Source organism: Paroedura picta, chromosome 6 (assembly GCF_049243985.1).
Source record: "Paroedura picta isolate Pp20150507F chromosome 6, Ppicta_v3.0, whole genome shotgun sequence".
Classification (NCBI taxonomy): domain Eukaryota; kingdom Metazoa; phylum Chordata; class Lepidosauria; order Squamata; family Gekkonidae; genus Paroedura; species Paroedura picta.
Window position 1 is genome coordinate 47196135 of NC_135374.1, and position 72089 is coordinate 47268223.

Here is a 72089-nt window from a genome sequence, read left to right on the forward strand (position 1 = left end):
ATTACTTAATAAAATATTTAAAAACTTGTCATTATAGAAATGGAATCTCTCTCCATTGGCAAAATTATTAACACCCAAAATACCATCAGACAGTGGTGAATGTTTCAATCTTTGGTAGCCTTATAATTCATACTTTGAGATCTTGCACTGGTTTGAGGTTTCAGTGTATAGCTACATTTTTATTGTGAAGGTACATTGACTTGCAGGAGGGCATTATGTGCTGGAATAAGACGCGACACCAATGCTGGGTTGAACAAGGCTACAGCTTTATTATCTCCCCACGGGAGGGTTGGCTCAGCATGGGAGAGGGAGCCTGAACTAGCAGTCAGCAGACTGCACCAACAACCCACGGAGTCCAGAGGCGCCCTGGGGACCCGCACCATTCCCAGCCGGGAGAGCAGATCCCCTTGCCTACTGAAGACCGCCGCTAAGGGAAGCTACCTATGCGGGGGAGCCATCAGGCGCCAACCTGCTTTGACTGCCCCCAGGCCACCTGGCAAACGAGCCCCTGACCTCCCAGCTGGGTAAGCCGCGCTTGTATACGCGCCGCCTCGTAGAGAGGCCCCCCGCGGCGTTCCCTGGCAAAGAGGGTGAGACCCGCGCATGTGGCGACGTAAATAGCTGCCACGGGTCCCGCCCTGCCTTTTGATGCTGTGCGTGCTGCGTTCTGGCAGTACGCACACTAGAGGGCTTCTGGGTGGTCGCCTCTTCCTCTCAGCAAGCCCACCGCTGCGTCAATGTTCAGCCGAGATAAGTCTCAGCTGGGTTTTTAACAAAAGCAAAATCAGAAAAGAAAAATACAATGCGATAAGAATCTGGCTGAGAAATGACAACGCTGCAACTTCTTGTGAATTAACCATAAGCACCAGACCATCGAGGAAGATTCTAAATATGAAGGCAATGGCAAACCAATTTCTCATTTGCCTTGGATGCCCCTTGCTGGGGTTACCAGAAGTCAGCTGTAATTTGGTGGCATTTTTCTCCACACACCCCAAACAAACCTGCCAAGGTGGAAAATACAATTTCCTTCTCCTTTGTGAAGTTCTAGCAGATGTTTCAGGTACAGAATGTAAAGTTAAAGTGGCTCCATAATTAAGGCATTACCACATTAGAAGCTAGCACTGCAAGAACCTTTCATCCCAGACCAGCCTGGAGGTTCCATCTCCTACACTGGATCCTCTTGTACCATCACTGATTGGATGATCTTAGTGATCCTAGAAGTGTTTGCAAGCATCCAGGGGCAGTAGTCCCCTGGAAACCCTGCCTATAAGTTCAATGATTTGTCCATCCCGGAGAAGTTGTTCTACAGCCATGAGATAACCAATGGAATCTTTTACCACCTTTTGAAACATGCACTACAAGGATGTCTTTGTGAGCAGTTTGATCCACAAACATTATCATGTTCTTTATGTTGTGAAAAACTTGACTTCTTGATTTCTGTAGAACAAAAGCAAGCTTATGCTTTGTCAGTTGGCACCATTATCTAAGAAATCACAATAGTACAGTAAATAACCCTATCAGGTCTCCCAACTCTCCCCCCACCCCACTCACTCTACAGGGTAGCAGGAGCAAAAAATGAAGGCAAAAGCCACATCACTTTCAACATGAAAATGGAAGCTGTGTCATTTCAGGACAACATTCTAGGATTCTACTGAAACTCTGTGGCTTATCTTATTTTAAAGGTAAAGGTATCCCCTGTGCAAGCACCAGGTCATGTCTGATCCTTGAGGTGATGCCCTCTAGCGTTTTCATGGCAGACTCAATACGAGGTGGTTTGCTAGTGCCCAATATCCCATTTTAGGGAATCCTAATTTTTTACAGTATAATTGTAGGCAGGGGGTGGACCTGTGGATGATGTATCGTACTCTGAGATAGTCAAGGTCACCAGAAGAACTGTCAATGACCAGCACAATAGAGATGCCATAAGGTGTGTGTCTGTGAAAGGGCCTGATCCAGAGATCTCTTGCTATTATGCTGAGGAATCAGGTGCACTATCTTCCATCTTTGCATTATTCATGATAGAGTGTGATTGAAAAGCAATGGCACCCTATTATGTCAAGGTTAAAGTAAACAATGTGATACTCCAGATGAAAATAGACACTGGTGCTGCAGTATCCGTGTCCTTGAGACAGTATCTAAACCAGTATTTATGTACTTTTGAAAAATTATATCCAAGGACAAGTAGAGATACTAGAGAATCTGGATGTTACAATGAGATATGCTGGGAAAATCTCATCACTTGACCTAATTGTGACTGAAGTACATTCTGAAATTTCATAAAGCATATAATGTACCACATGCAGTCATGCTGTTATTCATTGCACAAAACCTGTGAGCTATTAGAAAAGCAACAAGAAGAGATGGACAAACACTGTGGACTTGAGCCCATATCTTGTATTCTAAAATACTCAAATATGGCCCAATATGTGAATGTATAAGACTATGGATTAGGTCCCCACTGATGTTAAACAGTTCTGCAAACATGAGGGTCTCCCTTTGTGTACAAAAGAATCTGAAACAGTAAAAGAAAATTAAAAATTAAAAAAAATCTCCCCTCCCAATGGAGTGACCTTCTCTCATAATCATCCTCAAAAGTCCTTCTCCAGGGTTCTGAACCAATCCTTGTGATTTTGGTCTCTTGCCAATCCAAGTGATTGTCAGATAATCAGAACACAATTAATTGGGTGGGAGAGAATGAGCTAGCGTGAAGGTGAAGAAAATATTTTCCTCATTTGCACATGAATTTTGTGGATCTGGGTAGGAGCATCAGCTTAGTTGGGCATTTATTTGGTATCTAGTTAGTATGGGGAGTAATTTAGGGAAGACCCTTTGTTTTAGGCTGATTCCGAACAAGGTGAAAAAGGCCAGGGCAGCGTCAGTATGGAACTAAGGCTAATCCTTGTGTCTACAAGATATCGCTGCCAGGCTGCTGATGTCCCAGGCCTGGTGTGGGTCAGGCCACAAAAGCCCTGTGCTAAGTGAATGTGGATCCTTTTGCGTTCCCTTTTGGTGATGTGGGGACCAACAGGACCTGTCCCACAGCAGGCCTGTTTGGATGGGAAGAGCTCCTCCCTGCCCTACGGAGGCCAGCAGGAGGCAAAACATGCCCTAGACAGCTTCATGGCACTTTGCAGTGCTTCATGGTGCTGTGGGTCAAAATAAAAAACCACCACCCTTGCTGCCAATTTGGTGTAATGGTGGAAAGCAGCATTCTCTAATCCAGATCCAGGTTTGATTCCCCACTCCTCTTGATTCAACCAGCTGGGTGACATTAGGCAAATCACAGTTCTTTCAGAGCTCTCTCAGCCTCACCTACCTCACAGGATATGTGTTGTGGGGAGAGGAAGGGAAAGTGATTGTAAGCCATTTTGACTCCCTTGGGTAGTGAAAAGCAGGGTACAAAAACCCAGCTCTTTTCCTTCTCCTTAGTGATTCTTCTGATGTGTTTGGGAATTACTGATGATTCAGCTGGAGAAGCCCAGAAGTGGTAAAAAGAACCAATATGCCTTAGTAACAAAATATGCTGCATTGACACTTCTCAACTCAGTGGAAGTGTGCAAGAACTGAAGCAGAATCCACAGAAAGATACCTATAGGATCTCTGGATTGCAATGTAGATTGTCACACTCATAAGGGGAAGAAAGTCTAGGATTAAGTGCATGCATAATTAGGATGACAAGGCATGTCTTTCCTAAAACCTTTGCACAGAAACAAGCATATAAAGATTTCATAATCCAGTCACAGGTGCTGAAAGCAGAAAAACAGCAAAACAAATCTCAAATGTCGAAGTGCTATCTGAACGGAACTGAAGTTTTTTATTGAGACAGGAATAAGCATTGCATGAACATGTGGTGTTCTGGATTTGTACGTTTATGGTGCAACCATACTAATAGTCAGATCTATTTGTTTTATCTATTTAGCTATTTAACTTCACCGCATCCACTTTGTTATCAGCATCTCAGGGTAGAATTTTAGTTTTACTTTTAATTTTATACTATTTTAGCAGTTTTATCCATTTTGATACCAGGATTGTATTATTATATTTTAACAGCATATATTTTATATTCCACTCTCCATTAGGGATTATCTAAGTGGGTTTTAATCTGGGAGTTCTAATCTGGGTTTTTTATTAGGGCCATATTTTAAGTTAATAACATCCAGTATTTTACAAGCTCTATTAATTTTAAGCCCATTTTATTATTAAGCCCAGAGCTTAATTTAGTTTAACCCATTAAATCATTGTAGCAGATATCAACACAATTAAGACAGAAGCTTCTGTAACCAACTGGCAATTGGATATAGCTTGAGGGATTTGAAAAGTACAAGTGCAAGGGACCATCTAGGTCAAAATTTATTTATAATACAATTTCCACATAATTTAAAGGTTTTCCTTCACATTACAGAACAATTTACTATGAACTGACAGTTTAATTGCCATTTTGAGGATCTTACACCCCCTTCTCCTGAGCAAAGCAGGGCAGAATATCCTCTTGTATTTTATAACTTTGTGAATAGCTTTGAAGTTTCAGCCACAGACCAACTTATTTTACCAGATAAAATAACCACAAATAGCATCCATAATCTTCTGCAACTGCAGATCAGAACGACATCCACAAAATGTCAAAACAATCAGGACTATCCAAAAATGGGGACTCAATACTAAGTCTGCCAGCATCACAAATTCTATTCATTGCAGACACTTTAAACAAAATTTATGAAAAAATAATAGATTATCTCTCTCCCCAGATTTCAAGTAGCAATCCAGTGAAGACTTGGGAGAAAACATAACATTATGAAAAATGCCTCCTCTGTTCCTGACCCTTGTATAACTGTATTGTGCATTTTTCACTTTTGAGGAAGAACCATTAACTGGAACAATAAATATCTCATAAAGGAGCATATAACTTTACATCCTGCTTCAATTGATTTAAAATAGTATAATTTCTCCAGTAATCATCATTCTTTTAGATTAATGCTCATATTCTCCCCCAAATTCCCATCATTAATCTTATCAAACTGGGAGTGGCTTCATAACCGTGACATTTTCCCCAAAATAGGATAATACTCACAAATGGAATACTAAAATTAAGGGGTATAATCTATTCAGAAGGTACAGGCAAGAAAAGAAGGGGGAGGTGTAGCAATATATGATAGGAATCTTTATACTTGTGAAGAAGTACAGGTACCCAAGCATGAAAGTTCAATTGAGTATATTTGGTAAATATAAAAGGAGTAGGAAATGAGAGTGGTATTATTTCGGGGGTCTGCTATAGACCACCAAGCCAGTCAGAGGACTTGAATGAGATATTGCTAGACCCAATTACACAATTTTCAAAAAAGGGAGAAACAGTGGTCATGCGTGACTTTAATTACCCAGATATCTGTTGGAAGACCAACTCTGCTAAAAATGCGAACTCCGTTAAATTCTTAACTTGTCTTGCCGACAGTTTCATTTCCCAGAAAGTAGAGAGGGGAACCAGGGGCTCTGCTATTTTAGACTCGATTCTCATCAGTAGGGAAGAATTGGTAGATGAGGTAGAAGTAGTGGGCACACTTGGTAGCAGTGACCATGTGCTTTTGGAATTTTCAATTGTGGGAAAGAGAAAACCTTTATATAGTCATACGTATAGACTGGACTTCAGGAAAGCTGATTTTCACAGACTTAAAGGTATGTTACATAGAGTCCCATGGTCAGAAAGGTTAGAAAAGCTAAAGCTCAATATGAGCTTAGGCTAGCAAGAAATGCTAAACATAACAAAAAAGACTTGTTTTAGTTATATTTCAGGAGCCTCTTGTGGCGCAGAGTGGTAAGGAAGCAGAAATGCTGTCTGAAGCTGTCTGTCCATGAGGTTGGGGGTTCGATCCCAGCAGCCGGCTCAAGGTTGACTCAGCCTTCCACCCTTCCGAGGTTGGTAAATTGAGTACCCAGCTTGCTGGGGGGGGGGGCAAATGATAATGACTGGGGAAGGCACTGGGAAACCACCCCGTGTTGAGTCTGCCATGAAAATGCTCGAGGGCGTCACTCCAGGGGTCAGACATGACCTGATGCTTGCACAGGGGATACCTTTACCTTTAGTTATATTTCAAGCAAGAAAAAGAATAGGGATACCATAGGACCACTGCGAGGACAAGAAAATGAAATTATAACAGATGATGAAGAGATGGCTGAACTGCTTAACTCCTATTTCTTCTCAGTCTTCTCTTGGGAGGGAAATAGTGATCAATGTGACAAAAACGTAACACAACACAGGGGATGGAAATGGTGGCCTAGGATCAGTGTTGGAGCAGTCCACAAACACCTAGTTTCTTTAAATGAAACAAAGTCTTGTGGGCCAGATGAACTGCATCCAAGGGTACTAAAAGAACTTGCAGATGTCATCTATGAAACTCTGTCCATTATTTTTGACACTTCTTGGAGAACAGGTGTGGTGCCAAAAGATTGGAAGGTGGCAAATGTAGTCCCCATCTTCAAGAAAGGGGAAAAGGACAAATAATCAAACACTCGGTCTTTGAGCAGCTGGAACTGAGAGCTGTGATTTCAAAGACTCAGCACGGGTTTTGCAAGAACAAGTCAAGTCAGACCAACCTTATCTCTTTTTTTTGAGAAAGTGACTACCTTGCTGGATCAGGGGAATGCCGTGGACATAGTTTATTGTTGTTGTTGTTATTATTCGATTTATTTCCCGCCACTCCCTTACGGCTCATGGCCAGTTACAGTGTCTTAAAACCCCCATTAAAACCCCATTAAAAGACATAAAACATTACCAACATGGCAGAAAATCAATAAAACCCGACTATACCCCCACTACTAGCGGGTAGAGAAGGAAGTCCCGATGATGTTCACTTCAGATTCCAGATCCCGGGGGGGAGGGGCGTAGATCTATCTTACCAGCCCCAGCCTCAACCATATACCTGGCAGAAAAGCTCCATTTTGCTGGTCCTGTGGAACATTGAAAGATCCCACAGGTCCCACAGCTCTCCAGGGAGCTTGTTCCACCAGGTCGGGGCCAGGACCGAAAAGGCCCTGGCCCTGGCCGAGGCCAGGCATGCTTCCCTAGGGCCAGGAATGACCAGCAGATTTTTCACCCACAGAGCGCAAGGCCCTGCAGGGGGCATAGGGCAACAGGTGGTCCCTCAGGTATTTGGGTCCCAACCCATGTAAAGCCTTAAAGGTTAAAACCAAAACCTTGAACCAGATCTGGACAGCAATTGGCAACCAATGCACCTGCCTCAGCACCGGCTGGATGTGGGCCCTCCAAAATGTACCAGTGAGGACCCTAGCAGCTGTGTTTTGCACTAGCTGAAGTTTCCGGATCAAGGACAAGGGTAGGCCCGTGTAGAGTGAGTTACAGAAATCTATTCTGGAGGTGACCGTTGCATGGATCACTGTGGCTAAGTGTTCGGGGGACAGGTAGGGTGCTAGTAGCCGGGCCTGGCGAAGGTAGAAAAAGCCTGGCCAGCTACTCTCTTGACCTATGTCTCCATAGTCAGGGAGGCGTCAATGGTCACACCCAAATTCCTGGCCTGGTACGCAATGGTAAGTTGTGTTCCTGCCAGGGTAGGTAGGCATGCTTCCTGGTCCCGCCCCCTACGTCCCAGCCACAGGACCTCCATCTTGGAGGTTTCAGGTGACTCTGCTCAAACCATTCCGTCACCGCTTCCAAACATCTGGCGAATGGTTCCGGGGGGGGGACCATTATCTGGATTTCAGTAAATATTTTGATAACGTTCCACATGATATTCTGGTTTACAAGTTGATAAAATGTGGTATGGATCCTAATTATGTCATGTGAATCAATAACTGGTTGACAATTGTACCCAGAGGGTACTTGTTAATGGTTCAGCATCTTCTTGGAAAAGAGTGACAAATGGAGTATCCCAAGAATCTGTCCTGGGGCCTGTGTTGTTCAACATATTTATAAATGTTTTGGATGAGGGATTAGAAGAAGAAGAAGAGTTGGTTCTTATCTGCCGATTTTCCCTACCCGAAGGAGGCTCAAAGTGGCTTACAGCCACCTTCCCATTCCTCTCCCCACAACAGACACCCTGTGGGGTAGGTGAGGCTGAGAGAGCACTGATATCACTGCTCGGTCAGAAGTTTTATCAGTGCCGTGGCGAGCCCAAGGTCACCCAGCTGGTTGCATGTGGGGGAGCGCAGAATCGAACCCGGCATGCCAGATTAGAAGTCCGCACTCCTAACCAGTGCACCAAACTGGCTAGAGGGGATACATATTTAATCTGCAGATGATAATAAACTGGGAGGGGTAGCAAACACAACTGAAGACAGCAACAGAATACAGGATGATCCTGATAGGCTCGAAGTGGGCTAAACTGAATAAAATGAAGTTCAAGAGGGACAAATGTAAAGTTCTGCACTGAGGTAGGTAAAACCAAATACACTAATATAAGATGGGGGAGACTTTTCTTGGCAGTAGAATGTGCAAAAAGGATCTAGGAGTCTTAGTAGACCATACATTGAACATAAGTCAGCAGTGTGACTCAGTGGCTAAAAAGGCAAATGGGATTTTGGGCTGTATCAAATGGAGTATCGTGTCCAGATCACGGGAGGTGATGGTACCACTTTACTCTGCTCTGGTTCGGCCTCACTTGGATTACTGTGTTCAGTTTTGGGCAACCCAGTTGAAGAGGGATGTTGACAAACTGGAATGTGTCCAGAGGAGGGCAACAAAGGTGGTGAGGGGTTTGGAGACCAAGACATATGAAGAAAGGTTGGGGGAGCTTGGTCTGTTTAGCCTAGAGAGGAGATGACTGAGAGGGGATCGTATAACCATCTTCAAGTATTTAAAAGGGTGCCATATGGAGGATGGAGCAGAATTGTTCTCTCTTGCCCCAGAGGGACAGACCAGAACGAATGGGATGAAATTAATTCAAACCACAAAAGGTAATGGGGGGAAATTAAAATTGTCCCCCAATAGTTTTGAAGGATAATAACCTGGAAGCTATTGATGGAAGCTTTCTAAATTCTTTTGAGACCCTCTCCATTGAAGAACAAATAAATATTAAGTGATCTGATTAATTACAAGCCCATTTGATTAAAATCCTACAAACATATGTAATCAAATTTGCTGATAATGATAAGAACAATAACAAGAACATAGAAGTCATCACACTACAGTCACACAGAAATGCCAGATTTGAAGAGATGAATCAACAATGCATGAGGAAATTAGAAGTCATGGAGGAATAATTCCCTTCCTCATAAAGAAACCTTGTGATGCTTCACTACTTGACTTCTCAAGCCTCAGTAACCCTTCAGATATGTTCTGCAAACATATTTCAGCTGGTCCAATTGAAAACAGCATATTTGGCTGGCTGGAAGATTAATTGCTTCTTTCCATTAATTAATTCCTTCTTAACTACATTTGCCATTATCTTATGGCATGAGACTTGGCTAAGCAACCTTGCAACTTTCCCATGCTATATCACTCTCTCCAGAGAAGCTCAAAAAGGGGAGAGACACCAGGCGGTGGACAAACTGGCTTCATATCATCTTGGGCCAAGAGGAAAAATATATATTTAAAATGATTCATCAAAGATCTGAAAATCTAGAACACCAACTTCTATACTCAGTTCCCTGTAGCCCTTGCTCCCCCCATTTTCTGTGGCATCCCAGTTTCCTACAAAACATTCCCCTCTTGTCTTTATTCTTTGGACTTACTTCAGACAAAGAAAGCACTACTCCTGGAAAAATTAAATGTCTTCCCCTGAAAAGTGATTTGTGGCAGTTTCTGCATATTCTTGAATCAGAGAGACTTTGACTCCATGGTTGTAGTGTCTCTGACACCCTTCCCTCTTCAATCTTGGTCTGCCCAGTTCTTTGCAGTCAACTCAGCCCGATTCAAGATGATATAACCAAATTGGGGTGAATTGCAGGGATGAAAAGTAAATTCTTAAAATTCTGCTTAACAAGAAGAATCATGCTCTACTAGCTAAAACTGCAAATTTACTATATTCTATGTGAAAAGTAATTATTTTGTATTTGCAAAAATGCTAGCCTGTGCTTTAGGTTTCAGTGTATATCACCTATGTCAATCTGTGTTGTGGTTCTCTATATTTACTTGAATTTTATACCATTAAAGGTAATCTGTACCTGTATCATCTGTTCTCAATACCTCCACATTTGGAAGTAGTGGCTTCATCTGATTTGATTTTGACTGTCTTGATACAATTGACTGACATTTCTTTTATAGTAACATCAACTTATGCCCCCCCCCCAAATTAAAAATCTTGCTGACCTTTATCCTTGAAAATTTATAATAGTTTGACTCTCCAGTTCCCCAATCTTTATTACAGGTGATCTTAATGCTTGAATTGGCTAAGATTATGAACGTTTGATTAAAAAATGGTTAGTCTGAGAGCCAGAAGAAAATCTTTCACCCTGCTTATATAAAAGATTCTCCCCCCCCCCAAAAAAAAAGACAATTAAAGCTTTAGACTGTTTGACCTCTTTATGAAAAGACAGCTGGTTATTCTGAATGGAGAAAAGAAATTGATGGAAAAGGTGATTTTATCTTTTTTGGACATAAGTGGTCCAGCTTGATTGATTATTTTACCATAGCAGCAGATTACCTTAATTTAGTTTAGAAAGTAAATGTTGATGAATATATAGGGGGAAACCATCTCCCAACATCCCTTAGCTGACACACTTCTACAAATACTCACTCGTGCTACAATGATTTGCCTCAACCAACCAATCAATATATATTTATATATTGCATCCAATGGTCTCCGGTATGCATGGACAATTCAATTGGGTTGACCTGATTCAGACTTGATTTGTGCACAAATATGGGCACATCTAGGGATGATAGTAGGCAAGGTATAATGTCTGGGTGATATTTTGACATGGACAGAGAGGTTGTCAAGAGGTACCTGGCTGCATTAGATGAGTTCAAATCCCCTAGGCCAGATGGTGTGTACCCAAGAGTGCTCAAATAATTTACTAGAGAGCTTGTGGAACTCTTGTCCATCATCTTTAGGACCTCTTGGAGGACTGGAAAGGTGCCAGAAGACTGAAGGAGAGTGAATATTATTGCAGTCTTCCAAAAAGGGAAGTGAGATGACCAAGGAAACTACAGGTCAGTGACCTCAATTGCAGAGAAGATAATGGGGCAGATTTTAAAGGGGGCAATCTGCAATTATCTGGAGAACAATGTGTTGATCTAAGGAAATCAGCACAGATTTATCTCCAACAGTTCCTGTTAGACCAGTGGATGTTGTTTACCTAGATTTCAGTAAGGCTTTTGACAAGGTTCTCCATTATGTTCTGATGGGTAAACTGGAGGAGTGTAGATTTGATTTTCAGATGGTTAGGTGGATAGGGAAACTGGTTTGAAAACTGTACCCAAAGAATCGTTGTCAATGGTATTTTTTCAGAATGGTGGGAGGTGAGCAACAGAGTGCCACAGATCTTAGTACTGGGTCCATTATTTTCAACATTTGTATCAAAGATCTGGTCAAGAAGGAAGGAAGACTCCTCATTAAATTTGGAGATGACACCAAATTGGGAGAAGCAGCAAAATTCCCAGAAGACAGAGATAGAGTTCAATGAGATCTGAACATGCTGGGAAAGTGGGCAAATGAGAACGAGATGCAACTCAATAAGAAATTAGATGTATAGGGAGCTGGCTAGTAGACCACACACAAAGAATGGTTGTCGATGGTATTTCATCAGATTGGATTCAGGTTAGCAGTAGGCTGCCACAGGGATCTTTACTGGGTCCAGTGCTTATCAACATTTTAATTAATGTTCTGGATGAAAGGGTGGATGAACTCCTCATTAAAATGGCAGAAGATCCAATATTGGGAGGAGTTGCTGATAGAAATAGAGTTAAATGAGATCTGAACATGCTGGAAAAGTGGGCAAATGAAAATGATGCAATTCAATAAGTGCAGAGTTCTATGTCCTATCTCACCAATCTCCAGGTACCCTGGCTGTGCACTCTGCTAGAGTATATTGGACCATATACTCAGCGCCTCTGGCACAAGAGTTGCTGCTTGAAGTGGTGGCAAGAGAAGGAAAAAAGTAGGCATTGTAAATCAATACTTTGAAAACCCAGAAGTGATACCACATAGCTCTCATTGGAAACATTATTATTATTATTATTATTGTTGTTGTTGTTGTTGTTGTTGTTGTTGTTGTTGTTATCTTGCCAGACTTCTAATCTGGCAAGCTGAGTTTGATTCCCTGATCCCCCACATGCAACCAGATGGATGACCTTAGGCTTGCCACAGCATTGATAAAGCTGTTCTGACCGAGCAGTAATATCAGGGCTCTCTCAGCCTTACATACCTTACAGCAGTGGTCCCCAACCACCGGGCCATGGCCCGGTGCTGGGCTGCGGCTCCCTCTCCCCTCGCCAAAGCAGCCAATTAGCTTGCGGCCCGGCAACCTTCTTTCTGCGGGAGGGGGAGGAGAGGGAAGTGTGGCCCCCGGCACGCTGGCAGTGCAAACGCACATGCGTTGCAGGTCCGTGCATGTGTGCATGCGCAAAACTGCCATGCATGCACGTTTGCGGCCCCACTGAGTGCAAATGCGCATGCGCAGACCTGCCACGCATGCGCGGTGTCTGGATCGCCCTCCCCCCACAGGTCCGCAACCCCTAAAAGGTTGCAGACCACTGCCTTACAGGGTGTCTGGTGTGGAGAAAGGAAAGGGAAGGAGATTGTAAGCCACTTTGAGACTCCTTTGGGTAGAGAAAAGCAGCATATAAGAACTAACTCTTCGTCTTCTAGTTTCTGAGTCAGGGATAAGGGTAGAACTGCATAGAGTGAGTTGCAGAAATCTGGCCTGGAGGTTCTGTGGCCAAGTAGGGCACTAGTAGTTTGACTTGGCACAGGTGTTTAGAAAGTCAGCCACACTACTCTCTGTGCCTCCATGGAGAGGGATGCATCCAGGATCACACTGAAGTTCCTGACAGGGTGAGTCACTGATAGTTGCACCCTGTCCAGGATGGGTAATTGTGCTTCCTAGCTTGGACATTTTCTAGTTAGCCAAAGGACCTCCATCTTTGAAGAGTTGAGCTTCAGATGACTCTGTTTGTGCCATCCCATCACTAGTTCAGTCATCTGGCTAAAGATTCTGGGGGTGCATCATGGCGGCCATCCATCAGGAAGAAGAGCTGGGTGTCATTGCAAATTGATGGCACCCAAGCCCAAATCTCCACACAGCTGGGCAAGAAGGCACATAATTTGTCAAATAATATTGGAGAGAGGACTTATCCTTGTGGAACTCCACATGTGAGATCACAGTAGTTTGACTGTCTCTCTCCAATTGCTATCTTCTGTCTGTGACCTTGGAGGAAGGAGATCAGCCATTGGAGGGCTGTCCCCCATATCCTGGCATTAGCGAGGCAGTCTGCAAGAAGCTCATGGTCAGTGGTGTCAAATGCTGCTGTGAGATCTAGTAGCATGAGCAGTGCTGACCCACCTCAGTCCAATTGGTGATGGAGGTCATCCATCACATTGACCAGTGCTAATTTCCACCCCATGAACAGGTTGGAAACCTGACTGGGATGGTTCTAGGACTGAAGCTTTGTCCATGAATGCTTGTATTTGGTCCACTGCAGCCCTTTCCACCATTTCTCCCAGAAATGCTAGATGTCATGCCCTCGCTGTGGACTCTGGACCTGCCCCCACCCCTAGTCTCTGAGTTGTTGCCACTGCAACAGGACCTAGGTGCAGCCGATCAATTGGTGCAGCCAGCCTGTCTTTAAGGCTGTCAGAACAGGCACGGGAGGATGATTGGCATGATCTAAGCTCTGACCTAGAGAAGCAGCCAGGACCTAGCCACAGGAAGGGACTGGTGCCTCTGCCAGACTGAACCCCAACCCTACTTGCACCTCAGGACAGCCCAGACAGTTCATCAGAATACAGAAGACAGCGAAGGAGGTCACACTTCACAGATCATAGAAAAAGTGCCCGGCTTCAGGCTCATTGTCAAACTAGATAGGACCCAGCTGGGGCTACTTCAAGGGATAAAGATTGAGTCCCCAGGTGCAGCCAATTAACTCCTTAGCAAGGCTGCACTTAGACAAGGCAGAAACAGCTCTTTAGCATGGGTGCATTCTATGCAAACACCCTTCCATCAGTCTGATCAACTGTTCCTGACCCACCCTCACTACAGAGAAGCTCTGCCAGTTTAATCCCTAGTTTTTGACTCCTGCTCTTGGCTCCTGGACAATAACGCTGGTAAACGGACTGGCTTTGATTCCTGATCTGGCTTTACTGTTATCTTGAACCCTGCTGGCTCCTTTTACACTTCTTGGCTCTCTCTTGGCTTTTGGTTGCCTCAGCAAGTGTTAAGACCTGGACTGGACTCTGACTCTGCTATACAGTTTGTGATTCAGGCTTGGCTTCCAGGCCAAGGGCATATTCCTGCAGGCTGCCCCTGGGTGTGGCCAGGTATGGCAGCACACTAGATGTGAGGCAGGTCGATAGTTGGCAGGATCTTGTGGATCCAGAGATTTATTTTTTTAGCATCAGGTGCACCACTGCCTCTTTCAGGCCCTCCAGGAATTCTCCCATTGAAAGAGAGAGGGTGATTATCTCCTGGAAGGGGGTCCCTATCCTCCCATTAGCTGTTTTAAGTAGCCACAAGGGACAGAGGTCTAATGGGCATGTGGTCAGCTGTACTGATGGACATCCTGTCCACTTCAGTCAGTGTGAGTTATCTGATGTCATTCAGTGTTACTTCCAGAGCTGGCCAAGTGGCCTCCAGTTCATTTTCTGTGTGCATGGATGGGGGGAGATCATGGCAGAGTGTCAAGGTTTTGTCCACAAAGTAGCTCACAAATACCTCATAGCTAATTTCTGATCCCAAGGCAGTAAATATTTGAACTATTCTAAATAATTCTGCTAGGTGCGAGTTCACAGATGCAAAGGAAATCTAGTAAAAATCACATTTTACTGACTTCACCACCACCTCAAATATTTTCATATGCATTCTGTGAGATGTTCTTGACACTTTGTTGCAAGTCTTCCTCCATCCTCATTCTAGTCATCTGTTCCCGATTCCCCTGACAGAGCTCCTCTGTATACCAGGGATCCCACTTTGGATGGGGGGAAGAGGATACCTGGAACTATCTCATCAATGGTGGTCAACATTTGTTCATGCCAGTTCCTGACCAATCCATTTAGAGAAATGCCGGGAGGCATTGGGTCCAGCAGAATATTCAGGAATCCATTAGGATCCATAAGTCTCTGCAGGTGAGCTAAAATCTGCTAAGTGATTGAGTGGGAGGTGTGACCTTAGCCAAGCCCTCAGGATGTAGTGTTTTGACCATAGCATGGCATTAGGCACAATCAGTTCTACATCCAGCCCCATACTGAAATTAGGGTCTAGGGTGTGATTTGCCTAATGGGTAAGGCCAGTGACAAATTGCAAGAGCTCTAGTGTCACCATCGCTAACAACAAATCCAGTCCATTTCCAGATGATGGCTACTCAGCATGGACTTTGAAGTCCTCCAGGAGTAGGAGCCTAGGGGACTGCTAGGTCCAGGCCACAACAGCAGGGCTTGCAGGGAATCCAGTGGTGCATTGGGCATGTAGTATACCACCCAGATGGCCACACTCTCAGTTGTGCCTCACCCAAGGACTCTGAAGGAGAAATCCTCATGGATTATGATTGCCACCCCTCCTTCCCACCCCACAGTTCATGCCTGATGGATAGCTAGTTCTTTCAGGGCAACTGCTTCACCCTCCTTGACCCAGGTTTCCATCATGTACTCTGCAGAGTAGTGGTTTTGTTGTTGATTGACCTGGCATTGCACAGCATTAGTGTTGGAGTCAAGTTTCTAATCCTAGCTTCCACCCTAGTGACTTGAGAGATGGGATGGAGGTTAGAAGGGGTTCAAGCATGACCATATCTCAAATCCCTTCTCTGTTCCCTTTTCGAAAGATCAATATCTTTTTTCATTGCCTCTGCTATACTTATGGATGTAGTTCTGTTAAAGAAAATATTGATTTCAAGATCAGTAGTGTGATCCGGGACAGAATTTTGTTTCAACTGGGAATTATTCTTAAAATGGTGAAAACCTATTTCTTTATAGCTTTCACTTTTAATAAGCAGTCATTTGTTACGAATTATTCAATTAGTTTTCAAAAGTGAAGTATGATAAAGACAGGATAATAGTTGTAAGAAAATTGCTTGAAAACTTTCAAAAGATACAATAATTAAGCATTGAGATTTTAACTGTGATTCATTATTGAACTAACGGTTCCACATCTTAGCTGGGCGCAGTGTCGTGTCTGACAACTAAACTGAAAGTAATGAGCTATAACTCAATTGTAAGCAGCAGTGCACTGGAAGGATGCTGTAATCTTGTTGCATTTTCTCTTTCTGCTCAAAATGTTCTATGATGCTAGGTTTGGTTCATAGAATACTACACAAACTATCCCCCTTCAAGGATCGCTGCCTTGTTGTGGCAAGGGGGCTTGCGTAGTTCAGTGAAGCTATGAGCTATACCGTGCAGGGCCACCCAAGACGGACAGGTCATAGCTGAGAGCTCTGACAAAAGGTGATCCACTGGAGAAGGAAATGGCAAACCACTCCAGTATCTTTGCCATGAAAACTCTATGGACAGTTCCAATAGGCATAACGATATGACGCTGGAAGATGAGCCCCTCAGGTCGGAAGGTGTCCAATATGCTACTGGGGATGAGCAGACGGCTAGTACGAGTAGCGCCAGAATGAATGAAGCGGCTGGGCCAAAGCCAAAAGGACGCTCAGTTGTGGAAGTAACTGGTGGCGAAAAGACAGTCCGATGCTGTAAAGATTTTTATTCCATAGGAACCTGGAGCGTCAGATCCATGAATCAAGGCAAGCTGGACGTGGTTAAACAAGAAATGAGAAGACTGAACATCGACATTTTAGGAATCAGTGAACTAAAATGGACAGGAATGGGTGAATTTAATTCAGATGACCATCAGGTATACTACTGTGGACAAGAATCTCGCAGAAGAAATGGAGTAGCCTTCATAATCAATAAGAGAGTAGGAAAAGCAGTCTTGGGATACAATCCCCAAAATGACAGAATGATCTCAGTTCGAATCCAAGGCAAACCATTCAACATCACAGTGATCCAGGACTACGCCCCAACCACTGCTGCTGAAGAGGATGAAGTTGATCAGTTCTATGAAGCCCTACAACACCTTCTAGAAGCAACGCCCAAAAATGATGTGCTTATCATCATGGGGGATTGGAATGCTAAAGTAGGAAGCCAAAAGATAACCGGGATAACTGGCAAGTTTGGCCTTGGAGTACAAAATGAAGCAGGGCACAGGCTGGTAGAATTTTGTCAAGAGAATACAATGGTCATAGCAAACACTCTTTTCCAGCAACCCAAGAGACGACTGTACACATGGACATCACCAGACGGTCAACACAGAAATCAGATTGACTATGTGCTCTGCAGCCAAAGATGGAAAAGTTCTATCCAGTCAATAAAAACAAGACCAGGAGCTGATTGTGGTTCAGATCATGAGCTTCTTGTTGCAAAATTTAGGCTTAAATTGAAGAAAGTAGGGAAAAGCACTAGGCCACTCAGGTATGAACTAAATCATATCCCCGACGAATACACAGTGGAGGTGACAAATAGATTTAAGGAATTAGATCTGATAGACAGAGTGCCTGAAGAACTATGGACGGAGGTTCGCAACATTGTACAAGAGGTAGCAACTAAAACCATCCCAAAGAAAAAGAAATGCAAGAAATCAAAATGGCTGTCTGAGGAAGCTTTACAAATAGCTAAGGAGAGAAGGGAAGTGAAAGGCAAGGGAGAAAGAGAAAGATACACCCAATTGAATGCAGAATTCCAGAGAAAAGCTAGAAGAGATAAGAATGCCTTCTTAAATGAACAGTGCAAACAAATAGAAGAAAACAATAGAATCGGGAGGACCAGAGATCTTTTCAAGAAAATTGGAGATATGAAGAGAACGTTTCATGCAAAGATGGGTATGATAAGGGACCAAAATGGTAGGGACCTCACAGAAGCAGAAGAGATTAAACAAAGGTGGCAAAATTATACAGAAGAACTATACAAGAGCGAGCTTAACATCCCTGATGACCACAATGGGGTAGTTACTGACCTGGAGCCAGACATCCTGGAATGTGAAGTCAAATGGGCCTTAGGTAGTCTGAGCAACAATAAAGCTAGTGGTAGTGACAGCATTCCAGTTGAACTATTCAAAATCTTAAAGGACGATGCAGTAAAAGTGCTACACTCAATATGCCAGCAAATTTGGAAAACTCAACAATGGCCACAGGATTGGAAAAGGTCAGTTTACATTCCAATCCCAAAGAAGGGCAATGCCAAAGAATGTTCAAACTACCGCACCATTGCACTAATTTCTCATGCTAGCAAAGTTATGCTCAAAATCCTACAAGCTAGGCTCCAGCAATATGTGGACCGAGAACTTCCAGAAGTACAGGCAGGATTTCGAAGAGGCAGAGGAACTAGAGATCAAATTGCCAACATACGTTGGATCATGGAGAAAGCTAGGGAGTACCAGAAGAACGTCTACTTCTGCTTCATTGACTATGCTAAAGCCTTTGATTGTGTGGAGCACAACAAATTGTGGCAAGTTCTTAAAGAGATGGGAATACCAGAGCATCTTATTTGTCTCTTGAGAAATTTATATGCAGGTCAAGAAGCAACAGTGAGAACTGAACATGGAATCACTGACTGGTTCAAAATTGAGAAAGGAGTTCGGCAAGGCTGTATACTGTCGCCTTGCCTATTTAACTTGTATGCAGAGCACATCATGAGAAATGCGGGATTAGAGGAGTCACAAATTGGGATCAAGATTGCAGGGAGAAATATCAACAACCTCAGATATGCAGATGATACCACTCTAATGGCAGAAAGTGAAGAGGAACTAAAGAGCCTGTTGATGCGGGTGAAGGAGGAGAGTGCGAAAGTTGGCTTGAAACTCAACATCAAGAAAACAAAGATAATGGCATCCGGCCCTCTCAATTCCTGGCAAATAGAAGGGGAAGAAATGGAGATAGTGACAGATTTTATTTTCCTGGGCTCCAAGATCACTGCAGATGGGGACTGCAGCAAAGAAATTAAAAGACGCTTGCTCCTGGGGAGGAAAGCTATGGCAAATCTAGACAGCATCCTAAAAAGCAGAGACATCACCCTGCCAACAAAAGTGCGTTTAGTCAAGGAGATCAGCCCTGACTGCTCTTTAGAAGGCCAGATCCTGAAGATGAAACTCAAATATTTTGGCCACCTCATGAGAAGGAAGGACTCCCTGGAGAAGAGCCTAATGCTGGGAGCGATCGAGGGCAAAAGAAGAAGGGGACGACAGAGAATGAGGTGGCTGGATGGAGTCACTGAAGCAGTAGGTGCAAACTTAAATGGACTCCGGGGAATGGTAGAGGACAGGAAGGCCTGGAGGATCATTGTCCATGGGGTCGCGATGGGTCGGACACGACTTCGCACATAACAACAACAACACAAACTAGTCATACAAATCCCAAGTGAAGTTTTTGTAGTATACAGATTCATAACATGCTGATACTGTGTGATACTGATGTTTCCAGTTATGGAAAAGTTTTATGGACAGTTTTAAGCTTTTAAAAATTGCCTTCCAAATCAGTATAGACAACTGAAACTAAGGTGCATAATCCAATGATAGTATAAAAATGGAAGCATAAATTATGTATATATATATATATTATAGAAGTAAATTTCTTCATCTAGGTATTTAAAAAAAATGAAATGTGGAACCTCAGCAAATCATAAAAATGTCCAGTAATTCTTTCCTGTTCTCTCATAGACTATGAGACTCTGTAGGCCAATCTCTGTTGTGGAAGGAAATAATTTCATTTATATTCTATACAAATTTCACAACTAAACCCAAGCCTATTTTCTCACACTCAAGCCAATGCCAAGTACAGTTTAGTGTGATATTATATGTGATGATGACTTTTTTAGATGGCTGAGAAGCCATATAGAACTGATTTTTTTTTTAAAAAAGCATAATAAATTAAGAAGTAACAAATGGACTTCAGGTTCTTTGAAGTCATTATTCACAATATATCCTTTGAAGTATATATTATTAGTCTTTCCTAATGCAAAACTACTGACAGAAACTAATCTCACTAATGAGGTTCATTTGTTCTTTGACAAAGCAATAAATAGTTTCCTCTAGAAAAAATTAACTAATAGTGTAGCAGTAGCCTTATAATTAATTTTCTTCCCCAATCCACGCTAGCATGAAAACAAACAATAAATTTTTCATTTGTTCATCTCTTTGCAACAACTGTTTAGCACAGATATGTTTGATTAATGGATTTAATTTGTTCTTTTCTTCCATAGTCAGTTTTTATATTACAACCGTTATCAGAGAAGAGGACAGTACTGTGGGCACTCTCATTGTACTGTATTCCATCAGTGTCAGGAAGGCCTACTTTGCTCTGGGCCAGCTTCTTTAACCTTTGCAGGTCTAAAGAATCTTTCATCAATCTGTGTTATAGTCACCTTGGGAAGGATAGGCAGAAGCACAAAGTCAGCACTTAAAGGTAGTAGAGTGTGTCATTATTTTTAAGAAATAAGCTTTCATTACCAACAGAAGTATAATTTGGGTTATCATCAACTCATCTGTTAAAAAGAAAAAGGTGTAAGGCAATAGGCTAATGGTCCAGTCATTACTGGATTTTCTTTCTTTCTTTCTTTCTTTCTTTCTTTCTTTCTTTCTTTCTTTCTTTCTTTCTTTCTTTCTTTCTTTCTTTCTTTCTTTCTTTCTTTCTTTCTTTCTTTCTTTCTTTCTTTCTTTCTTTCTTTCCCAGACTATTTGTAGGATATTAATTCAAATATCATATATGTAACAAAAATATTCATTGGAAAAGCTATTGAGGCATTTCAGGTGACATATTTTACAGCAGTAACAGGCCTGATTATTTTAATCTTTACTTTCAAAGGCAATGAATAGGAACCTGTTTACTAATTTTTTTGTGCTACTTCAGACCAACACGGCTACCCACTTGAATCTATCCTTATGGAAAGCCCTAGACACGATTTTGAACAGGAGATAGTAAATACAAACAAAAGAAATCCCCATTGGTATTCTTGTATATATTTTAGATGTTCCCAAAGTACTTTAACCCTTCTTCCATGTTATCATGGATCTCTTAAAGTCACTGGTTACTGTACATATATTGCATGTGTCCATAATACTTCCATTCATGATTATGGCAGTTAGAATTCCTTGAATAAATGTACTACCACTTATGTTCTCAAACAAGCCAGTGCCTTAATTTTGCATAGACACTGCGTATTTAAACCCATCCTGCTACTCCTTATGGGAATATTATTTTTTAATAATCAAACTGTGCTTTAACAATAAACTGGTAAAGATGTGTTTTGTTGATAATATACACTTATGCTTAGCTTGTGCCTCTCATTAACTGACAGCTTCTGGTATTTCTCAACTAAAAATGACTTGCAGGAGGGCATTTCGGCTGCAATAAGATATGGCACAACAATGTTGGGTATAAACATGGCCACATCTTTAATACCTTACCACAGGAGGGTTGGCATAGCATGGGAGAGGGAGCCTGACCTAGCAGTCAGTGGAGACTGAACCAAAAACCCACAGAGTCCAGAGGCGCCCTGGGGATCCACACCGTTCCGAGCTGGAATAGCAGATCCCCTTGCCTTCTGAAATCTGCCTACCAGAAGCGACCGGTGTAGGGGAGCCAATGGACACCCATCTCATTTGGCTATCCCCCGGCCACCAAGCAAATGAGCTCCTGGCTACCCAGCAGTCTCAGCCCCGCTCATTTACATGCCGCCTCATCGCCCACGGGACTCCCTGCCAGCAGGCTCCATCCCATGGAAACCTGCAGCTGTGATGAATTATGGACCATGAACAACCCCTCAAGACACAGGCTATAGTCCTATTAACACAGGTTGGGTGGGAGGGAAGCTGCCTTCTGCGGCGTCCTGAGCAAGAGGCCCGGGACCCGCATGTGCCTTTTATAGGCACCAAAGATCTGCCTCAACCTGATGCCATGCCCACAAGCTGCTGGGGCAGTCGTGTCCGCCTCCATGGTTGTCAATGCGTGGCCGCGATAAGTCTCAGCTGCTTTTTAATATAGCCACTATTAGAATGGTCTGAGATTTCTTCTAAAGAACATGGCTGTGATTCAGCACTTCCAGTATGTGCAGAGATGCCTGCCTGTGCTCTTTAATGGGTATGAGAATATTCATGTTCACAGTACAGAACGGTCTGCCAATCAAATGAAACAGGAATAGCATAATTTGAAAATAGTTCTTCAGCTGAGAGTTTGAAAATGGTTAGAAATTATCTGTAATTATAACTAAATAATTGTTTTATAGAATAACATTAAGATAGCTTGTTAAATATGCAAATACAGAATGACCAAACCTTCCTTGACAGTTGACTAGCAGGTGGCGACTATTCCAGCAATGACACGACTCCTTGTTTGGCATATAACTTGGCCGCAGCCGTTTATTTAACAAACAACCCCAACGTAGGGTTGGCCTTATGCTGGCAAAGGGAGCCTGACCCCATCAGCCGTCCGGCTGCAACCTCGGACCACGGCACCCAGGCTCCACTCCTCACTCCCAGCCGGGAGGATGGGACGCCTTCCGCCGCGGAACTCAGGAAGCGGCAACACGGGATACCAAAGGGCGTCCGCCTCCATTGGTACCCGTTCGCCGCTTGGCTCCCCGGGCCCCTGGCCTCCCAGCCGGGTAGGCCGCGCCCGGTTCCTAGCCGGTCTCCTTAACGAGACCCCTACCTCAGGGAGTTCCACACGCAGGTGGGCCTCCCTGCCAACAGGCTCCCTGCCGAGCATAACCGCCACAGGACAGGTGAAACTACGCCTGTTCCCGCCAACCCTGAACGAAAACGCTGCGCAACCCCTCCCTCACTGCTGTCAACCACAGCTCGCAACCCTGTTCCGACAAGTGAACCCCGTCGGGCCTGTACAGGGACGGGGCGCGAAAGGAAATTCCCGGGTGAGGAACTATACCTCCCCCCAAAGCCAGCACCGTCTTCTTAGCTGCTTTGTTGACCTTCTGCTTGGCCCAATTTACACGATCGTGGCGAACTGCCGCCCGCCACGCCAGTCTGTCCAGCAATTCGGACCACAGCAGGCGGGACTTCGGGAGGCGCTGTCTCAGGACTGACAGATCCTCAGCAATGCGCGCAATGAGCCGTCGGCCAGTCATCGCCGGTAAGTCGTTCTCGCCGAGATGAATTACCAAGACATCTGGGGGTCCGGACCGGTGGACCTCATCCGCTACGAACGGCAGCAAGGAGTCCCACTTGAGCCCCCGTCTTGTCCACCAGGCGATACGGCAAGTGTCCTCCAAACCGAGGTCCCGTCCCCAGCTGGTCGACGCGGCATAGCGGCCTGCCCAGAATGGTATGCTGTGTCCGACAATGGCGACGGATGCTGCCGACGAAACACCTGAAAAAACCAGACGTTAGTCAACCTGCCCCGGGCGAATGTATGTCTCATAAGCCCGTGAGTGCCACCTCCCCAAACGCTGTATGGCCCGGCTGCTCTTGCCCGCCAGGTATGCTTGCGTGGCGGCACCTATCCGGAACGAATGGGAGCCATACATGGATGCCCGATATCCTCCGGCCGCCACGCACCTACGGAGAACAGCGACGAACTGGTAACGCGAGAGGCACGTCCCATTCAGGTGAAGAAAAAGGGGGCCAGGGAGGTGTGGACGGGCTGCGAGATACCCATCCAAGGCCCTCAGCGGACAATCCGGAGACCCCGGTACCGACGGGAGGAATACGTGCCGTCCCGTACCCCTTTGATCGGCCTTGGACTGGCGCAGGAAACACTGTACGCCGTCCTCCTGTAAGCCCACATCCGTGGCTCGCAGTCCCGTGAAGGAGGCTGGTGCCCGGGAATGGGCCGCCAACTCGCCCACCCTGAACGCCCCATGGAAAGCCGTGCAGAACGCCGCCTTGAACAGGCGCGCTTCGTAACTGGAGCTGCACGCCCCCGGAAGGCAGTCCAATATGCGGACCAACACCCGCTGCGTGATGGGCCGGCAAACGTCGGGCTTGGGAGGGGCCTGCCTTCCCCATCCCTTCACTGCCTGCCGCGCTAGGAACGACTTGCCGGGGTCCCAGGACCCAGCCGCCTTGCTGCAGAACGAAAGTGCGGACAGCGTCGCCCTCAACGTGCGATGAGACAGGCCCCGCTCCCGCAAGTGGGCGAGGTACCGCAGGGCCAACTCCTCGTCCATCGGCCACGCGGATGCCCTTCCAGCCCGGCCGGCGAAGTCCAAGAAACCGATCGCCGCTTGGCGGTAAGCCCGCCGCGTCGAAGGTGCCAGGGACGCCAGCACTCCGTCAAGGATCAGTCGACTCCAAGACTCCAAACCTCGGGCGGGCACACCTCTGGGACCCTGGCCGCCCACGGCGCGAGCCGACGAAACCTCTCGACCTGAAACCGGGAGAGAGCGTCGGCAAGCTCGTTAGTGACCCCAGGGACGTGGCGGGCCCTGAAGGTGCAGTTATGCACCAAACAAGCCAAGACGAAGCGCCGGACCAGCCGCATCACCCTGGGTGAACTGGACGACTGCCGGTTGATGACGCACACGACTGCCAAATTGTCGCACCAGAAAGTGACCCGTTTGTCCGCGAAATTCTCGCCCCATATCAGCACCGCTACCAAAATGGGGAAAAACTCGAGGAAGGTCATGTCCCGCAGAACCTCCGCTGACCAAACGGCCGGCCATCGTTCAGCACACCATCGGCCGTTAAAGTACACTCCGAAACCGCTGGCCCCAGCGGCATCAGATTGCACTTGCAGCGAATCCTTAGGGGCGAATGGCATCTGCCAAATCGCCACCCCATTGAAGCTCTCCAGGAAACGTACCCACACCCCGAGGTCCTCTTTGATGGCTCTGGTCACCCGGACGCGATGGAAGGGGCGGGTCAAACCTCTGGTGGCGAAAGACAGTCGAAAGCAAAACGCCCTGCCGGGGGTCACCACCCTGCAGGCAAAGTTGAGATGCCCAAGCAAGACCTGCACCTCCCGCAAAGTGGCTTTTTGCTGCCCCAACAATTTGGCCAGCAACCCCTTAAGTGAGGCGATTTTGTCCTCCGGAAGCCTGGAGGTGCCCGCCTCGGTGTCCAGTTCAATACCCAGGAAGGTGATCCGGGTGGCCGGGCCCTCGGTTTTCTCCCGGGCCAACGGGACACCGAGCTCTTCCATCAAGGACTGAAACCTGCGCAACCGGGACTCACACTCCGCCGTGCCCCCCGCCCCGGCCATCAAAAAGTCGTCCAAATAGTGGGAAATTGCATCGAAACGGCCCCTTACCCTCACCGCCCACTCCAAAAAGGAACTGAACGTCTCAAAAGCCGCGCAGGCGATGGAGCAACCCATCGGCATGGCTTTGTCCACGTACCATTGGTCCCGGAAGCGGAACCCCAGCAGGCAGTAGTCATCAGGGTGGATGGGAAGGAGCCGGAACGCCGATTGTATATCACATTTGGCGAGCAACGCCCCACGGCCGCAACTGCGAACCATGGCCACCGCCGAGTCAAAAGAAGTGTACTTCACGGCACAAAGCTCCGGAGGGATGTGGTCGTTCACTGACCCTCCGTGCGGGTAAGATAGGTGTTGAATAATCCGGTATTCCCCCGGTGTCTTCTTTGGTACCACACCGAGGGGAGAAATCCTCAGATTCGGCAGGGGTGGTGCCTCGAAAGGGCCCGCTATTCGCCCCGCCGCCCGTTCTTTATCCAGCTTGGATGCCACGACCTCCGGAAGCTCATGAGCAGACCGCAGGTTGCCGCTTACGGATGGCTCGCGCCGACCCTCATACGGAATCCGAAAACCCTCGGTGAAGCCCTTTGCCAGGTAGACGGCAGACGCCTTGTCGGGGTAATCCCGGAGCCATTCTACCAATGTGCCCAATTTAATTGGCGTGGGGGCTAACTTCCCGAGTGGGGACACCGGGTCAAGCGGACTTCTGGGCCGTGGAAGGCGCACCGGCTCCCGATCCCCCGTCCTTCTTCCCGGAGGATCGGGTGCCGCGAAAGGGCTGACTCGAAGACTGGGGCTGGGTGCAGGAAGCCATCGTATGACTGCCGCCGCATGACTCACAGCGGTGCTCGAAACGGCACCGCCGCCGCTTGCAGCCGCCCCTGTTGTAATCCCAACATACTAAGCCGCTGATTTTCTTGGGAGGAGGCGCGGTGTTCGACCTCTGCCTCTCCTTCCGCTGCCGAGTGGGGGACCCAACTTGCACGATCCACGCGTCGTGAAGTTTCAAGTCCCAACGGGTGGACGCATTATGCGAAGCAAGCTCTCGGAACTCCCTGTCGTAAGCGAAAGCCGCTTCCTCACCGCCCCTCTCCCACGCTTGCAGCACCGTGTATAGATAACGGCAAAGGTGCCATCCCCTCTCGGGATAGGCCCCGCAAATGAGGCCGTGGTACTCCGTGAAGCCCTTTAGCCAGTTCAACATGGTGCGCTCGCAGGGCTGGGACTCGGATTTGTCCTTGTCCTTGCGGCTACCGGTGTCTGCCCCTTTGTTCCTGCCCCTGTCGAGCTCGAACATGTCCACGAAGTATCCGTCAAGGGCCTTCTCCCGCAATTTTGCGGGGAGGTGGACCCCCGGCGGAGCCTCCCCGTCCTTGAACCAGCCTGGAGGCTCCCTCCGGCTCTCGCTAACTCCGGCCTCGTCCAGCAAGCGTTTTGTGGTCCGCCTCCGGCTCTTCATCCACGAAGGGATTCCAGGAACGAAGGCGGATTCAATCCAAAACCACCCGTCGTGGGTGGCGCTGTCCCCACCTTCCCTAGAAGACGACTCACCAGTGGACGGACTGTGCCTCGATGACCGCCGCCGCTTGTGAGCTGCCCGCTGCGTCTTCCGGCGTCGCTTCCCGCTATGCCCCGCATTGCTGTCCCGTCTGGCACCGTCGGTGCTCCTACCGCGACTCCTGGAAGAACTACGAGAACGCGGGGGGGTCCGGCGACCGGGCCGCCGTGTATTAAAGGAGGCCAAAGCCTCGGCGTAACCGGCCCAATACTCTGCTGATTTGCCTGAAGCACCCCGACCCACAGACGGAGACCGGTGACGCCTCGGGGAAGCGGTGCGGTCCACGAAGGGTGAGGGTGACCGCCGGCCACCCGGGAAAATACGCCTCCCCTCGCCCCCCGAACGGGACCTGCTGGATGGCGATGACCGTCGCCGGAGGAGTCGCTCCGGCCTCCTCAGCGGCGAGGGGGTGCGGGGACGGGGCTTCCCCCGCACGGTCCGGTCCCCCCGATCCCGCCGCCTGCTTCCGCGGGACCCGGAGGACCAGCTGGAGCCGGACATGGCCCCCCCGCCGCCCCCGCCACGCCTTGGCGACCGTGAGCGGCCCCTGCTGCGCCTCGAAGAGGAGAGGACGAAGCGGGGCCGCAGCCGCCTGAACGAGGTTCCCTCCCACTGGGAGGCCCTGCGTCGCCCCTGGCGCCCCCCCGATCTGGGGTGATGGACGTGCGCCGCGACTCCCGCCGCCTGGCCCCTGGTATTTCAGAAGCCCACGCCCGGCTAGCTTGCCGGGCGCTGGCCCTCTGTGCACCCCTGGCCGAGCGGCCCTGTCCCTCCCTGTGGGGAGAAGAGGCCCTTCCCGAGCCCCTGCCATGCTCGCCCCCCCCGCCTCTGACTGCGGGGGCCCAGCTGAATCCGCTGCCCGCCGGCCGGACCTGGTAGCCCGCGGGGAGTGGTCCTTCCCCCCCCGCGGGCCGCCCTTGCCCGTGTCCCCGGCCCGGCCAGAGGCGGCGCCGCCCGCCGCGGGCTCCGTGCCGCCCGCTGGATCGGGACCCCGCTGGCTGCCTTCCTGCGCGGGGCCGGCCGGGCTCCGCCCAGACCGGCGCCCGCCCCGCCGCCCAGCCGTGGTGGGAGGCTGCGCCTCGACCTGTCCCCCGGGCCTGCCTCCCCCGCTGGGCGCTCCCGTCGCGCCGTCCCCGGAAGACCTCTGGGCGGCCGGCCGTTGCCGGCGAGGCATCTTCCCGCCGCTCCTCCCGCCGCAGCTCCCGATGCCGGAGGGGAGGGGGTGAGCCAACGCCCGAAGCGCCGCGTGCCGCCCCTCGCCGCCCCTGGCCTACTCTTCTGCCGCGCCGGGACAGGTCTGTCTCCGGCAGCGGCTGGCGCGGAAGAGGGCTGGCGCCTGCGCGCTCGGCCTTATAAGGCCGAGCGCCCCGCCCTTCTCCAGGCCGCGCGGCCGCGCGGCCTGATGACGCCTGGGGGAGCCGCGTCACTGCCGGGCGCCCCCGCCGCGTCAACGGCGGCCGCGGCAAACCGCGGCCGCTATTTATAAATTGTATATGGTTTATGATAAATTATTAGTTCAGAATAGAATGTTTTAAAGGGAACATACATACATTTTGTAAGTTAAATTATGTTCCATAGACAAACTATTGTAATTAGAGCTAAGAATTAGTAAACATTGTACAGCTGTTTCTTTTAAAAAACAATATGTATAATTTAAGAAGATTTAAAATAATATTGACTTTGCTTCTATGCAAAACGCCACCATACTTTCTGCCTTTCTTATGATTTATTTTTCTAACAGGACCTCAGAAAGCCTCCTCCAAAGTAGTTGATCGGCTCTAGTTCTCCTGACCAACAGTAAGTAACCGTCTGAAGGGAATTGATATTTGGGTTGGATTAATGTTTCCCCTCTAACTGATTATGGATTAGGAATCACACTGTGGTCCAAAGAGGCTGTCATTTGCTTATCAGTGGCCTGTAGCATTTGCTTAGATGTGTATTCTGCCATGTGGCATTTGCCTGTTGTGTTTGCTGTGACTAGTTGAAATATCAACTCAGCTTTGCTCAAGAGAACTGTAAAGAACAAAATGGATCCCAAGAGTTCATGTACATGTGTGTTTTAATTTCTGTGCCTGTAGAATAAGCTGATGACAATTTGCCTGAAATACTAGAATCTACTTCTTATATTCCTGACCATTATTAAGCAGACAAGTTTCAATCAAGGCTCTTCGTGCTCATGCAGATTTTGGCTCACAAGGTACTTTTTTCACCAAAATTTGACCGCCATTAACTTTAAACCAGCCAGTGAGATTCAAACTTCATATCTTGGACCAAACAGGTTCATGGGAAAGTAGGCTTTCTTGTATAGTTACATACTCTTCCACATCCCAGGTCAGTTAAAGTGTGCCAGGTTTTCCCTACTATCTGAATAACCCTGCAAGTGTGTTTCAGACTCCCCTATTTCCTCCTCACTCTACATCTTGGACATTTCCAGGCCTCAAGTCCAGGATCTCAGGGTGAATGTCCATTCCCTAAACTTTCTCAGTGTCAGAATCACAATTGGCATGTAATTTGGTGAAGTCAATTCTGAAGGGTTGTTGTAAAATTGTTAGACTGCTAAACTGTATGCTGTATCCTCACTAGTGACACTGGATGGTCACAGCTGGGATAGCAGTGGATTAATTCTGAGCACATGTCATGAGAAATCTCTTTAAGCCAGGCCCCACCTGGTTCAAGAAGAGAAGGATCTTGGTTTGCTAGAAGGAAGGAATTACACACTAAACTCTGAGCCCTCTCTATCTGCTGTAGTCTTGCTTGCAAAGCCAGCCATAGGGACTTGCAATGTATTTCCTTGTAAGAATTTTTTAAGCTTTTGCGTATTGCTTCAATAGGACATGGAAGCAGATTAATATATTCATGTATAATCTTTCCAGTAAGGATTATTCCTTTTAAACCTGAATATGTCCACAAAACCAAATAATTGCAAACACCCTATTTCTCTGCAGCTGTATTTTTCTGGAGGGATCTAGGACCAAGTGTAGTTTGAAAGTCCCAACACAAGGCTGCGGGGCTAATCCCTGATTATGCCTGATGTTGCTGCCATCTCAGCCACCACCCAGCCTTGGCCCAACTCAGGCCCTTGGATGGCCTGTGGTAAGGGAATGTGGATTCTTCTGAATTCCCTGAGATGCTGTGGGCACCATCAGGGGCTAGGTTGGACAAGGGAAGTGCATAATTGGAAGAGAACACCTGCAGGGACACCACATGCCCCTGTCAGCTCTGTGGAGCCATGGAGCTGGCCAGAGCATTCCCCCACCCCCACCTTGGTGGGAGAGCAGCATGCCACTTCCCTTCCATTGTGCATTGGTGGCCCCATGCCCCCACCCCCTCCCACTGTCACCACTGCCAGGCAGGGCACTGGGCTTTCCAGTCCTGTTGTTATACGCGCACACTATGCTGGGACAGTCTGCGTATGCTGGGGGATTCCCTTCCCCGTGCATATGCAGGAAGCAGCAGGACATGCCACCCTGGCACAAAGACCCAGCAGCAGCAGCCCAATATGGCTGCTGTCATACATAATCAGTCATAGTGAAGATTTTAAGAAATGGTTGTGTCTTCAGAAGTCTAAGCGGAAAAAAAATCTTTTATCAGAGGACTTTGTCTCATAGCATGGTGTGAGAGCAAGCATGCTAAAATAGTGGATCATTTCAGGTAGGATTTGTGCCTTCAGAGGAGTAGGTGGGAAGAAATCCTTTCTCAGGAGACTTTGTATGTTTCAGAGCCTGATTTTTGGGATAAAACAGGCTAATTTCAGTAAGGACTTTAAAAAGAAGACTGTGGTGCTTCAAAGTAACAGACTAAGTAACTGGAATTGCCCAAGGAGCTCACACTTAAGCTTTAAAATCCCTGCAGTTGAAGAGACATTATATTCCTGCAGGATTCCAAGGCTGGCTGACAGCTGCTCATTGTACTTCTATCCTGTTAACTGGAATGTTTTAAGGTATTAAACCAATGAATGCTGTATGTTACACTTTTATATAGTCTCAGGCCACTTTACTGCACAACATAAGAACCCAGACATATAAACAGGGTCTAAGTGCAATCCTCTTTATTCACATTGAATAAGCTATACCTCTTGGGTTTATTGCCAGATAAAGTGTTGTTGTTGTTAGGTGCGAAGTCGTGTCCGACCCATCGCGACCCCATGGACAATGATCCTCCAGGCCTTCCTGTCCTCTACCATTCCCCGGAGTCCATTTAAGTTTGCCCCAACTGCTTCAGTGACTCCATCCAGCTACCTCATTCTCTGTCGGCCCCTTCTTCTTTTGCCCTCGATCGCTCCCAGCATCAGGCTCTTCTCCAAGGAGTCCTTCCTTCTCATGAGGTGGCCAAAGTATTTGAGTTTCATCTTCAGGATCTGGCCTTCTAAGGAGCAGTCAGGGCTGATCTCCTCTAGGACTGACCGGTTTGTTCACCTTGCAGTTCAAGGGACTCACAAGAGTCTTCTCCAGCACCAGAGTTCAAAAGCCTCAATTCTTTGACGCTTGGCCTTCCTTATGGTCCAACTTTCGCAGCCATACATTGCAACTGGGAATACCATAGCCTTGACTAAACACACTTTTGTTGGCAGGGTAATGTCTCTGCTTTTTAGGATGCTGTCTAGATTTGCCATAGCTTTCCTCCCCAAGAGCAAGCATCTTTTAATTTCTTTGCTGCAGTCCCCATCTGCAGTGATCTTGGAGCCCAGGAAAATAAAATCTGTCACTATCTCCATTTCTTCCCCATCTATTTGCCAGGAATTGAGAGGGCCGGATGCCATGATCTTAGTTTTCTTGATGTTGTGTTTCAAGCCACCTTTTGCACTCTCCTCCTTCACCCGCATCAACAGGCTCTTTAGTTCCTCTTCACTTTCTGCCATTAGAGTGGTGTCATCTGCATATCTGAGGTTGTTGATATTTCACCCTGAAATCTTGATCCCAATTTGTGACTCCTCTAATCTCGCCTTTCTCATGATGTGATCCGCATACATAAATAGGCAAAGTGACAGTATACAGCCTTGTAGAACTCCTTTCTCAATTTTGAACCAATCAGTAATTCCATGTTCAGTTCTTACTGTTGCTTCTTGACCTCCATATAAGTTTCTCAAGAGACAAATAAGATGCTCTGGTATTCCCATCTCTTTAAGAACTTGCCACAATTTGTTGTGCTCCACACAATCAAAGGCTTTAGCATAGTCAATGAAGCAGAAGTAGATGTTCTTCTGGAACTCCCTAGCTTTTTCCATGATCCAGTGTATGTTGGCAATTTGATCTCTAGTTCTTCTGCCTCTTCGAAATCCTCCCTGTACTTCTGGAAGTTCTCGGTCCACATATTGCTGGAGCCTGGCTTGTAAACTTTTGAGCATAACTTTGCTAGCATGAGAAATGAGTGCAATGGTGTGGTAGTTTGAACATTCTTTGGCATTGCCCTTCTTTGGGATTGGAATGTTAACTGAACTTTTCCAATCCTGTGGCCATTGTTGAGTTTTCCAAATTTGCTGGCATAAAGTGTAATTGTACCTAATTTATATGAAGTGTTGATATTGATGCTCTTTGGAGATCTGTTTTTTTTAAACATCAAAGGAAAATGTCTAGAATAATCATAGATAAATAGTACTAGTTAACTGATTTATATAGGACATGCTAAACCATAACAAGATTTAAAAATATGTTAGTAATCACAGTACACTAATTATGCATATAATTTACAAAATGGTTTCTTGCTTTTCCAGACTGAAGTCAAACAAAGTAGACAGTCACTCAAAAGATGCTCTCAGTTTAATTTTGACTGTTTCCATGCATCAAAAGTAGATTACAGTTATTACATGTGTGATATAATTACTCACAGTGCTTATCGGTAAATGAAATTCAGGAACATGACATGAACATAGTGTCCCACCAAGGAAACCTCAGACACAACTAATCTTCCTCATATCACATTTTATGTCAGTGTTTCCATAGAGAAAAGAAGAATTGCATTGGCTTGAAGATATAATTATTGTTCTCACTGAAACTAATGACAAAATATTGGTGTGTTTTTTTGTTCTAGATAACTGGTTAGGACCCCACATAAATGATTTTAATGAATTTTTAATTAAAAATGAAGGAATTGACTTTTTATTAAATATCAAGGAAAAGAAAAATATAATGTCTGATCCAAAGGTTTACAGAAATTCCAAGACATCAGTGGAGCTCAGCAAAATCCAGATTGTCTCATTCCCCATTCACTGAGCACTGGGACATATGCCAAATAATGCACAAGCATTCCCAACCCTAGTTTGAATTTTCTTGGATGATTTCCTCAACAAATCTTGTCATGGCTGCTTTCTTACTTCTTTTACAGTGATATGGAAGTCTGCCAATACCAACTATAACTACTAAATTGATATCAAGGGTAGTTCCATGTAAAGTGGAAAGCAGTAGTGAAGCCTGGATTATAGCAAGATCAGATGAGTAGAAGGGAACTCTGAGGGGAAGGAGTCACTCTGAACAATACTGCCATAGATTTTGCAAAAACCAAGGCTGGGTTCAGAATCACTCTCAGACTCTTTGTCAGGCTTGACTGGGCAATCCCATTCCAGTGGTCTCAAGCCAAGCAGTCCTCATATCATGGACTTCAGTAGTACATTTCTGAGATACTATCTCTTAACCAGACTTTTCTTCTTGAGTTTCTAAAAAGCCTTAATCTAAAAAAAATTCAAGAAGCTCATGTCTTAGTACAATGCCAAAAAGACTGCCCTGGAAGTAAGCATGTACTGAATAGAACTAAGTAGAATTCTAATTAATTTGCTGGCATATAAGACTACTTTCCCCCCCTGAAAAACATGCCTCCAAGTGGGGGGGGGTCATCTTATATGCCGGGTACATTTCAGTTGGAATAGACATAGCTGCCCATAGTGGCCCATAGTACTGTATTTTGAGTGGAAATGTTGGGGGGTCATCTTATACGCCCAGTCGTCTTATACGCCGGCAAATAAGGTAGACCTATTTAGGGTTTAGAGCCTCTTGTGGCACAGAGTGCAGACATGCAGTCTGAAAGCTCTGCCCGTAAGGCTGGGAGTTCAATCCCAGCAGCCGGCTCAAGGTTGACCCAGCCTTCCATCCTTCCGAGGTCAGTAAAATGAGTACCCAGCTTTTCTGGGGGGTAAATGGTAATGACTGGGGAAGGCACTGGCAAACCATCCTGTATTGAGTCTGCCATGAAAACACTAGAGGGCGTCACCCCAAGGGTCAGACATGACCCGGTGCTTTACCTTTACCTTTACCTTTTTTAGGGTTTAACTGTACATTTGAGAGTTGAGAAGGGAACACAGCCCAAAGCATCACATAATTGTATTGTGTAGTTTGATCCTAAGGAACAAGAGTCTATTTGGTTTCTCCTCATGGTCCTTTCATCCCTACAGGGAGATCATTGGTGCTAGCAATGAAAGATCCAGTTCAAACCTAGTGTTTCTGATAGCTGTTGCTGAACCACTGTAGGACCTAGGCTTGCACTGGAAAGACTGGAAAGACAACACATCAGAAACAAGGTGAGCTTTTGTGATTGGCCCACATGCAGTATTTTTCTAAATGTGATATCACATAGATGATTCTCCCATGGACAGTCTGACATGGTACAGCATTTCAGCTAAAATAAAAATCCTTAAGCAAAAGTCTTAATTTTTGATTTCAACCCAAACTTCTTTTTAATGAAAGTTCCTTATGTTTTTTTTCCTGGGAATAAACTATGGATATATATGACCTACAAAAATGTTTGTGGTTGTTATTATTTTACTTTATTCTCCTACAGCCTATGATATCAGCTTCAAAATAATATTTCAAACTTAATAAGCATTTTATGTCAGTACTTGAACAGCCTGGCATTCTCCAGAATGAAACAGTATAATTCATGTCGGGTAGACTTTCTACTATTTCTGGAAATTGTTTCTAACTGACAGAATTAATTGGCTGTGTTTTAATGAGTAATTCCTTTTCTTTCCCGATTCTTAGGAAGTCTCTATCAGTATGACAAGATGTAATAATGTGTGCCTATTTTTTTTGAATTGACTTACCTCAAGGCTAGCTAGCTTCTATTCTTATGGAATAGCTTTGGCTGTTTTTTGGATTATAGTTGGCATCTAGACATGATCCCTTATCCCTGTCTATTTATGGTTCTTTGATTTAATATCCTAGCTTTGGGAATAAGGAAGCCTTTTATAAAAAATACCTGAAGGGATTTATGAGCACAAATCTTTACAGAGTCTCAGATTTTCTTTCCTAAGTTCTTTAGGCACACTATGAGAAAACCATGAAAGGTTTTAAAGACTTAACTACATTTTTAGCCCTTGCATTTCTTTTACAATATTTTTTCTAACTCTGATATCAGAGGCTGTCTACTAGATATTCAGCACATGGGCAGGTTTTGTCCATTTCCTGTCTATGGAAATGTGTATCAGGGTTTGCCATACATACAGTTGTGTCACTCAATGAAATCACTCAACACGTAAACTACTTCTGTTCCTACACAATTATTAGAGTGATGTAGGTTGTTTCATAAGCAACTTGATGTTGTAGGCATCATGTGATGATAGCCCTCTTTAAGTATTTCGCGGCCCGGCTTGAGCCGGGGCCGCCATTGCCGCGGCGAGTGGGGCGGGCGGGAGAAATGCGCGGGGGGGAGGAGAGCGCGCACGCGCCTGCAGAGGCGGCGTGGTGCGCCCGGATTGGCTGGAGAGGGCCAGCGCAGGCGCAAAGGAGCGCCTCGTGCTGTGCTGGCCCTCTTCAGCGGGAGGAAGCGCCGGAGTCGGACGCGTCGGCTGGAGGCTCCGCATTCCAAAAAAAAAAAAAAAAGAGAGAGAACAACGAACGAGGACGGCGGAGACTGAGAGGGGAGCGGTTGGGGAGCTGGGGATCCTGTCGGTGCGATCGGGGAGGACAGCTCCGCAGCGGCGGCGAGGCTTTTTCGGTGGCGCGGCTCCGAGGCTCCGCGTGGGGTGAATCGGGACGGGCGCGGCCCGCTGAAGATCGTGCAGGCCTCCTTAACACCCCCCCCCTCACCCAGGGATAGATGGGCCCGAAACGGGCGAGCAGTCGGGCGGGGCCGGGTGGTGGCGAGAGGCCAGAGCAGGCCGACCCGGCCTCAGGCAGACGGGTGGGCCAGAGGGCGAGCGCTCTGCGGGCGCGGGAGGCCTGGGCTGGAGTGGTGCCGGGGCTGAGGGGTAGGGTTGAGGCCCCAGGCGCCGGGGGAGCTGACCTCAGGACCCCGCGGGACCGCGGGGTCGGCAGCCCCGGGGAGAATGCCACCGCGTGGAGGGGGCGTAGCAGACGCCGCGGGCGTGCGGGGCATGAGCGGAGGGCTAGACGCGGCTCACCGGGGAGCCAAAGGGGTGCTGGGAGGGGCAGGGCGAGGGTTCGCCAAACCAGGAGCTCCAGTTCTGAGGGCACCCCGACGCTGGACGAGCCTCGCCAGGCCTCTACCAGACGGCAGGGCGGCAGCATAGGGCAGCTGGCTCCAGGGGCATGGGGCCGGGGGACTGCTCTTCCTTGGAAGTGGAGAGGGTTGCCCCCCCACCTAAGAAGAAGAAAGCTGATCCAGGTCCAGCCCGAGGTGGGGCACGGGCCAACAGGCGTAGCAGGGGCATGGGCTCAGGGGATGAGGGGCCATCTCGGGCCGGGATCGCAGCAGAAACTGACTCTGTTTTGTTTTGGAGAGGTTACTCCCGGGCTATGGCAGAAATGTCCCGGGCAGGTGCTGCAGAGAGCCGGTCTTCAAGCTCCAGGTCACGGTCAAGGAGCCGGGGCAGCTCTGGGAGCTCTCAAGCGGGCATGGAAGAGCGCAGGGAGCAAAAACGGGACAGGACCCGGAGGCGCAAGAAGGGTTCCGGCCAGAGGCGACGGGGCTCCCGCCTTAGTACATCATCCTCGGGTGATTTTTCTTCCGAGGATGATGGCGATGACATTCATGAGGAAGGAAAGTATTGGCTCGAAGGGGCCTTCGTGCCTGGCCTTCCATCGTGGTTGAGGAGGCGGCGAGAGGCCGCCAACAGCCTGTTGGCGTCGGTGGAATGGGAGGGTGCGGACAAAGTCCCACCGGGCAGCTACATGGACGCTGAGTCCCCGCCTGGCATCCACTTACCAAAGAGGCTGCGGGAACGTGCCCTCGAAGGGTATTATGTGGATCTGTTTGCATTCGTGCGGACAGGCAACAAGAAAGGGGATACGGGCAGGAAGCAGGACCGTAAGAGGATGGAGCCCTTTAAAGGGGAGCGGTCCTTTGGGAATTGGCTACGGGGCTTTGCGGAATACGTAGCGCTGATCACGGCTGCCTATCCGGAGAGAGGGTGGCACCTGATCAGGTACCTGGGTCATGTCCTGGAGGCCAGGGAGCTGGTGGGGGACGAAGCGGCCCTGGAATATGACAAGTGTTTCAGGGAGCTCGCCTCTCATAATGCCATGGCACGCTGGGACATGAAGCACCATGACACGTGGTTGGTAAAGGTGGGCCCTAGTGTCAAGGCCCAGCGGGAAAAGGAGAGGAAAAGCGGGGGAAGGCGGGAGGTGTCCCTTCCCTGCTGGGATTATAACAGGCGTTCCTGCAAACGGAAACAGTGCAGGTTCAGTCACACCTGTGAAGGCTGTGGTGGGGGGCACCCGGGGTCCAGCTGCCAGAGGGCGGGTGATGCGTAACAGCCCTTTCGAGGGGCCCGATCTTCCGGACGGAAGGATGGAGGATCGGGGGCCAATGGTCCTTCCACCAGCAAATCCACCTGAGGGTCCTGCGGAGCTCAGCATGGGCATGGCGCCAATACCAGTAATACTGGCGGCCTTACGGCCCTTGCTGCAGAGGTACCCGGATCGGGAGGCGGCAGGATACTTGCTGGCAGGGTTTGAGGTAGGTTTTCGGATCCCTTATGCTGGGGACAGGGTGGCCACGGTCTGCCGGAACCTCAAGTCTGCCAGGGATATGCCTGAGGTCGTAAGGGAAAAGATTAATAAGGAATGTGCGGCGGGGCGGGTGGCCGGTCCCTTCAGGGCCCCGCCTATCGCGAACTTGAGGGTTTCCCCGTTGGGGGTGGTACCCAAAAAGGCACCGGGGGAGTTCCGCCTGATTCATCACCTCTCCTACCCAGAAGGTGGGTCGGTGAATGATGGCATCGATCCGGGCCTCTGCACAGTCCGGTATGCCTCTTTCGATCAGGCGGTCCGGATTGTGCGCTCATGTGGGCAGGGTGCCCTCATGGCGAAATGTGACATCCAGTCGGCGTTTTGGCTTTTACCGGTTTTTCCGGGGGACTTTTGCCTGCTGGGTTTCACGTTTCGGGGCCAATGGTTCGTGGACAAGGCCATGCCCATGGGGTGTGCGGTGGCATGCGCTGCTTTCGAGCGTTTCAGCACATTTTTAGAGTGGGCTATACGTGATAGGCTGCAGTTTACAGAAATCACGCATTATCTCGATGATTTCTTGTTTGCTGGCGCACAGGGTTCAACGGACTGTGGGGACAGGCTCAGGGCCTTTCAGGATATGGCCGCGGAGTTGGGGGTCCCATTGGCGGCCGCCAAGACTGAGGGCCCCGCGGCACAGATCACATTTTTGGGGATCACCTTGGACTCCGTACAAGGGGTTTCCAGGCTCCCGGAGGAGAAGCTGACTGTATTGCGGGGTCTCATAGGCGGGGTCTTGGAGCGACCTAAGTGCACACTGCGGGACTTGCAGGTCATACATGGGCATTTGAATTTTGCCTGCAAAGTTGTGGCGCCCGGCAGGGCTTTCTGTGCCAGGCTGGCCAGGGCCATGGCCGGGGCACGCAGGCCGCGGCACCACATCAGGATCACCAAAGGGGTTAAGGAGGACCTCCGTGTTTGGAGGTCATTCCTGGAACAATACAATGGGGTTTCATTGTGGCAGACTGCCATGGCAGTGGGTGGCGAACTGCAGGTGCATTCTGATGCAGCTGGGGGAGTTGGATTCGGAGTCTTCTACAACAACCAATGGGCGGCTGGCCGTTGGCCAGCAGAGTGGGGTGACAGCGTTCGTAGGGACTTAACGTTCCTCGAGCTGTTTCCCATAGTGGTGGCTTTAGTCGTGTGGCGGGGGGAGTTCACCAACCGAAAAGTTCTGTTTTGGTGCGACAATCAGGCAGTGGTTGCTGTGGTGAACAGGCAAACCTCTAAGTCAGTAAGGGTCATGAGGTTGGTGCGACTCATGGTGCTCACTTGTTTGCAGAATAATATTTCCTTCAGGGCCAAGCACGTGGCGGGCGCACAGAACGAAGTGGCTGATGCGCTTTCCAGGGGTCAGGAAGACAGGTTTCGTCATTTGGCTCCCCAGGCACGCCTAACACCGGAGAAGTTCCCGGAGGGCATGTGGCGGCTTGGAGACGATTGATCTTCCGAGGGGCATTGGCTTCACTGGCGCCTGCCACGCAGAGGTCTTATGAGGGAGCGGCAAGGAGCTACATGGAGTTCGCCAGGGGAGCAGGTCACCGGGAATCTTGGCCCATTCAAGAGGACCTAGTCCTGAAATACCTGGCAGGCATGCACGCTGCCGGGTTTTTGGACAGAACCATGCGGCTGCATCTGGCAGGACTTTCTTTTTGGAGCAAATTGTGGGGCAGTTGGGATCCTGGCACTTCGTTTTTGGCACGCAAAGCAGTCATGGGGTGGGGCAGGCTGGCACGCGGGAAAAGGGACGCCAGACGGCCTATCACTAAGGAGGTGCTGAGGGCCCTAGTGGAGCAAACTTCGAGCGTGTGCTATGACGATTATGAAGGGATCATGGCACGGGCCGCCTTCACGTTAACCTTTGCTGGGGCATTCAGGGCATCTGAGATCGTAGCCGCCTCGCGATGCCAGCGGGGCGTGGGGCCTGTGGCCGTGGGGGACATGTCGGTTTTGGGGGACCATCTGAAGATTTGGGTGGCCAGGGCAAAAACGGATCAACAGGGCAGGGGCCAATTGGTGCAGCTGGCCAGGGTGGCTGATCTAGCGGTATGCCCAGTGGCAGCCATGCAAGCATATTTGGCGATCCGGCCTAGGGCGCCAGGCTACTTGTTCGTACATAGGGACGGCACCTGGCTATCCAGATATCAATACAGTGCGGTATTGTGGCTGTGCTTGCAGGGGGCGGGATTCGACCCTCGACTTTATGGCACGCATTCGTTCCGGATTGGGGCAGCCACTCAGGCTTTTTGTGACGGGGTGTCGCCTCTGGGTATCATGAGGTTGGGACGGTGGAGGTCTGGGGCGTACAAGGGGTACGTGAGGCCTAGTATGGTGCCTAACGTGTGACTCGTTTCAGGATCCATCGCTACGCCATGTTCGGTGCTGGTATGCGGGCACAGCTACGTGTTCTGGGGAGGCCGTTACTCGGCAGGATCCGACTGGGGGAGACACCTGGGCCTTCAAGATCAAGTCCGGCTGCACTGGAAGGGGCGACGCGGCATGCTTTGGAGTGAGCTGGTTGGCATGGTCGCTGATGCGGTGTGGCACGATGGTCCACCGGAAGCGGTGGTCATCCACCTGGGTGGTAATGATCTGCCAGCGACAAAAGGCGTGGAGCTGGTAAACTGGATGAAATGGGACTTGTCTCTCCTGGCTCATCGGTTGCCCCAGACGGTGCTGATATGGTCATGCATGGTGGAAAGACGTTGTTGGAAGCGGGCCAGAGCACCAAAGCGTGTTAATTTGACTGTTAGGAAAATCAATAAGGTTATTGGGCGTTATGTTAAGGGGATCGGGGGGCTGGTGGTTGACCACCGTGCCTTGGCCGGTTGCCAGGAGGCCCTTTACAGGGCTGACGGTGTCCACTTGTCAAGCATGGGCATGGATATCTGGTTGGGGGACATAGCAGCAACGTTACTGGGTTGGTGGAAGGATAAGAGGGTTGGCGGGAATGATGGAGGCTTCCATCATTCTGGTGGTGGGTTGGCAGAGGACGGAGCCGGTTTTGGGGGGAGTACGCCCTGCGTGGCCCACTCCCTTGGAAAGGGGCCTCCTTAAAGAGGTGGCGGGATGTGAGCGGGTGCCAAGCCTGGCTGGGCTTGGTACGGATCTTCACAGAGCCAGGTGGCCCTGGTAGGATGCTGAAGAGGTTTGCGCCTCCTCCGGTATCCAGGGTGGCACACTTCCCTGATAGCGAGGGGCAATGGCTTAGGGAACCTGCATTCCCGGACGGGAACAGGTGGGAAGGGTAAGCCATTGCCCAGGAAAAAGAGGCAGTCGGCTGACTGCTCCGGTTCCTAATCCTCTGCCATGCCAACCCTCGCTGGGGTGGATTTGAATAAAGTTGTGGCCTTTCATGCCAACACGTGTGAGCGTATTTTTTGGAGCCCGGAACTCCCACCCTGCAAGGCAATTAAAAGGTTGTCACTTAGAGAAGGGCAGGATGCTGTTTCGTTGGCTGCAGAGGAAAGGACGCACAGTAATGGGTTGAAACTAGTGGTCCGCAACCTTTCCAAGGCTGCAGACCGGTGTGTGGGGAGGGTGATCTGGCAGCCGTGCATGTGCGGCTGGTCCGTGCATGCACATTTGCGCCATGCACAGCCGCAAATGCGCTTTGGCGACTGATTTGCTTGCGGCCTGGGAAGTTTCTTACTGCGGGGGGGGGGGCTGCGGCCCAGTGCCGGGGCCTTCACAGCCCGTGGTTGGGGACCACTGGTTTAAACTACAAATACAATGATATAGGTTAGATATCAGGAAAAAAAAATCACAGTCAAAGTAGTTCAGCAGTGGAATAGGCTGCCTAAGGAGGTGGTGAGCTCCCCCTCACTGGCAGTCTTCAAGCAAAGGTTGGATACATACTTTTCTTGGATGCTTTAGGATGCTTAGGGCTGATCCAGCGGTGAGCAGGGGGTTGGACCAGATGGCCTGTGTGGCCCCTTCCAATTCTATGATTCTAACCTGTTCATATGAATATAATACATGAATGCCTGTACAATGAGTTAACCCATTCTTCTGGACTTTACAGGCCAGTATTTCAGAACTATAAGGAGTACATTATCATTTTCCAGTTACTCATTGCCATGCATCCTAAGTATATCCTATCAAATAAAGCACTGATAGTATAGTTATTTTTAATCTGCAACATCTTCATTTCATAATTTCATCCACTGCCTGATTTGCCCCTAATCTAGAAACAAATGAAATCAGATACTCTTCTAGATGTATCCTGTTGATAACTTTCTTCATTAAGTGTTCACATCTTCCACACAGGCAAAGCAACTATCTTTGCAGATATTCTACCTTAAAGATAGTTGTTTTGTATCCTGCATGTGCTGCACCAAATCTGCCACGTTACCCAGATAATATACACATGTAGGGTCTTAAATATTTTGAGCTTCCCTCTTGAATAGCAAGTTCAAATGTGCACACTTATAGGAAAATCTTTATTAAGGGATCACCTTTTGAATGTACTGTTATTCAAACTTCAAACACATTTCAAGGTACTAACATGCAGAAGAGGCCCCCTGTCTACACACCACATGTAAATATATTTGGGACACTTAAACAGTTGAGACAGTTTTGCCTATGTATGCAAAGACACAGATTCAAAATTGTATCCAATTTGAACTTAAAAAATAAACCGTGAGGTAATCCAATGAGAGGTTCAATTACTATGTCAATCAGAAGTTTAGTCACAGTAAATTCAAATGTCAGTCACTTGTCTAGATAACTTCACAGCAACCATGCCATGAAATTCAGAAAAGTAATTATCCTATACCAGTGTTTAGTCAAATATTACAAATAAAAATTTGAGGAAAAATGGCAAGATAGTACTTTTTTGAGATACAAGATTAGGGAAGAAAACAGTAAACAGTGCACAATTGACTTCAGATATTTATGCTCAGACTTGTACTGAAGTTCTTGTTCTAAAATGTTTTCACCTTCAAGTTACTTCTTCTTCCTCTGTTTTCAAAATGGTAGTTCTTTATATTTGAAGACAACATATTAACACTGGAAAAAGACAGATTATCCCTATCAAGTGAAAACTACAGATTTGAGAAATTAAATTACTATTTCAAAAGCAATATAATATTTTATTAATATGGATCATTTTCCATTCATAAGTATGACCTTGACAAATAAGTTGATTTATTTCCTAATAGTTATGAAGCATTAAATATGTTAATTTGCCATACTGTATTTGATAGCTAGTTACCTTGTAATATGGAATCATTACTAAATAAAATTGAATAATAGAAGAAATGTGCTGGTAACAGTCAGTGCACTAAATGAGCATATTATTGATTTCTTTGTCTTTGTACTTTTAAACAATTTGATGATTCAAGATAATCTTGATTTAATTTCAGCAGTGAGTTTCATAACGTCTATTTCAGGGCACACCTGCTTACATATTTTATGATTGCTATTATGTTTCTACCTATTTATGAAATCATTTATTGATCTGATCTTCATTGTATGTAGCGACAGCAGGATCCGATATATTGTGTAGATGCCCATGTTGATGATCGACAGAAATAGATGGTTTAGGAAATGTAGTCCGGTGGTAGAAGGCTTTGAAGAAAATAAGGAGTGATGTATGGGATATTTCTTGATGGTAAAGCAGATTTAGAGGATAGTGGAAAATTTAAAACATTGAAGAGAGATACACAGTTGATTGTCAGGCACTGTTAACAAGCTGCCTCCATTTTGGTTCTTATTTTCCCCTTTCTCTGTTATAGGACCAAGATTTGTTCTTTTGATTTGCACACAGAGTTTCTTACTATATTTGCTACAAAAAAGCATATAGAGTATTCTGTGAGTAATCTCATCATATTTAATGAGAAATAGTAGTAGTGATTTATTAGTTTTATATAGCCACAGGCCTTAACATCAAACAACAGATACGATAACAACAATAACATGCAGTAAAATACAGAAATAAAAATACAGTTATAAAAATACAAAGCAAGCCTAACTATAAAAGGAGTGATATACAGACATATCATGCACAAAACATTTCCTTAGATTGATTAATGATGGCATGAAGGAGACAACCTTAAATGTAATGAATGAATTTCTGCCTGCCAGTAAAAAACTGATATGGTCATCCAAAGTTCCAAGGGAATGTGGGATGATCTCATGCAGCCTATAATGTATGGAATCATATAGTGGGCAGTGGAAGTAATAAAGATCTTCAGTCTGATTCAGAGCACAAGGGCAGAGGTGCAGATCTAAGGGTTTTTTGTTGTAACAGCACTGAAGATAGGCAGAAGGCATTGCTTGAAAGTGGGCATTTGTGAAGTATATGGAGAAATTCAGCTTTGTCATGAATCTGGTTACTGGACCAATAAACAAGAGCTCTTACCAATAAATCAGAATATTAAAGCAAAAATAGCCATGCAAAATTAGCATCCTGACATAGAAATAATCATTCCCAATTTGAAAGAAGTTTTTAGCTCAAACTATTTTGGTTTGCACTGGGTCTTATCTGCAGTGGGCTTTTTATCCTATATCATCTCAAATTTAAAAAAGCAATCTATACCTGATCTGATTTCCATTCTGATGTCAATCAGTTTTATTATTCCATCTGCAGGGTCCTGGCTTGACTCTCAAGTCACACTACCTTTTCCCGGGGTTATTCAAGAGTGGATATTACCCACTCAATTGGAGAAAAGTGCTCCAAAAGCCCACTCTTACATATGCAGATGCTTGCTTTTTTGGATTTTCTCCCGCCCTTCTCCTAACCCAAACTTTTTTGAACCCAATCGCACCTCAGTGTGCACTCTGAAGCTGCTATCTTGTGCTCCATTGGCACTTCACCCCTAACACTCTGCCTGCAAAGCCACAAAGATCAACAAGAAAACTCTTGTGCCCTCAGGCTGCTGCCTCCTCCTCCTCTGGCTTGCTCTGGCTGTAGAGCCATCTGGGGAAAAAAGGCAAGAAATAAAGCAATCTCGAGCCATGAGGCTGCTGCCTTGTGATGCTAGCTGGAGCTCCAAACAACCCCCTCTTACACCCTTCTAGCTTCAGAACTGGCTGGGAAGTGAGGTGAAAGTAAAAGGTAGCTACAGGCAGTGGTATGTCCCCACCCCCATTAAGCAGGAAAAAGAGAGATTGACAATTGGAATTATTTATTTATTTATTTATTTATTTATTTATCATACTTATATACCGCCCTCCCCGGAGGCTCAGGTGCACTTATTCAAGTGCAGAGACAGTATCTTGGTAAAAGCTGCTTTGAGTCAGAAAAAAGGAACATTACAGATCTGTTGCAAGATCCAGTTTCAAATCGATAAAAATTTGGAAGGATAAAAAGCAAGAAAAAAATGTGAGTACAGATAGTACCCTGGCTGAGTTGCTTACCAAGACCCCATTCTATGAGAAAAGTAAGATTTCTCCCAAACATATCTGTTACCCTGTTTTCCTATCTGGAAATATTCTGAAGACTCCAAATACCATTTTGATCAGCCAGATCAGTGACATTATTGCAAAATCATTTTATCTCCTCTCTTCTTTTGAAGTTTCAAAATAATGGAAGATTTTATTTATTTATATTTATTTTTCACTTTGTAGCTTGCCACTCCCACACAGTGGCTTATGGCAGATAATATCACAATAAAATCCCATTAAAACAGTTTTAGAACCCCATTAAAACCACTCTAGGCAGCAGCAAAACCATCTGCAGTTCTACAGACTTCTTAAATATGCCTTAGGGTAAACCACAGGGTAGCCTGATGGACTGGCTGGCTCTGAGAGGGGCACAGATCTTCCTTGCTCTGGTCTCAACCAAATACCTGACAGAACTCCATACTACAGGTCCTGTGGAACTGAGCTAGTTCCATCAGGGCCCGCAGCTCTTGTGGGTGGTCATTCCACCAGTTTGGGAACAGAACAGGAAAGGAAAACCTCTCATGGGCAATTGGCCTCCAACAGATTCACACCCACAGAGTGATGTGCCCTGAGGTGGATTCACAAGGAAAAAGGCAGTCCCACAGATATGTAGGGTCCAAGCCATGGATGGCCTTAAAGGTTAACACCAAAACCTTTAACCTGATTCAAGCTGCAACTGGCAACCAATGCAGCTGCCCCAGCACAGGCTGAATATTGGTCCTCCAAGCTGTTCCCCTGAGGACCCTAGCAGCTGCATTGTGTACCAGCTGAAATGTCTAGATCAGGAAGAAGGGTAGGCCTGTACAGAGTAGACTCCAATCTGGAGGTGACAGTTGCATGGATGACTGTTGCCAGGCAATCCAATGACAGATAGGGTGCTAGTAGCCTCACTTAGTGCAGATGGAAAAATTATGTGCAGGCTACCTCCCTGATCTGCAGCTCCATTGATAAGGAGGCATCTAGTATCACAGCCAAATTCCTGGCCAAAGGTGAGATGTTAAGTTGCACCCAACCAGCATGGGTAAGAATCTGTCACTTTCCTGCCCAGCCACAGGATGTCTATCATGGAGTGGTTGAGTTTTAGGACACTGTGCTCTAACCATCCAGCTATGGATTCCAAACAACTGGCAAAATTGGCTGAGTCCTGTAGATCTAGCAATCGTTTCTTCAGCAGAGGGTAATCCACCCCCCTTCAATGCCTCTGAGAACTACCCTGTAGCTAGGGAGAGGTTGACAACATCCATCAGAGGGCCTCCTATCTGCTGGTCACTCATCTTGTGGAGCCAGGATGGACAGGGATCAAGGGGACAAGTGGTTGCCCTCACTGACCTTAGCAACTTGTCCATTTTGGTTACCGAGAGCCATCTGAAGCCATCAAACATATACCCCCAAGAGGCTCAAGAGTTTTTCCTCATAATTGGAGTGAGAATATGTTCAAAATATGCTAATCCCTGCCCTGCCCTCCCCTCGTGTATTTGCCGGAGTCTGTGTTTCCATATATAACTAATAGTAATCTTAGCCTGCTTAGGAGTCAAACTCCTAAGTTCATGGAAATAAATGGGCTGAAAAGAGTGTAGATTTCTTAGGATTGTACTGTAAAATCTCCTGCTCTGCCCCATCACTCTGAATCTTTGACCTACTGTCTCACTTCCCCTCTTGTGAGAGCCTGAATCTTTGACCTACTGTCTCACTTCCCCTCTTGTGAGAGCCTCTTGTGGCACAGAGTGGTAAGGCAGCCATCTGAAAACTTTGCCCATGAGGCTGGGAGTTCAATCCCAGCAGCCGGCTCAAAGTTGACTCAGCCTTCCATCCTTCCGAGGTCGGTAAAATGAGTACCCAGCTTGCTGGGGGGTAAACGGTAATGACTGGGGAAGGCACTGGCAAACCACCCCGTATTGAGTCTGCCATGAAAACGCTAGAGGGCGTCACCCCAAGGGTCAGACATGACTCGGTGCTTTGCACAGGGGATACCTTTACCTTTACCTTTTACCTCACTTCCCCATTCTTGAATGAAATGTATGTGTTTGGGAAGATGGTTGTTAATATGAACAATTTAGTGTAGTTTTTACAGATGAGAGTGGTTAAGGTTCTTACCCCACCCTGAGAAGTTACCTGACACTCATCTAAGCCCTGTGAGAGATATGACATCCAAGGTAAATCTCTGTCTCTTTGTAAAGGCTTACATAACAAAGAAAATTCAATACAGTTAAACCTCTTGTTTTGGTTTTGTGCAAACTATAACAAGACCAGCAGAAAAAGGGAAGTTTATAGCCTATCCAATGTTGCTTACAAATAAGGGGGGGGGGGAGAGAGAGAGAGAGAGAGTAAATGAAGGAGATAAGAAAAAAAGAAACCAGGGCAAAAGGTTTTGAAATATACATCTGTTTGCCAAGGTTTTTTTTAAATAGATTTAACTATGCTGTATGGAATGCTTCTTCTGTAATTAGAATAGAATCATAGAATCATAGAGTTGGAAGGTACCTCCTGGGTCATCTAGTCCAAGCCCCTGCACCATGCAGGACACTCACAATCCTATCGCTCATCCACACTAACCTGCCACCCCCTTGAACCTTTACAGAGTCAGCCTCTCCGTCAGATGACTATCCAGCCTTTGTTTAAAAATTTCCAAAGATAGACAACCCATCACCTCCTGAGACACCATGTTCCACTGAGAAACTGCTCTGTCAGGAACTTCTTCCAGATGTTTAGATGGAATTTCTTTTGAATTAATTTCATCCCATTGGTTCTGGTCCGTCCCTCCAGGGCAAGACTTTTAAATACTTGAAGATGGCTATCAGATCCCCTCTTAGTCATCTCCTCTCCAGGCTAAACAGACCAAGCTCCCCCAACCTTTCCTCATATGTCTTGGTCTCCAAACCCATCACCGTCTTTGTTGCCCTCCTCTGGACACACTCCAGCTTGTTCATCTGGCAGAGAAAATAGAACTTTCCTTTAGATTTTACTGAGCATTGTATAGCAATCTTTGTATTGTATCAAGTCAGCCAATAAGGGGCTTGGTCTAGATGGATTGCAAATTTTCTAGGTACTATGTGTTGCCAAGAGAATAAAGTGGGCCAGGCAACTGACAAGGTTAATTGTTGGTTTCATTTCACAGTAGTTTACTTCCTGTCCACTGGATTTGGCTTTGATCTTTAATTACCAGGAATAGAAAACCCTGAGCATATAGTTTTGCATGTTTTATGGGAGTCCTTAGAACAGCCATCTTTAATTGGGTCCATAATGGTAAACAAATACCTAATTTTCAGTAAGTTGTACTGAGAAACTTTTGGCTGAGAGCGCCTCAGCATTTCTAGAAGATACTAAAAACTAGTGGTTTTATACTAAATTAAATTCAGTTATCATATTCTGTTTGGGGACAGCATACCAATCTCATCATGCAATATACATAGGCTGGAGTAACTGGGTTGGCCTACTATGAAATCATATGCCTGGTGCCATAAGTTAGAATCAGTATCGATATAATCAATGTTGATTTCAATCATCTACCAGAAAGTTTTCTGGTACAATGTACAAGGTAGGTATTGTAGGAATGCACAACAAAATTCCAAAACCAAAGATATATATGGTAATCTGAAGAAGAGGAAGATGATTCTTATATGCTGCTTTTCTCTACCGGAAGGAGTCTCAAAGCTGCTTACAATCACCTTCCCTTTCCTCTCCCCTCAACAGACACCCTGTGAGGCTGAGAGCTCTGATATTACTGCTTGGTCAGAACAACTTTATCAGTGCTGTGGTGCAGGGGAAGTCAACCTGTGGTCCTCCAGATGTTCATAGACTACAAACGCTGGCAGGGGCTCATGGGAATTGTAGTCCATGGCTATCTGGAGGACCACAGGTTGACTACCCCTGCTGTGGTGAGCCCAAGGTCACCCAGCTGGCTGCGTGTGGAGGAGGATAGGGGAATCAAACCTGGCTCCCCATATTAGAAGTTTGCACTCCTAACCACTATACCAAGCTAGTTTGTGCCATTATCAGATTTTCCAGATAATTAACAGAAGTCTGAAATTTTGGGGTAAGAAAAACCCCTTTTGGGGTAAGAAAACTCCCTTCTGGGAGCTCTATGTGTTGGCGTACTGAAATTGTGAATGCTGTAATAGATATAAATATATAGATGTATGTATCTGATTTTATGTTGATTTTTATGCTTATTTTATGAATTTAGGCAGATTGTGAGTGGGCAGGAAGGTATATGCCAGTGTTTGTCTCTTGTGGCCCTTCCTTGCATACATGGAAATTGCTAATTGCCACTGTGGGATGTTAGGTGAATTTCCTCCAGGCCAGACTGGATTCTGGAGATTTTGGGTGGGAGGATCATTTGGGCATGAAACTGGGGTCACTCTGAGCAGGTAGTTGTGAATTCCTGCATTGTGCAGGGGGCTGGACCAGCTGACTCTTGAGATTCCTTCCAACTCTGTGGTTCTATGATCCTATGATGAAGTTGAATGAAACAAGTTCTTAACTGATATACTTGTCATACTGTACAAGTACACTGTACTGTACAGTGAAAAAAACAACTTAATCTACAAACAGGATGTGAATGAGATTATTTAGAAGATTCATTTCCATCAGTTTTTGTATTTTGTATTTAGTCAGAAAAAGAAGCTACTGTGCAGCTGCACATAGAGACATCTGCTTTTGGGCAGTCTATAAAATCAAAGCCCTTTGTTCAGACTGCTTGCAAATTAAAGGGGCTTTAGATTACAGAGGGAACTATGTTCCATCTGAATTTTGTACCAACATCTTTATAAAAAGCTGCTACAGATCCCCATATACATTCCTCATTGAAAATGATGGTCTCAAACTTTAGAATCACACAGATTTTAATTTTGAACTGGTGAAGCCCTACTCTAAAATAAGAAATCCTAGTAAAAATCATTCTGTGACCCAGATCTGAGTTTGAATGACAATGTTTGCAGTAGACACCCCTAGTAATAAATGGCAGCTGGGGCAAGAAGAGTACACACTCCAAGCCCCACATGCATGCCATTGGCCAGTATAAGGAAAAAGGCTAAACATGGAGGACAAAGCATGTCATTTCTCTCCAAGTCGCATTTGCTAGATGATCATGGCAGAGAACATTGGACAGAACTATAAAAGATGTGACTTCTGGTCCAAATTCTCTAGCCAGGTTGCCACTGAAATTTTCATTTTTTTAGTCTGGGTTCTGATATCTGCACAAGTGCAAATGTCATTTCATCTTTTGGCATAGGGAAAGTTGTTTAAAATGTTATTTTGTGGATTTTTACTCAGCATTGACCAGCATCAAACCATAGGTAAAACCACTGTAGCATTAATTAGTTAACAACCAAGTCATTAACAACAGTTAACAACCAAGTCATAACATAACAAGGATTTCCACACTCCTCTGTCAATATAACAGAACTTTGCCACTGTATAAGAAATAGAATTATCTTTATCTGCAAGTAAGGTGCTAACTAACAGATCATCAGTATAGCTAGAGAACCACAGTAACAAAGGTGAAATTAGAATACTTCTGATACCCCAGTAAAAATCACAATGCAGTAAAATATAAGTAATCAGTTCAATTGCACCTAAATGGCAAGGGCATAATCGATCCTTCATAGGCACATGCTGAAATCTTTCTCTGAGCAACACTGATGGAAATGTGTTGAAACAAGCTCTCAAAAAAGCCCATCAGAATTTAACATTGGTCATATGTGTTAAATATGGAGTGGTATGGATTACTGTGTTGTGATTATTACACTTCCAAGAAGAGTTCCCTCACCACTGATATGAGAATCCTTGCGGGAGTTACACTTTTGTCTCTTTTGTCTTCAGTGTATTCACCAATATGTAAACTCTCAGGATATCAATGGAACTATGCATTTTTTTCTGTACAATAAATCTGTACTTACTTGACACCAAATATGTAGACAAGAATTTGTTATTGATCTATCTATCACAAGAGGAGACTACCAGATAGGGTGTGTATGAACACTTGTCTTTTCAGACAATGGATGTTTCCAAATGCCCATCAAGAACTTAATGTCATGCTTTAAGAAATATGCCTTTTTTTCCCTTGTCAAAGTGATTGCTGAGAAATATTACCAAACCATGTGAATTCTCATACTAGACCCATGGAATACTTCACAAAACTGCCATAGCCAAGCTAGAATTTGAATGAACTAATAATAGTCACTCTCACATTGATGATTACAACCAGGGGAATTGTGCAGTTTGAAGGCAATGAGTTGACTTAAGTTAATTTAAAGATCTTTACAGAATTATAGATAAGTGCTCCCAGAAACAGCCTTTCTTTTGTTTTCATTTTATTTTTGGCACAAAATTGGAGATAAATGATTATTTGTATGAGAATACAATTCAGAAGTGATTGTCCTGTGGTAAACACCTAATATAAGGGATGTGCAAAGCTGGATCTATTTCTTCAACTTTCCCTTGAAAAAATATATTGGTTTTGATTTATGATTTTGATTTATTTGAATCTTCAAAACAATATCTTAGATGGAGGTATAAACTGGTGAGTATGGTCTTTGTAAATTGCCTCAAGCCGGGCATGAATAATGATTAATAAGTACAATCAATCAATCAATGCTGGAGCAATCTTAGCCAAGAAAACTCAATGGAAAATTCTGTATCCATTAGGTTCAGGCATCAGAAGAGGACAAATCAGGAGTGAGCAAAATCTGTAAGTGGCTGACCTTCATATTGAAACCTTGAAATCATGTATTAGTAATGCTGCCAGAGTGCTATGAAGTATAAAGGAAGGTAAAGGTAAAGGTAAAGGTATCCCCTGTGCAAGCACCGAGTCATGTCTGACCCTTGGGGTGACGCCCTCCAGCGTTTTCATGGCAGACTCAATACGGGGTGGTTTGCCAGTGCCTTCCCCAGTCATGACCGTTTACCCCCCAGCAAGCTGGGTACTCATTTTACCGACCTCGGAAGGATGGAAGGCTGAGTCAACCTTGAGCCGGCTGCTGGGATTGAACTCCCAGCCTCATGGGCAAAGCTTTCAGACGGCTGCCTTACCACTCTGCGCCACAAGAGGCTTTTATAAAGGAAGGCCCATAGTTAAATTGCCTAAAGGCCTTCTGATTAGAGATGTATGTAGACCAGGCTTTCTCAACCAGGGTTTTGTGGTGGGATTTCTTGATGGGCCCAGGTTTTCTTGATGGCCCTGGAAGGGTTTCCTGAAAGGATAGGAGTTAATTTTAATATATTTTTAAAATTTGTAAAACATTTATTATGTGATATAACCATTTATGGTCATGTCAACTCCCCCCCCCATTGACAAATGGTCAATGATGGGCCTGGAGGAGATCAGAAGGGGAGGGGCTCTGGGTGCATTTGTACATAACTAAACTCCCCAACCATTTTCTGCATGATTGCACCACTTCTTGGGTTTCTTTTTTTTCTTTTTTTCAGATCTTTATTTTATTTGATAAAGAAACAATATAACAGAAAGATATCAGAATAATTCACATCTACATCTAAGATACATGACACTCATAGCTTTCTCTATTTAGTAATGGTATTATTATACCTCTAGCTACCTTTCTTTAGGTAGTCCAAATATTGGCTCCATTGTTCTTCAAATACATCCGTTGACCTTTGATTAATCAAACAGGCAAGTCTGGCCATTTTAGCAAGTTCAGATAGTTTATCGAGCCATTGTGCAATAGAGGGAGGGCCTCCGTTGACTTCCAGCTTTTCGCCCAGGTCAGTTTCGCTGTGGTAGAAGCGTGGAAGAATAAGTTCCTTGCAGTGTGTGGCAGCTCCTCCGGATGCATACTCAGCAACTTGGAAGTTGGCTTTAATGGCCTTGAATATTTCCTGCAGTATCATATGAATTTTGGCCCAGTAGCTTTTCACTGACTTACAATTCTGCCACATATGAAAGAAGGCACCAACACTGTTATTATACTTCCAGCATTTGTTATTGTACCCTTTAGATATTTTGGCTATAACTTTGGGCGTGATGTTCCATCTGTAAAACATTTTGTACCAATTCTCCTGTAATATCTGGCTAGGAATTTATGCCACACTCTTTCCTAATCCTCCATGGTAATGACTGCTCCAAAGTTTTGCATCCATTTTACCATGCAGCCTTTGACTTGTTCCTCTTCAATGTCAAGTTTCAAGAGGAGTTTATATATTTGCCCTTGCATATGGGGTTTATTCAAAAGAAGAATATTTTCAAACTCAGAGAGGGGAGCCGTCAAATCTGGTCATTCAACTGTCTGTTGAAACTCTAGATAATAGTTGATTATATTCCAGCCAGTGTATGTCTACAAATTCATTTTTCAATGTTTGTAGGCTCTTAAATTCTCCTGTCCTTGTCTCCTGTCCTTAAATTATCCTTATAATTTAAACAAGATATTCTCTTTTGCTGCGGCCTTGATAAATAAGCCTCTACAGGTGATTTCAATAGGCTGGTAGATAAGCATAGTCTTTTTTCATATTTATGCCATACTTTGGATCAACTATATGCTCTGCTAAAGCCTGTTTCAGGGGTTTTTCAACGGTAAAAAAATTGAAAAAAACTGATGTAGACAGCTGATTTGGATCATTAGGCACTTCTTTACTATCATAATAGCATTGGGATTAGAACAAATTATGAGTCCATTAACACTTTTAAGACCAATAAAGTTTTTTTCTAGGTATGAACTTTTGTGTGCACACATACTTATTCAGATACAGTGACACTGTGTCTGAGGAAGTGCATATGCAAATGGAAGCCCATACCCTGAATAAAGCTCTGTTGATCTTAAAGGTGCTACTTAACTCATAATTTGTTCTACTACAGACCAACACAGTTACCTGCTTGAATCTAACATTGGGATTGATTTGTGTACATTGAAAGATTATTTTGTTAGTGATGGGCACAAACTGTAAACATGTGATTTGTGTTAGTTTGTGGTTCATGACCAAACCATGAACCAAATCATACCAGAGGGTTTGTTCATGAATTGAACCACTTTGTGGTTTGTGGCTCTGCAAACTCCGATGAAAAGTACTGCAGTCATTTCAGTCATTTCAAGAGGTTTTGCAAAAAGCCCCCAAACAGCTGACAGACAGGGGGTTAAAGAGACTCTTTAAACCCCTGCTTTCTGCTCTATCTATGAACCTTCATGAACTGCCATGAAATTTGTAATGTTAGACCTGTCATCAACTTCGGTTTGTGTAACATGAACAGTACAAAATTTGTAATGAGTTTTGCTTTAGATTTCCTGCTTCAATTGTCTTCTCTATCAAATTAGAATTGTATTATTCAAGACTTTAGCACTCATCCAAAGGATCTTTCCTACCAAACCCCAGATGGAGACAAAATTAATCTCATTTCACATTCAATAAAAATTGTAGAATGGAGGATGTTCTTTATCACTGCTAGGTCAGCAGCCTGCTTGTAGCAGAAGCACAGCTGAGACTTGCTTTATGATGGGGTTTGCAGCCCAGGAGGAAAGGAGGCAGGGAAGGTGTGAGTCAGCATCCACATGGCATCATCAAGGCAGGACAAGGGAGGCCACCAACTGAGGGCCTTGCAGTTTACTGCACAGGGTATGAAGTCATCACAGGTCTTAGGGATAGCTTGCTGGAGGCTATTTAGGGGACACTTGTGCCAGCTCGTGGCCTCTTTGGTGCATTGGGCCCCCAATTTGGAAGTTGTCATAAGAGGTCTTGAGGGTGGGGAAGCCACATAGCAGCATGCCTAAGTGGTGGAGGGACCATGTAGAGGGCACCGTCCTCATACATTCCACTAGCTTGCCACTCCATTTGTCCATTCCACTAGCTTGCCACTCTATTTGTCTATCTGACAAATCTTTAGTCTCTAAAGTGCTACTGGACTTGAATCTAGCTACTCCTTTGGAGATAATAGTTTAGTTTATTAGGTTTTTTAACTGCCTTCCCAGCAAGCTGACTCAGGGCAATGTACAACAAACACAAATTACAGTCAATAAAAATTACACTTAAAATGAATTTAAATAATTACTGATAGGTTAAAAACTGCAATGATACATTCATCAAATTTCTATTGTGGGAGTTGAGTTCTCCCAAAAGCTGGCGGGAGCAGCAACAGGTGAGATATACCTAATATCTGACTCAGGGCTATTCCGCATGACTTAAATGTAGCAGAAGTCTTACCTTTGGTAAACGCTACTAATTCAAGGTTCTGCATGACTTCGCACACAATCCGCAACACTCCTGCAACACTCCCGCAAAAAGTGCTTAGTTGTAGCGCTTTACGGGAAATCCAGAAAAGAGGATTCCCCATGAGAAAACCGCTATACTTCTGTGCACAAGCTGCAACACATCAGCATGTGCATTCTCAATGTAGCGGTAGAAAGTCCCTCCCCCGCTCTCACCGCCGAACTTCCGGCAAAGCGATCGCCATTTTCCCCCCCCTAGACAGAGAAAGCAACGAACGAGCGAGGCTTCTCTGGCTAAAGTCAGAAGTGATTAAAAGGTAAACAAAGCTCCCTACTGCAAGTGTCTTTAAAGTCCCCAAGCACAATACAGCCCCTTGTTCGACACTGCCCATAATTTCGGCCACAAGTCTCGCCCATTGGGGGGGGAATTATTTTTTTACTTGAGGAGCCTGTAAATGATTAAGTTCCAGCTCCTATGGCAGTGGAAAAAGTCTTTCTGATACATTGAAGGAACAAATATGCGTTGCTACAGGTGTTTTCGCGTTTTTTAAAAAAAGTTCTTAAAGGGAAACATGAACACAACAGTTAATTGGCTGTTAAGGGGTGGGAGGAAGCGTGGAAAAATATCACCTCCCCTATTGCGATTTCGGCGAGACTGGAAACTTGTGCGTTACGAGAACAGTGTTAGTGGGAGAGCCTTTTTTCACTAGAAACGGCTGTGTGCGTTACCGCGATCTGCCACTTTTGCCTGCAGCACTTTTCAATAGCGCACAGATTTAGCCACATTGTCCTTTGTACGGAATGGCCCTCAGTGTCACTAGGTAAGAGGGGCTTTCTATGCATTGTCTCTTGAATGGATAACATATGGCACAAGAAGTAGTGTATGCCTTTCTCCTACTGGTGTTAAGTCCTGAACCTATCCAACATGGGTATAGATATCCAGTCCACAGGCCTTCAGAAAAACCCCTCATGCATTCATTCCAAATGAGATGAGGCAAAAGAAGAACCCACTTGACTTCCCTAGTGTAACTTTGTGACATAGAGGGTAGATATGCTGAAAATTCCATTGCTCACCTCTGGTGAATAAGGGTATCTTGTTGTCAGCAGCTACCATACTTAGTGGCTGCCCATCAACAGCACTGACATAAGGGTCTTTCCATCGAGACTCCTTCTTTGAGGTTTCAAACTGCTATAAAACCAGTTGCATAGTAGCAACAGTCTACTATGTTATTATCCAAATGAAGATCTTAGTGATGGAATTGTTGTTGTTATGTGCGAAGTCGTGTCCGACCCATCGCGACCCCATGGACAATGATCCTCCAGGCCTTCCTGTCCTCTACCATTCCCTGGAGTCCTTTTAAGTTTGCACCTACTGCTTCAGTGACTCCATCCAGCCACCTCATTCTCTGTCGTCCCCTTCTTCTTTTGCCCTCGATCGCTCCCAGCATTAGGCTCTTCTCCAGGGAGTCCTTCCTTCTCATGAGGTGGCCAAAGTATTTGAGTTTCATCTTCAGGATCTGGCCTTCTAAAGAGCAGTCAGGGCTGATCTCCTCTAGGACTGACCGGTTTGTTCGCCTTGCAGTCCAAGGGACTCGCAAGAGTCTTCTCCAGCACAGTGATGGAATGGTGGGATGTAAATATCTGAAACAGATTAAACATAATATCACAAGAACCTCAGTGTACAACTTAAGGTGGGGTATTCATGCTACTCCAGATTTTCCTTTGTTGTAGATCAAGAGATCTAGCATATGGCCAGCTTCTATTACTTGTATCAGTTGCAATCTAATACAAAACATGTCTACTATTAAGGTGGTTGATATACATGCTCATCGGTACAGAAAAACAGATAGTATCAACCCAAACTGGAAAACATGATTTGTGATGAACATATCCTTGATGAAGTACAGGGACACAGGTCAGGCAGTACATTTGAGGATGATAATTTATGGCCACATTGATTTTGTTGTTTATATATGCCAGCAATAATTCATGTGAATTGAAGCATATTCAAATTCATTCTGTCCTCATCATTTCTATTATGAAATGTCACAAAACTGAAATATCATTCAGCTCAAGAATGAAATACATCCAGTCCTGAAACACAAATAAAGCCAAAGACTGTCGATGCACCCAGGTAGCATCTACATGTGTCATATGTAATGGCTATATCCTTTTGCTCTCCTTCAAACATCTTAAGGACCCTTGTTTTCAGGAAACTCATGTGTTTCCTGAGCAGATGTATTGAACGCATGAGACACAGAAATTACTTAACAAATGGGGAAAGAAATCTGCTTGTTCCTTGCCTTTCTGAAATAAATTTGTATTAATTTCTAACACAAAGATATAAGATGAAATAGGAAATATATTTTCCCCACATCCATTTCAGAAGTCAGAGTTCAGAAAGCAACACAAACAGATGACTGAACTGCTTGCTAACTAGTGCATATCCCTCCCAGCTCATCAGTTACTTTGGTGCCAGCCAATAAATCTCTGCATTATTTTTAATTGGCTTGAAAGATGTTTTCCAAAAGGTGAGATGAGAGTCCTTTGGGTGCAGTGCTGGAGAAATCCAAATATTTCTGCTTGGCTTTGAGTTTGCTTTTTATTCCCATTTCCCTTCCCTCTTGCACAGTTTTTTCTTTCTTTATTTTCTTTCTCCGTGAGGTGCAGAATGCTGATGAGAGCAATAAGCACAACCTCTAATAATCAAACATACCATACTTGCATGAGCATTTGAGTGAACTGTTTGACCTCCTGTATAAATAACATGGCAACTTTCAAGTTACGTGGAAAATCTAATATAGTGGAAAATGGTAAGAATACAAATCTGCTTCTAAATGCAAAGGTACTAGTAATCCTTTGCTACAGACTTCTATTTCACAGTGGCCCTCCTTTTCCTGGTAAATTGCTCTTCCTATTCATACTAAATACTCTCCTGCCAATGGATTTCCAGGACAAATTAACTCACTAATTTGATAGCAAATAGCAATTAATAAATAAAACAGTAACGGGTGTTGGGGTGGGCTCAGTCCATGATGGGGAGGGGCAACAATTGGTCCCATGGCCCTGGATTGACAAGCGGAGGGGCCAATCGGAAGGTGCTACTGGAGTCTGGTTTTATTGAGCAAGGAAACAAACACCAAGGGCACCCCAGCCTACATGTGGAGAACATTTGCAAGCTGCCTGCCACTCACAAAGGACTGGGCGAAGGAGGGCTAGGTAAGCTGAAGTTGGCATCTCCAATTATAGTACCAGAGAGTTCACCCTTCAAAACATCCATTTTCTCTAGGGGAACTGGTCTCTTTAGTCTGGAGCTGAGGGCCCTCCCCGCTCCCTGGCATGCCCTCTGTTTGTGGTTTAGGCCAGGGCTTTCAGGCTTTTCTTGGCCTGCAGGCATAACTCAGAGTTAGTGGAAGGTGGCGTGGAGGCACATGCTGGTTGCCTTCATGTCAGATGGGTGGGAGAGATGGCCTAGCGGCCATTATGCCCCAGGGTCTGTAAGAGGGGGAAGGCGGCAGTTGGGGGTGGGTGGGGCAGGTGCTCCCCCTCAGAGAAGACACAGGCAGGCTTCCCTGAACTCTGTAGACAGGAGCCATTGCCTCAGAAGGGTGAAGCTGAAGAGCCCCCATGCACCCCTAGCAGCTCACTCACCTCAGGAGAGATGTCTGACGGGCCGGAGATTGCAAAGAAGCAGCAAAATTCTGGGAAGACGTTTAGGAGCAGAAGTTCTAATCTGATTGGGTAGCCAGTAGGTGGACAGCCAATCAGAGGTGTACAGGTGCCAATGATGGACCTGATTGGCCCATAACTCTTATCACCAAATTTCCCCCACGACCTCTTACCCCTTTTATTTAGATTCTCATGGTTACAGATATGGATGGATTTGAAAGGTATCCTATTTTGAAATTGTTGTTGCTCTTAAAATGTTTCCTACTTGCCTTCATGACTATAAGAGTTAATACTTGGAGAAGCCTATAACATATCTCTTTAAAAAGAGTTTGAAAATAATGTCATAAAATTAAGTTTTAAGTACTCTGCCAGGTGAGATACCTTGAGAATGTTGATGGAATCTCATTTGACGTTCGGTGAACTGAACTTCCAGTAATATATGTCATCTTTTGTTTACCTTTTCTCTCATACTGAACATCCTGGTTATTACTATTATTATCACTCTATTTGTTGTACCATGAAGAAATAACACTTTAATCATAAAGGAGCTCTTATTGGATCTGTGCTTGTGTGAGAGGTTTTCATGATATTGTCTTCTTGTACATAATTGGGCTCTGGTGGCTGTAAACTGAAAATTAAAACCTTTTGTCTATTGCAAAAGCAGATATGAATAAATCATGATCTCAATGATACTTCATTGCATTATTTCCATATCTGTAATTTTATATTGCTAGTAACATTATCGACACCTGCTATTACAGGCCATGAATCTCTTTGCAGTTTAAATATCCTTTTCAAGTATCATCAAGCTGCTGAATCCCATTATTTCCTTGGTATATCAAATCACTGATGTCTCCTAAAAACAGAGCAACTTTCAGTACCTTAATTCATTACATGTTCCATGTTTTGCCCTATAGTGCCCTGCAATGCTATGTTCCCGACATATCACACTCCTTTATATGGTAATATTTTTTATTCTAATAAAAAGGTAATGAAGAGCCATTGCCAATTAATTAAAAATTAATGGAAAGCCTTTCAAAGACCCCCAAAGAATGCATGGGATTTTCAGAATGTCATTAAGTACAAGGGAATCACCCTGCAGAAAGGGCTTCTCACTCATTAAATCATGTAACATACATCTTTATACAGGTGTCTCTGTATAAACATAAAAGGCTAAGGCCTAAGTGGGCGGAGAGTGGGCAGGGTCCTCACCAGGACAGACCAAAGTTCCAACCAGTCAGAAGACACAAAGCCAAAGTTCTGACAGGGCCCGCCAACCCAGCCCAGCCAGGGGCAATGAGGGAGGCCTTAATTGGTTCTTCTCTACCACAAGCCTGTCCAAAGTAGCCCTTGGCTACCACTGTGTTGGAAATATCCCTAGAGGTTTGAAGGTGGGACTTCAATGCCTCAGAGTCCAGTCTTCAAAGGAGCAATTTTGGCCTGCAGTTGGGAGGGAGTTGTGCAGGTGTCCCTCCTGGGCTATGGGCTATGGCCAGTCCTTACCAGCAACTGATTGTATTCTGGGGTGCAGACAGGCAGACCAACATTGGTCCTGTAAGTATGGAAAGTGCAGGAATATCTAAATAAATATTTACAGCCTGAAACTGTAGTGAACCAGTAAATGGCTGGAGAGACATGGGAACTAAAATGACTTTTTTCGAACTTGGCATGGCAAATAAAAAAGCAGTATATAAAACCTTACTAAGCTCAAGACAGCTGTACACAAAGAGACTACCTCTTAGGGTTGCCAGCTTCCATGTGAGACTCACTACTCCACATCCCTCATGGGGAGTCTGCTATGGGGAGAGGAAGGGAAGATGATTGGAAAATACTTTGAGACACCTGAGGCCTGTTGGGTCACTGCAGCCCACTCCCAGTTCTCTCAGACCTCTCACAGGTTGTCTATTGTGAGGACACAAAGGGAAAAGGTGTTTGTAAACCGCTTTGAGACCCCTGTGGGTAGTAAACAACAGGGTACAAAAATCCAGTTCTTCTTGTAAGGAGCAACCATGTTATGCGGGCACATAACATTTTATCAACAGTGAAAAAAAATAGAGACAGAAGGAACAGGTTGGACATCTGTGTACTGTGACTAGCCCATGTATATTAGGGCAGGGGGACATTTCGGTGTCTGTGGCCTAATTCACACAAGAAGGGAAATGATGCAGAACTGGGAGGAATTGGTTGCCATGTAATCTCTCCCTAAGAAGAGTCTCCAGTCTGATTTTCCCTTCACATATCTGATGACATGGCTCTGTAAAAGTCATCTGTAACCACTATGCCACAATTCCCAAAGGTCAGTCCTCTCCCACACTCAACTAACTTTCCAAACCTCAGGTTCTTGACACCCATATCTCCACACCCTTCATTTGCCACCACACCACCACAACCTCCCACACACATTCAACCCCATGCCCTTACAGACTGGACAACTCCTCCCCTCCCCACTGCCAAGCTCTTGCGCCCGTTGTATTCTTGGATACAACAGGTTTTGCCCCTACTTTTCTCATAATGCATTATTTAACGTATCATGGAAAAACTCTGATTGAGACCAGAAGTTCGTTGCAGTTATTATCTTTATAGTATGCTTAAACTGGAGCCCAGTCATAATGGGCACAAAATTAACAGATATACACACAGAATAAAAATAAGGCAAGGTTTTAATGCCTTTGAAATACTATTAAATTATAGTCAAAAATATAGTTTCATCGGTATGTTTTCCAAACAGGATTCAATAAATGATGCATAGAGCTTTCTAGCATTCCCAGGTGACTTACTGTGATTTTAGTAGGTTAAAGAATAGTTTTTCACACTGAAGAGTCCACAAATAATTGCTCAGGATTTTTTTTTTGAAGTTATCTATATAACTCCGGGGTTAATCGCCCAATCCAATGTGAAAATGACCTACCACTAGCAATTTTTGCCATCCAGCTTCTATTTTCACTAAAACACCTCAATTCAGTGTGGTGTATATCTGCATGCATAGCTTTAACTGCAAGAGCTAGTTCAATATGTATGGGGCCTTGGTTTTGTGCTGAAGCTCCATTCATTCTCCAGTGGTTGCAGTTATCTGTGCATCTTGCATATCTTGTACTGATTGCTAGGAGAACTGTCGTAAGGCACTACATTAATGCAACCATCTTAGGTCAGAACAGAACTTGGGTAGCCTGTAAAGAACCCCAACAACACAAGAGACAATACTAAGAATGCTTCACTCCTTTTCCATTAAAAAAACAGGAGTCAGTTACTTCATTTCAAGTATTTGTGCCATGGAATGAGATGTTTTCAGTGACATTGTAAATGACACGGGCACAGTAGAATGGGTCTATACTACCTGCTTTCCAGCATGTCCTTTCAAGGCTATTCATTCAATAACAAACCTTGATAATCTAATGAATAAACCATAGCTTATAGATGCTTAGAAATTCAAGATTATGATTGTGTTTACCCACTTCCGTTCACTATAGTGTCATTGACATTGTTTTTAAGTACAGTTTTAGTGTTGGGGCTTTGATATATTCCAATCCAGAAAAAAAGGCATTTTCCCCAGCATTCCCTGTAATATATTTTATTTTCAAATGGGTCACGAAAAAAATCTTTGTATATGTATTATGCTAACCAGCAATATCTGCAAGTATTTTCTTAATTACATGGAGAACTATAAAGACACAGCTGCCCATAGGGTCTCCTAAAGTGGCGGATTCCATTTTCTTCTCTTCTATTTTATCCTCACAATAACCCTGTAGGGTGGTTATGCTGAGAGAGTATGACTGATCTAATGTCACCCAGTAAGCTACCATGGCGCAAGTGGGGATTCAAACCCAAATCTCCCAGAAACTAGTCCAGCACTTTTAACCACTATATTGCACTGACTATCATAATCTATAGAAAATAATGTGTGGAATTCTCATTTCAGAAAACAACTCTGTACATAAAGATTTCCAATATGCTATCTGAAACAGGAGATATTTAAAAACAAAAGCTTCTTACTTTCAGCATTGGTTATCCAATACATGCATTATATCTGAATGATGGACAAGTGCTCTGCATACAGACAATCATAAATTAATCACGACTGCCCAGTCCCATATCTGATATTACAACAAAAGGTTCACAGTGAGAAAGCTTGACATTCAAAGTGTTTCTCATTTTAAAATTGAGTATTGCTGCCTTCTCTAAGAATGGTTCAGCACCAAGAGGCAATTAGGCAAGCCCTTCGTTCATGTCCATACTGTAGGGCTTCTGACTCAGCTGAGTGACATATAGAAAGCACTATTGCTTTGCATTTTTGAAGGAAGCACATAGAGGCAATTTAATAGCTCAGTGGCTGGAAGCTATACTTGACCAAACAGCACAAATGGTATCCAAAGTGGCTCTTCATATTGTTATGGTGCTCAGCCTATGATAAAACACAGGACAGAGAATTAATCCCTCTACAGCTGCTTAAACTCCTTGGGTAGGTTTGTTTGTCATTTCCTTCTTTTTGTGAAATCTGGTTGAAAAGAAAAGGAGAAAAATTTCAATTGATCCTTTGTTTGTTGTCTGACTCACCTAGGGGAGTCTGGGTAAGAAAAAGGACTAAATCCATACTGTACTGTGGGAGATAGAGATACCAGCTCATCAGCATAATCCAAAATGTTTCTTTCCACCAAGTTTTCCACAAGGGGAACCAGAGGACCAAGTTGAGACTGCACCAGAGTGGAAAATAATCCTGCTAAATACCTTCATTCCCAGACTATTTATTATTATACTCCACACTTACTTGACTCCACAACCAATTAAAACTGACAATGGGATATTTGGACTCTTGCTTATAAAAGTCTTGAAATAAAAGCTGGTTTTAGTTCCTGACATGAAAAAAATTTCATTGCCTTACACAACTGAGGTGGGATATGTCTGTTTGCACAACCAGTTATTCTAGAGGATGTTATGAATTCATTCCTACCATTTTGAGAGAACTGATACTGAGAGTTAACTGTGAAATAGGGCACAGTTTCTCTGCTGGTTAGTTTGAACTGATGGACCAAACAAAATTGAAGGATTTTTTGGTATGAGTCTTTTAGATTCTACGAATAGGACAGAATTTTTTCTTGGTTTCTTGCCACTCTAAATACATTTGTTTGCTTTGCAGGGGGACACCATCCATGCCTCAATAAGAACAATGACAACAAACACTTTTCTGGTGTAAAACTGGCCACAACTTTATTAACAACAAAGCATTACACAGCATTGGGTATCAGGATCTAGCCCTCACATGGCCCACCAACCACAGGGAAGACCTTTGACCTCAGCAGGCAATGTTACAGGTCCATCTGGCAAGCCCACCAGGATCCCTGGGCCCCCAATGGCCTGCTGAGTCCCAGAGAGGTGGCAATGGTTGGGAACCCATTGTGGCATGAGCCTCTGTTGGGTTCCCTTGCAACCCAGAAATACAGCCCCAGCCATCCTCTCCTCCATGAGTGGGGGCCATCCAACTCTGCTTGCCCATAGCCTCTCAGAGAGGTGCCCTTTATTGAGCATGCCAGCATGCAGGAATGGCCTTCTCCATAAACAGATCCACCCCATGCTAAAAAATGACAAATTGTGATGATAAACAATCCCAATCTTCTTTGAAACTGTATAACATTAGAATTTCACAAACAGACAACTTATTAACAGGGAGGGCTGAGTGGGAAGCCTTGTGAAGGGCTATAGGGAAAGAGGCACCATGCCTCTGGTTGGCCTCTTATAAAGGAACCTGGCCTGCCACTTCTCCCTGATGGTGGTTTAGGCAATAGAAGAGCTGTTTTGACAGGCAGTCTGAGTCTGTTCACCAGACTGCCTGGAATGGGGGCCTTCTTAAGAGGCTGGACACATGCTGAGTGAGACCTGTCCCAGTGGGGCCACCTTGGTAACACTCAGTATGGGTAGCATAGGGTTGCCACCTACAGGCTTGTGCCCACTGGCAACCAAACCCTGCTGCCTGCAGGGGGTTCCAAGATGGCTGTAGCACTAGGCACTTACTGCAGGATGACAGCTCTCCCATGCTGTGCCCAGCTCCTGTAAATAAATAAATAAATAAAGTTGTAGCCTTATTTACCCCAAGGACCATTTCCTTTTGCCCCAAACCTGCCTGCCTGATATCCAGTGATCAACTTGTTACAGTATTCGTCAGGAATATCATTTTTACCATGTCCAAGCCTCTTCAAAGTAATCTTTTTTTCTTTCAGAGCTGTTGACCTAATGTGACTGTCTGGCATCCACTAGAGAGCCAGTCTGGAGTAGTGATTAGGAGTGCGGACTTCTAATCTGGCATGCCAGGTTCGATTCTGCGCTCCCCCACATGCAACCAGCTGGGTGACCTTGGCCTCGCCACGGCACTGATAAAGCTGTTCTGACTGAGCAGTGATATCAGGGCTCTCTCAGCCTCACCCACGTCACAGGGTGTCTGTTGTGGGGAGAGGAAAGGGAAGGTGATTGTAAACCGCTTTGAGACTCCTTCGGGTAGAGAAAAGCGGCATATAAGAACCAACTCTTTTTCTTCTTCTTCTAGACTAGAATTAATGTTTTTTTTTGTTAGTTTTAAACTCCCATCTTGTAGAAATGAATCCCCAAGGTGTTGTTTTGAGTTTACCTCTCCCTGCTAAATTGTGGTGCATAATGAATAAACAGCTTTATTGAGAATTGAAACTTTTGTAAAGAGAGAAGGGGGAGAGAGAGTCCTAACAGTCTAGCTAATTAAATATTCTTTATCTGAAGGAAAGCAGGAAGGAAGTGTGCTCAAAGGAGCAGGAAATCTCCAATTGAGCCAAGCAGAACACAGGAGGAGATTATTTGAAAGGTACCAGGAAATTCCTAATCTAAATATGCTACCTACACATCTCCTCTGATGCCCCCTCCCCCCGTACGATACTCTTCATATATGCTGTTGAATCATGCATACTACAGACTTCACCTATTCTAATATTTTCTAAGGCTATCAAGGTGGTGTAGACTACAGGCATTTCTATGGAGAGGTGGATTGATTAGGGCTTTATGGTACTTTGTAGATTTATACATTTGGGGAAATTTATAATCTGGAATTTTAGATTTGGAATTTTAAGCCATCTCAAGATACAAGGATATAAATATTTTAAGATATGTATAAATATACACTAGTGCAAACATTGTAAAAATATGCATAAAGCCTGTATAACATGTATATAGAATACAAAATGGTCTGCACAAAGGAGGAAAGTAAGGAACTAAAGCCATACCTCATAATGTAAACATTTGGGTGGGGTGGGGAGGAAAGAGAACATTTTTCATCCTTTGTTTTGAAGAAAAAATATTACTACTGCCCGCTTTCTCAAATGTTGCTTCTCCCTAATGGCTTGGAAAGGAAAAAAGAAGAATATTATCACTCAGGACAAAGTTCAATACCTAAAGTAGACGGTATAGGGGGATATTAGGTGAAAATTGGCCTTGAAGCTTTACTATTCCAGTCTAAAAGGGTTTACTTAGCTTAAATGGCCCTTCTTGTGTTAAGAGTAGCTAAGTATTGATTTAAAAACAAATAGCAAACAAAGACTTTTATTTTATACCTCAAGCAGGGACAATGGATGTTGTGGCCTGGGGCCTTAAAGAAGAAAAACAAAGCAGACTTCAAGATAAAAATGTCCTAAATAGCTTGTTCTCAGCAATTTTGATCAATTTCTCAGCAGTAACCAATAGTGTAAATGTATCTGTTGGAAGGTACTTGTGCCAAATTTATAATATTTATGTAATCATTTCTTCAGTGATTTTTAAAAGACTTAATAAACACTAGATATACAGCCCATTTGAGCCAATGAAAAATTACTTTAGCTGTCTGGACATTTCTGAGTGAACACATACAAACTTCTCCAGCAGTAAAATCTGCCATGCATTGAAAGCCCACATGATACAGTTTGCAAAAGTTTGCTTGACTTTGTCTAAGGACACAGAACTGTGCTTGGAAAATAACTATACTTTTGTGGTATTGGCTTATCTGATTTATACAGAAGCAGAATTGTGAAATTGTGATAGAACACGTTTTGCATGCTGAAATCCAAGGACTGAAGGTTTAATATCACCTAAAGAAGCTCAGATGACAGGTACTGGGAAAGAAATTCCTCTGCCAGAGAACTCAGAGGACCAGTAGAAGCCAGAGTACTCAGTTAAAGCTTGGATTAAGTTCCTAGCAGGGCACAGGTACCATATGTAACCTAAAATTGATGTTGACTTATATTCTTACTAATGTACATACTATATAAAATTTAATAGTAGACAGTTAGCCAAATAATATATTAAGACCTATCGGCAGCCTTTGACATCGTGGATCACGACCTTCTGATCCATCGTCTCGCCGGCACGGGGATACGGAGCACAGCCTTGCGCTGGAAATGCTCCTTTCTCCAGAACCGGACCCAGAGGGTTGTGGTGGGGGAAGAGTTCTCACGTCCCTATGGACTCCCTTGTGGGGTACCGCAGGGCGCAGTCCTCTCCCCCACGTTATTCAACATCTTTATGCATCCTCTGGCCCAATTGGTATGGGGTTTTGGGCTGGGTTGCCACCAGTGCGCTGATGACACCCAGCTCTATCTCCTCATGGATGGCTGCCCAGACTCCCCCCCCGGAACCATTCGCCAGATGTTTGGAAGCAGTGACTGAATGGTTCGAGCAAAGTCGCCTGAAACTCAACCCCTCCAAGATGGAGGTCCTGTGGCTGGGAGGCAGAGGGCAGGACCAGGCAGCGCGCTTACCCACCCTGGCAGGAGCGCAACCTACCATCGCGCCCGAGGCCAGGAATTTGGGGGTGATCATTGATACCTCCCTGACTATGGAGGCTCAGGTCAAGAGAGTAGTGGGTCAGGCATTTTTCTATCTTCGCCAGGCCCGACTACTAGCGCCCTACCTGTCCCCTGACCACTTGGCTACAGTGATCCATGCGACAGTCACCTCCAGAATAGATTTCTGTAACTCGCTCTATGCCGGCCTACCCTTATCTCTGATCCGGAAACTCCAGTTAGTGCAAAACACAGCTGCTCGGGTCCTCACTGGTACACCTTGGAGGGCCCATATCCAGCCTGTGCTGAGGCAGCTGCATTGGTTGCCAATTGCTGCCCGGATCAGGTTCAAGGTTCTGGTTTTGACTTTTAAAGCTATACGCAGGTTGGGACCCACATACCTGAAGGACCACCTACCGCCCTATATCCCCCGCAGGGCTTTACACTTAGCGGGGGAGAATCTCCTGATCGTTCCTGGCCCTAGAGAAGGACGCCTGGCCTCGACCAGGGCCAGGGACGTTTCAGTCCTGGTCCCTACCTGGTGGAATGAGCTCCCGGGTGAGCTGCGGGCCCTGCAGGATTTACCAGCTTTCCACAGGGCCTGCAAGACGGAGCTCTTCCGCCAGGTTTTTGGTTGAGGCCAGGGTCAGCGAATGAGTGCCAGCATTACCCCCCCCCCAGATCTAGTAAGTTAGATCTCCTCCCCATCCTCCCTGCCGCTCTGATAGCAGATTTGGGAATAATGAGAGCTTCTGCCATGTTGGGATTGTTTTTAAAGTCTTTTAATGGGGATTTTAATGGGGATAGGACTATTGTGACCCGCCACGAGCCTACGGGGAGTTGCGGGAAATAAATCTAAATAATAATAATAATAATAATAATAATAATAATAATAATAATAATAAGAAGAAGAAGAAGAAGAAGAAGAAGAAGAAGAAGAAGAAGAAGAAGAAGAAGAAGAAGAAGAAGAAGAAGACGACGACGACGACGACGACGACGACGACGACGACGACGACGACGACGACCAGAAACAAACTGACAGCCAGTTTGGTGTAGTGGTTAGGAGTGTGGACTTCTAATCTGGCGAGCTGGGTTTGATTCCATGCTCCCCCACATGTAACCAGCTGGGTGACCTTGGGCTTGCCACAGCACTTATAAAGCTGTTCTGGTCCAGCAGTAATATCAGGGCTCTCTCAGTCTCACCCACCTCACAGGGTGTCTGTTGTGAGGAGAGGAAAGTGGAGGCGAATGTAAGCTGCTTTGAGACTGTGGGTAGAGAAAAATAGCATATAAGTACCAAATCTTCTTCTTCTTCTAAATTCTTCGAAACTTGTGCCTTGTCTTTCAAGGGACAAAATTTGTTGCTGTTTGCCTGACAGAGTAGGGGAATATGGTGACCGTTTCCGCATGGAGGCATTAAACTCATGCTGCCTCCTGCTTGTGAACACATGGTTTTCTGTCTGCCTCATCACAGCTTTTTGCCTCCTGCTGAGAAGCAAACATCTCCTAACCATCCCCACCCCACTCATCAGCTTGTCTATCACTGTAAGCCACCAATCCCAGCACAGCAGTGTGCCGTCGATTCCTCACAAGAAATGAAGCATGAACCTAAAGGAAATGTTAATAAACCAAAGGCTGTTAATATATCAGCTCCAACTTGCATTTGTTTTATTTAGGCAATCAGAACAGGATCCTAGGTATTAAAACCCCACTTTCCTGCTACTTCCTTGGTGATTGCACAGTAATTTCTCTGTCTGGAGATAGTTTTTAACAAAAACTTATAGGGTATCACTTAGGTTTGAGCTAAAATTTGAAGACAATACAAAAAAAGAAAGGTTCACAATGAACAATCAACAGAAGAGAACAGGGAACCTTTCTAAGGCAATATGTTTGTAATAATATATACAAATGAGTAAATACAATTTCTTTTACATCTTTTATATACCAGAAGGAACAACCATAATGGCTTCTAGATCAATTCCATTTTCATTGGCTTCATCAGTGGTTGGAACCCCCAATCCTCCCAAAACAGTTTGTAGTATCAAAGGTGGCAAAATCCTATCGCATTTCCTTATATTACTATTATTAATATTTTAGTATCAATCAGCTATAGGCTCTCTAGGGCAGGGGTAGTCAACCTGTGGTCCTCCAGATGTCCATGGACTACAGTTCCCATGAGCCCCTGCCAGCAAATGAATTTGCTGGCAGCGGATCATGGGAACTGTAGTCCATGGACATCTAGAGGACCACAGGTTGACTACCCCTGCTCTAGGTTACTGCAGGGAATGCTAGTCAACGACCACTCCCCAAATGTGAAGAAAGACAAAAATAAATATTTTTATGTATTTATTTATATTATATTTTGATTTGACTTCTTCAGGTAGTTACTGTAGCTTTTTAAAATACTTCTAGAAAATGTCTCCATGGTCTGTTTCTTAAAACAAAACAAAAACCTTGAAGAATATTTTTACTTTGACTAATGAGTAGAGCATCAGACTTCAGAATTACAGATGTTAGCTGTACCGCACAATACAGACTAATGCTGTATTGTGATAACTTTGGAAAATTTAACTACAAAGGCCATATCTGTGGAGCAGAGATACTACTCTATGAAATCAATCTTGCTGCTGTTAGAAAGCACTGCGTGGAATACCTTTTGTATTTTAAATTATTTAGACCATTTAGAGGAGCTATTTCTAAAATGGGTAATTGATTTTGCAGTTGCTATATTGAATGCTAAGTAGTACAGGTCATAAAACTTTAGAAAGTGTGTTCTTTGGAATCTCATCATGTTTCTAGGTAACAGAAAATGCCTAGAACTATAAACTACTAGTAAAACTCAGATCACATGGAAAGGGTTGCTTTCTTTTTAGCTGTGGGATTCTATTTGGACTGACATAATTAAATCCCCATAATAGTATTAAATAACATATCCACAATAAGTTACTGGCATAGACCCAGGAGAAGTAAAATAGTGAGATTCCATTAATGCTTGATAAGGATAGTAGTACACACAATTAGGCTTCTCCCTAACGGCTTGGAAAGGAGAAATCTCTAACTATAAGGTCCTGCCCAGGCTGAAGAAGATCTTTAGATTTTGTTTCAGTTATTTCATGCAATGCTTCTAGGATTCAAGAGGTTAAAAAGTTCTTCTTTGAGCAAATGTCTGTCATATGCAATAGCCTATCATTTGCTCTTGTAACGTAGTTTGAAAGTAAGGAGTGCTTTTCAGGTAATCTACTCTGAGCTGAATGTTATTTGCTTCTACAATAGTAAATCAGATGCTTGAAAGTTACCTGCCATAATGGTAATGTGCCTGACATTAATGTACATGTGCAGTATTAGGATCTTAATACATGAATGTTAGCCATTTAATTCAAAATCTCATGACTGAGTATATTTTATACGTTTGGGTCCTCGAAGATGGTGTAGCATATTCCCCTGAACAGTCCACTGACGCATAGACTGCTACCCAGTAAGGTAGCTGTTCTTAATCATACTTTCTCCCCATTTGAAATACTTCAGATGCATCTCTTAAACAGGAATCTTCAAATTTGCCTCAGGCTTTGACTTTAGCCAAGGTTAGTTTTCTGCCAAACATGGTAATTTAGAATGTCATAATCAAAAGAGGTCACCAGTACCCTGCATGATCCCAAATTGCAGTGGCGTAGGAGGCCTTGGTTTATAATGGTGATGGCCTCCCAGTCTTGTGCTACTGCCTGAATCTACAGCAACATGTAAAATCTACAGTTGTCTTGCTTTTATCTGTCAGCTATTTGACAATGGGTTTCCCAGGTCCAAGGCAAGTTTCAGAAGTTCTGGTTTCCGCTGTCATCCAGCTCAGAGATGAGATCTGTGGCAGGCTATAATCTGGAGAGCTGCATTTGATTCCTCTCATGCAGCCAGCTGGGTGACTGTGGACCAGTTACAATTCTCACAGAGCTCTCTCAGCACCACCTATCACACAGAGTGTCTGTTGTGGGGAAAGGAAAGGTAGGTGATTATGTCACTTTGAGACTCATCTAGATAGTGAAAAGTGGGGTTTAAAAAACAGCTTCCAGGAAAGGCTGGATTCTGGAGATTTTTGGTGGAGGGATCACTTGGGCATGAAATTGGGGTCACTCTGGGTGGGCAGGTATGTGTGAGTTCCTGCATTGTGCAGGGGGGGTTGGACTAGATGACCCAGGAGGTCCCTTCCAATGTTATGATTATCTGATTCTTCTGAGCAGCATGCCAAAGTATCTTGAACTGACCCTGACTGTGGGTGTAATTTATGTTCTCAGTTTATCTGTGCTATGAATTCCAAGCTGCAATGTAATGTATGAGTGTTATCATTTGTAATGCCTTTCTTACAGAGAAAAG

The 72089-nt window shown here is 45.2% G+C and overlaps 1 long non-coding RNA gene across 1 annotated transcript; it reads left to right on the forward strand.

The window, feature by feature from the left end:
- Positions 1–14077: 14077 nt before the first annotated feature.
- LOC143840679 (uncharacterized) lies at positions 14078–40691 on the forward strand. Its single transcript, XR_013232309.1, has 4 exons — positions 14078–14210; positions 28600–28655; positions 34240–34365; positions 40113–40691. It is a non-coding gene; the product is annotated as an uncharacterized LOC143840679 (long non-coding RNA).
- The last annotated feature ends 31398 nt before the right edge of the window (positions 40692–72089 follow it).